Source organism: Bos indicus x Bos taurus, unplaced genomic scaffold, assembly GCF_003369695.1.
Source record: "Bos indicus x Bos taurus breed Angus x Brahman F1 hybrid unplaced genomic scaffold, Bos_hybrid_MaternalHap_v2.0 tig00011894_arrow_arrow_obj, whole genome shotgun sequence".
Lineage (NCBI taxonomy): Eukaryota > Metazoa > Chordata > Mammalia > Artiodactyla > Bovidae > Bos > Bos indicus x Bos taurus.
This window is the reverse complement of record NW_020867986.1, coordinates 7,083-79,171: the sequence shown is the minus strand read 5'-3', so window position 1 is coordinate 79,171 and position 72,089 is coordinate 7,083. Positions and strand designations below refer to the sequence as shown.

General features: G+C 43.4%; 1 protein-coding gene across 7 annotated transcripts; it reads right to left on the bottom strand.

Moving 5' to 3' along the window:
- Window positions 1-28,735: 28,735 nt before the first annotated feature.
- LOC113889384 (X antigen family member 5-like) lies at window positions 28,736-45,386 on the bottom strand. 7 transcript variants are annotated; one of them, XM_027536059.1, is made up of 5 exons: window positions 45,303-45,386; window positions 34,703-34,782; window positions 34,094-34,259; window positions 33,565-33,690; window positions 28,736-28,848 (listed from the first exon to the last, which is right to left on the bottom strand). In XM_027536059.1, the coding sequence occupies exons 1-5, from the start codon at window positions 45,310-45,312 to the stop codon at window positions 28,826-28,828; spliced, it is 405 nt and encodes a 134-aa protein (XP_027391860.1). In that variant the 5' UTR covers window positions 45,313-45,386; the 3' UTR covers window positions 28,736-28,825. The 7 variants fall into 7 exon arrangements, with proteins under 7 accessions (XP_027391860.1, XP_027391863.1, XP_027391864.1 ...); XM_027536062.1 differs by having other exon boundaries at window positions 34,094-34,232; window positions 45,303-45,385; XM_027536063.1 differs by having other exon boundaries at window positions 34,094-34,226; window positions 45,303-45,382.
- Between the last annotated feature and the right edge of the window lie 26,703 nt (window positions 45,387-72,089).

Here is a 72,089-nt window from a genome sequence, read left to right as displayed (position 1 = left end):
ATCATAAGGGATTTGATTTAGGTCATACCTGAACCGTCTAGTGGTTTTCCCTACTTTCTTCAATTTCAGTCTGAATTTGGCAATTAGAAGTTCATGATCTGAGCCACAGTCAGCTCCTGGTCTGTTCTGTTGACTGTATAGAGCTTCTCCATCTTTGGCTGCAAAGAATATAATCACTATGTCAGCTTATTTTATTGTAATTTTAAGTGTCAATGGGTCCGGTGAAAGTTCTCACAACGGGCTCTCTGAAGGGCTCAGATGTAGATTGAATCAGCCAACTGACACAAGCGGAGAAAAAAACAAAACAAAACAAAAAACCAGCCACTGCTTGTGGAAAAGACTTCTTGTCATTTTATTAAAGCGCGAGAGCCAGGAAAAACCGGCCCGGCGACACTGTGGAGCAGCACTGCCACCTGCTGGCCAAAGAAACTAAAACGCCGCAAGCCCGGAAGAAAAGTCATCGTTTCTGCTGGGTTTTCGCGCAGAGGACTGGACAGCGTGGATGCCAAAGTTAAGGGGGAATGCCCGTAAGGACCAGAGAAAGGAAGGGAATCTCTCGACCGGGTCCGGCCAAACCACTCCTGGACAGCGAGCCGTCCGCGGAACCATAGCAACAAGGGCTGGAAGTCAGGGTATCCGGGGAGATCCTGAGCTTGGTGGGCGGGCTGAACTCCGATTGGCTGGCTCTGGGCCTGCGCGCAGCCACCCAGTGAGGCCCGTGCCAGTCTCCTGGACCTGGTAGGCTGGGAGTTTTCTCTGGGACCGCGTTTCAAACTCTCCACTGAAGAACCTGACCGGTGACGTCCGGGTCCTGTCGCCCACTACCGAAGCCCCCCACGTGCGGGGACGTTACAAGTCCCCTATCCATTCTCCTCCCTCCCACCCCCGGCCTGTGAACGCGTTCCTCCCGTGGTACACTCACTGTTCTCTCAGGCCTCACTCTTCTGATCTGTCCTCAGTGCCCACGAGGCTCACCCGGTCACCCCGGGAGACTCTCCGTCCTTAGCGATGCTCCCTTCCTCCCCACCCGAGCATCCGTCTGCCCACGGTCCCCCCGGGCCTCAGGAAAGACCGCGCCCCTCATGCTGTCCTGTTTCCAGCCTTCCTCCCTGGCATCACCCTCAACATGACGTCCTGTCCTCCAGCTCCTTCGCACTAGTGCCAGTGCACTGATACCACAACTTCTCGGAGACCTCCAGCTCACCGACCACGCGTCCTTTCCCAGCATGCACCAGGCCCTCCTGGATAGGCTGAGCCAGGGCTGGAAGCTGTCCCTGGCAAACACACCTCTCCAGGACAAACACCTCTTGGGCTCCTTGCACCCTCCTGCCTGCCCACTCCCTGCCTGTGTCTGTGCACCTGAGCATCGAGGAGAAAACTTTACAAATTTACAGAAGTATTTTCTCTTGAATCCATGGCGGGAGTAGACCGCTGTTCAGTTTCATGTCACCTAGCTACACTCCTACACTACACACTAGTAACCTTCCTCCATGCTAATGACCACCAGCTCCACCCACTAATAATTCGTGGAGAATACCGCAGCAACCCCGTGGGATTTCTCAAGTTTCCCAGTCCCGATCTGCATGTTTCTGCTCTGGCACTCCGCTGCCTCTCTCCACGCCTGCTCCTGACTGCACCCAGCCCCTCACCTCTGCCAGGGATCCCATGCCTTGCACCTTCTCAGGGACTTTGCACCTGCAGTTATCACTCCTCTGTCCTGAACCAGCACCTGCTCCCTCTACATCGGAGCATTCCACAGCACAGGGGGAAACCCACCGTCTTCCACCACCCTGTTCTGCAGCTCCTGGCACATTACCGGTTGCCCTTCAAAGCAAAACTGCTTCAAATTCTGCTGAGATATTGTCTCCTCAGCCCCCTTCCGTGGAGCTTTTGTCCCAGTCACTCCGCTGTAACTGGTCTCGTCATGGCCATCATTAATATCCATACTTCCTGATCCCACAGACACTCTTCCATGCTCACCTAAGACAACATCTCAGGCATCTTTGGCATATTTGGACTCTTGGTTCTTTATCCCTCTTGTTTTTATATTTCAGGGGGCGTGGGGCTGATGTGACACCAAAGTATCCTAACTGAACTCCACAAGGTACACATTCTACACTGTGCCCCCTGGTGACCTGGGGGTATTGTTTGGGGAAAGTCTTGGGTCAAATGAAAGACAAGCCAAAGGAAAGAGCGTCCCAGTCACAATGGGGAATGGCCCACAGAGGCAGGTGGCAGGCAGAGGTGAGAGAGCTCAGACAAGGGAGGTGTGACAAGAAATGAACACCAGGGACAGGAGGGTTCCATACCATTCACACTTGGGACTCCAGGAGCACACTGTACAATGACCAAACGGAGTCTGGGCAGAAGGGTGGCTGCAGTTTAGGAATTTCTTTTTCTGGAGCTGATCTTGGTTCCTGCTGTGGTGCAGGTGAGATCCAAGGGAGGGATCTTTATCACTTTAGGGAGAAATGTGGAAAGGGACTGGAATCCAGTTGAAGCCTAAGCAGGCAATGGGCTAGGGGACCTGGTGGCCGAGGAGTGGACATCCCTGCCTGTTGATGGGCTGGACGATGATACCCAGATTCAGAGGAGTCTGCTGATGCCAGCAGGGGGGCTGAGGCTCAGCCAGGGAGCACTGGGTCCACAGCAAGAGGAGGGAGACAAAAATGCAAGTTTCACCACCCCCACCCATGGGCGGTACAGGTCAGCATCAACAGCTGGAGCCAGGAGAGGACAGTCATTTTTCCCTCAGGGAGCACTGAGGCCTCTGTGAGGAACAAACCTATGCCGTGTTATAGACTCCCTCTCCCACATGACTGCGAGCCTTGTAAGTGACATATATCCTTGGTCCATCGCTGAAAGAAGTAGAGAGCATTTTCACCAGAATAGACTGTGTATTTGTATCTGTGGATATTCAGTTGGTTGCATGCAACCACACTTTCAAGTCAGAAGCAACTTCAGTGGGGGTTTTCCCAGTTACTAACCATTATGAAGGGTGAACACTCATGAGGAAGATCAGATCATCCAGGGAGAAAAAATACATTAAAGTGTCTGTGGAGTCTAAGGAGCATACATTGAGACTGTGATCTCAGCAACCCATGTCCCCCACCACCACCCTGGCTCTTCCTGTGACCATGGGTTGCAGAGGCAGAGTGGGGTCCAGAGGGAGAGGAAGGAGGTCTTCCTGGAACTCCACTGCTGCTTTGAAAATACCACACTCCCCTCTCAACATGAATACTCACCTGTGAAGGTCATTCCAATTCCCCACTCTGTCTTCTAGTCAAGAGTCCTGATGAGCTTTTGGAACTGGCATCCTGGTCTCTTTGGTTGGGGAATAGAAAATAGCATACCCTGCAAGCACACAGGCCTCTACTTCCAATACCCTGAGTCTGTGATTCCCTTCAAGCCATGCTTCTTGAAAGTATAGACTCCAGGAGCATCCTTATCTGGTTACCTCTTGATTCCTCCACTGAGTGCCCATCCACAGAACATCCCCTTGCTAATGTATCCCAAGAGCTCCATGGGCCAAACCGTAGTACGCAGTGCTGTATTGTCCACAGGCACATTCTGTCTTCAAAAACACTTTCTTTGGTCAGAGTCTGTGACAGCAACCATCCTGGTTTTCCTCCTCCCTCTCAGTTCATTACTTTGAAGTCTCCTTATTGTCCATTTTACTTTGCTGCTGCTACTGCTGCTAAGTCGCTTCAGTTGTGTCCGACTCTGTGCGACCCTGTAGACGTCAGCCCACCAGGCTCCCCTGTCCCTGGGATTCTCCAGGCAAGAACGAACATTGGAGTGGGTTGCCATTTCCTTCTCCAATGCATGAAAGTAAAAAGTGAAAGTGAAGTCGCTCAGTCGTGTCCGACTCCTAGCGACCCCATTGACCTCAGTGCACCAGGCTCCTCCATCCATGGGATTTTCCAGGCAAGAGTACTGGAGTGGGGTGCCATTGCCTTCTCCCCCATTTACTTTGATCCCCTCCTAAATCTTGATTTTGCTTTCCTCTGGTTTTCAACCTGTGCCCTGTGCTCTTCCATTCTATACATGATCCTTGGGTGACCACGTCACCCCCCAGAGCTTTTACCCATCTGACTTGTTTTCATCTGTATCCCTCTGTATGCTGATGGCTTTCCAAATCACCAAATCTACCTAAGATGTCTCAACTGGGCCCCACTTCCCCCACAGGCTGAGACGTATGGGCTATCTGCACTCAGATGTCCCATAAGCCCTGCAGACCTGCTAGTAGCCCCAGGCCAATGTTCCCTGGGGTGTCTCATGGATGGGCACCGCCATCCACCCAGTTCCTTAAACCACAATCCAGGACATGCTGCTGGGTGTGATCTTCACTGTGCCATAACTCCCTTGGAGCAGCTCTGGAAAAGGCTGACCTGAGATCTTCCTGTTGCCACAGGTGGGGATCCGTTCCTCTCAGAGGCCCTGTTCCTACAGACACACTGTGAAGGTGTCTTGAGCACAGGTCATCACCCTCTTTTGGATCTTCGAGAGAACCTGGCCACTGTAATGCACCTGAGAGGTTGAAAGCCCTGTCTTTAACAGGACGATGAGTCAGGGCACAGCAGTGTAAGCCCGTCATTGGGGAACATGCCAAAGAATATCCAGAAGAGATCCCTAAAGCAGAACATTTCAAGAGGTGAGTTTTCATGGGTGTGCTTCAAACAAGGGATTCCTTAACTGTATTTTTCCAGTAAACATCCTGTTCTTATTTGGTCTTCATCTGAGCGCGGGAGTTAATTTGATATCACAGGAAACAGTTTAAAACTGCAGCTGAGCACAGGCAGCAGATACACTGACAGCCGATTCTTCTACATCAACATCAACAGCTACAATTCTCAGCCATCTTTGATCTCTGAAGCACTATTCTGATCTGTCGAATGAAGTTATCTCCACAGTGTTTTAGAAATATATTCAACTAGGCACAAGGGGTCCTGACAAGAACTAAAACGTACTGAGTTTCACTGACAACAGCAGGGTTTTAACTGTAAAATTTGGATTCAGGAACACACAGCAGGGCAAGCACAAGGTGAGTATTCAAACTAGTATTAATTTGGGCAAGTCGACCCTTTCCTCAGCCTAAGATAGCTGTAAAGTAAGTATGGCGAGTCATGATGAAAACCTGCTTTGCTTGTAGTGAGGAGTCGCAAGTTTTCGATGTTGAATTTCTTCCTGTAAGAATGGGTTTTGTTTCCACAGCTACAGTCTTGGCTTTCATAAGAGAACTTTTTCAGATAATGCTCAGGCCAGGGCCGCATTCAAGAGCTACTACTTCAGATTCTCTGGGGCTGTCCTGCCAGCATCAGCTCTTCTAAAGCCTCTCCAGGGGAGAATTGATGCACAGTTAAGATTGAGAAGCACAATCGCATGATGCTTCACCTTTCATGGTTTTAAACAGATTCCTGAAATGAAGAGCCATGTTTGCTACTAATGAAATTTCAAAAAATTTGTAATTACATGTCTTCCGTTCTGAGACGGATTTGACATATTTATTCACAGCCATATTTAGAATACTTTCAATAACTCAGTGGTGTATTATGCTGCCAAGTCCCCTTCCTTACCGGATACTCAGGCAGACGGAGGGGAGGGAATGCACCTCAGCCCTGGCGGCAGAAGGAGGATGGATGGAGTTCCGTTGTCCTGGTTACTGCTCTGCTGAGCATGCCTCCCGGGTTGCTGAGCTCAGGCAGGGGGCCTCACACCAGGATAACAGGTACTCCTGTGACCAGAGGTTGGAGCTAAGGGCTGAAATCCGTTACTGAATCTGGGAAACAGAAGCTGGGTCCACGTGATTTGAGAAGAATGGGAAAACAACTAAGTAGAATTTCAGTTGCAGGGTGGGTTCTGGGAGCCTGTCCAGAGCCACTGACTTGTGGTCACCCAATGGGCGCCTGTGCGTAAACACAGAGACACACTAGACGTGTGCTCACTGGGGATTCTGTCCTGACATGCACAGCGACTGTCTCTGGAGGGAGCATCTAGCACATGTGGAGGAGGCCGGACCCAGAACGTGGAAGGAGCAGGGGCACTCCTCGCTGTTACAAAAGCAATGGCATATCTTTCCCCCCATGTCTCACTTGGACATCTGCATTACCTTCCTAAACTGCTTCACTGAGGTATAGTTACACACCACAAATCACAGCCATTCAATGCATCCAGTGCACTGTCTTTTAGTAACTTCACAAAGTGGTTCAACCACCACCACAGTGCACTTGTGGAACACTGCCAGCACCACAAGAAGCGTCCATGTACCCATCAGCTGTCAGCCCCCAATAGGACCTGCAGGCCCAAGCATCCTGTCATCTAATTTCTGTCTCTGTAGATTTGCCCTTTGTGGGCATTTCATATCAACGGACTCCTGCAGGAAGTGGCCTTTTGTGTCTGGGTTCTTTCACTGAGCATAATGCTTTGGAGGCTCACCCATGTAGCAGCAGAAAGCAGAAGTTCATCACTTTTCATCCATCTGTGCTGTTCCACTGAATGGCTACAGAATACTCTGTTTACCACTCTCCAGCTGACAGACTTTTAGGCTGCTCCACTATTTGGAGAATACAGACAGTGCTGCTGTGAAAGACATGTAAGGACGAGTATTTGTGTGGACATAGGTTTCATTTCTTTCTTTCTTATTATTCCACAATTTCATTTCTTGTTTTGCCCCTTGCACAGGCTAGACCCTTCAGCCCAAAGACATCGACTGAGTCACAGTATTATCCCACACCAGATGCTGTGCATTACAGGAGCTGATAGAGGACACAGCCGTTTATTTAGTGCCTTCCACCTGCCAGGTCATGGGCGCTAGGTGTTTTACATCTGTTATCCCCAGCAGGTCTCCCAATAAACCTGACCAACAGGTAGAGTTATTGCCACTTTACAGATAAGGAATTTGAGGCTGAAGCAGAGTGCCTGGGCTGGTAGGGCCTGCACTGGAACCCAGCTTGAGTGTAAACTGTGAACTGTGGGATGGAGGGAGATGACATGGGGAGAAGAGGAGTTTGGGCACAGGTCCAAGAGACTTTCCATACCATGGGGGAGCAGGGAAACATCACACCCTTGGTATCAGTCCTAGGTATCCACTTGCAATAGGAGGAGCCTCAATCCATCTGAGGACAACATTACCAGGAAGAGAATGATGCACACAACAGAGATGAAGTCTGTGAGTGGTTTCCAGGTGGGAGAGGTGTAACAGAAAAGCCAGCCTCCTGGTCAGGGTTCGTCTAGCTCTGAGGAAAAAGCTCGAGGACTGTGGCTGAGAAGGAAGGAGCCTCTAGGGCTGGACACAGATGTCTAATGTGAGCTTGAAGTGCTTCGTGAAGCTTGAGGGTAAGGCCTGACCTGCAACCTGCCCCGCTGCAGCTCAGTATTTGTTACAACAGGGAACATGCCAACACATTCCTATGAACCTCATTCAATACAAAACCCACCTGCTCAGTTCATGTCGTTATTAAGAATATTTCACCCATTTTCAGGCGACTCTGGTGTGGCCCAGTGGGCCAATTTAATTTCTCAAGATTATGTGTTAATAAGTGGCAGAACTAGGTGGAAAGGAAGGTTATCTGAATCAGAGCTAGTGTCCTTACAATACCATATTGATTCCTCAAAAAAGGAAAAAAAAAAAAAAAAAGGTTGGGGGAAGGGTAAAACAAAGGAAAAAGAATAAAAGGAGACCCATGATGCTTACTGTATTGGGGTGTCCACCATGGACTGTGAGCAAACAGAAAACTCCTCAAAGTGGTCTAATTAGAAAGGGAACTGACAATCACACAACATGAAGCTGGGAGACAGGGTGGTCTCTGGCACGGTGTACATGTACACGGAGAGCAGAGGGAGCACAAAGGAGGGCACGGGGAAGGTACTGAGTAGAAGAAGCTATGGAAGCAAGAGGAAGAGGGGAGAGCAGGGTGACAGGGCTCCGGTGGACTTGCCCAAGGACACTGATCAGCAGGCTCAAACCGTCCATCCTGCTGATGGCAGCCTGTGTGGAAGTTACACTTCTCACCCGTGAAATAAAGTAGCCTGGCTCTCTGAGCTCTATTCAACCAACAAGTATCTCCCCAGGGCCTACCTCAGCACAGTGCCTTCAGCACAGTGCTGAAAGCAGCCATAGCCTAGGACAGACCTCAGTCTCAGGAGGTAAAGGAGTGTCCAAGATGCAGAATAAACGGGAAGCCAAGTGGGAAGAGACGGACATTAGACACTCCTGTCAGAGTGGGGAGAGACGACAGGATTCCCCTCACCCGCTCAAAGGAACCAAAATTTGAGCTCAGGACTTTCAGGGTTCACTCACTGACAATTCAGTTGAGAAACGGCTGTTATAATTACTATGCACTAGGAAGGGGAAAGGAGGGCGTTTCCCTCATACAATAAGCTTCTGGACGATGTGGGGATAAAAAAACACAAACGGCCCTGGAGCAACAGAAACCTGAGTGGAGAGGTTTACTCCAGCCACTCGTTTCCTATGGGATGTTTGCAACGAATTGACAGCATAACAGCAGCTGCACTGCTCTGTGTACCTGACTTTATCATCACTCATAAGATGGTAAACGTGTTCTGAGCCCCTGTGGTTAAAAGGTCCTCAAGGAGCTCATGGTGGGGTGGGCAGGAAGCCAGTCTGAAGACCATGGTGAAACAAGTGTGATGAGAGCCTTGGCCACAGGAGCCAGTGGAGGCTGGGATCAGGCCGTGAGGAATGGCTTTGCCTGGGGGTGGGGTAATATATAATATTATTGTCCCCGTTTGCAGGCAAGGGAACTGAGGATCAGAGATGGTGACCATCTTACTCAAGGTCACACTGCTTGGTAGTGGTCCTAACCATCTTTCATGTACATCTGTTAAAATGTGAAGGTCTCTGCACCATTCATTACACCACTCTCTGTCTCTCTCAATGTTGTCACCTATTTTCACTCACAATCACCACCTTATACATTCCCTTGGCTCTAAGTCCTTGTTTACTAGATAAATAATCTGCTGAGCAAAGTATAGATTTCCCGTTAGCACATCCAGTGTGTCTACTTTATAAAAAATATTTCCTTGCAGGGCACATCGTACTCATCCAATCTGATGGTTTTCATTGAGCTTGTGCTGCACCCATATGCAGGGTAAAGCCAATGAATCACTGGGATCTGTAGTTTTACTTATCTATTTCACACAATCTCAAGCATAATTTTAAATGTAGCCAATATTCAAGTAAAAACAGTAGAGCAATTGCTTTCCTAAAATGAGCAGTCAAGAAAGTTTTCATTGAATATTAATAGGTTCTAGTCAGGAGACTAAACCCCTTTCATGGGGAGTTGTGGAAATTCTTTTCCTTAAGTTAAGGAAACCCTTTCTCTTTATACATTTTGTCTATTGCTGGTACCCTGAAAGACTTAAGCAAAGCAAAGCCACTTCACTTTACTGTTTCTGACAAAACAAACAAGCAAAGCAACCCTAACACACAGGCGCATAGACGTATGTAATACACCCAATAGAGGTAGGTCAAATATAAGGCAATGGTATCGGAAATACAAGGGCTTCCATGGTGGCTCAGTGATAAAGAATTCACCTGCTAATGCAGGAGACTGGGGTTTGATCCCTGGGTCATGAAGACCCCCTGAAAAAGGAAATGGCAACCCACTCCAGTATTCTGGCCTGGGAAATCCCATGGACAGAGAAGCCTGGTGGGTACAGTCCATGGGGTCCCAAAAGAATGGGACACAACTTAAGGACTAATGAACAATTGAAATATAAATGGAAACCCGTAACTAATCATATATCCAAATTTCTGACCACAGCACAGGTCTACTATCCAGGATCAGCTGTACTCCAGGAATCCAGACAACGAAAGATACCTTCCTTTTAGAATTACTAAGCACCGCTACTGCGCGATTCAGGAGATAAAAGTTTTCAAAAGCATTGCAAACCAAGGCAGGACTCAAGGAGCCTTTTAAAAGTATGTTCTTATTTCTATGTCACATCAGGGCCTAACTCACACACTCTTGAGAAAGAACACCTGCTGAGATGATTTCAATACGGGAAATGCATCTCCCCTGAAAATACTTCATTATATTGTCTCATTTTGTGAAGTGGGGCATGAGGTGGGGAGGGAGGTGATGCCAAGGAAAGAGCCTACTTCTGAACCTGGTGAACACCGATTTGAGCCCAATTATTCCGGATCGACCAATATCCATAGGAAGATTCAGTATCGGCTTAAGAGTGTCAATCCCCATCGAGAGAAAGAGAAATAAGTCATATAGACTGTCCAACTGCCTTCTGATCCTGAAGAGGTGGGGGTGTTTGTGGAAAACAACAGTTCTGAGAGAGCTGGGATCCCACTTGACGGAAGAGAATTGTGGTCCTGTGGAAATAACGCACACCTGGTCGGTCCTAGAGCGATAGATGTCTCCCTCTGTCTGCGTGTCTGTGCCTCTCTCTCTCTCTCGCTCTCACGCGTTCTTTCTCAGGATCAGGTTCTCACTAGCGGAATGCCAATGCAGTGCTTCCTATCCTCAGGCCAGTCGAGAAGCCTGGAGTGGTGGGTCAGCCTCCCATCCTGTGTGTGTGGAAGAGAAGGGTAAAGACCACCGAGAGGAGGAGTTGTCCAGGGTCCTGTAGCGGCTACCTGCCCTTCACAGGGGAGGAGTCTGTGGGCCTGGCTTTGACAGCACAAAGATGGGACATTTACCCCTCCCCTCCTTATAGAAGGACCTTCCTGAGTATTCCCTTGGTTGTGGTGGATTGAGAGGGAGCCCGGAGTAGCCTGAAGAAAAGTAGGTTGTCCCCTGGGATGGTGGCACTAGGGCGGGGGTGATTCGGAGGTGAGAAGGTAGTGCCGGGCCCTCTGGACGGTGTGCCCCGAGGGCCTCTCACAGCAGCTTGGAGGCTAGGAGGGAATGATAACATCCGGGGTCACAAGAAGAGTTTTCGGGTACTGGAGTTGCCCTCACAGATGACACCTTGTGATGGTCAGCTCTTGGGGTTGGAGGTCCGGGGCGTCTCCCTGATTGCCTGGTAATTTGTGTTGTCATCTGTCTACGTTAGGAGCAGGTGGTGTTACTTAACATTTTTTTTTAATTAATTGATTTTAATTAGAGGCTAACTGGAGAAGGCAATGGCAACCCACTCCAGTACTCTTGCCTGGAAAATCCCATGGATGGAGGAGCCTTGTAGGCTGCAGTCCATGGGGTCGCTAAGAGTCGGACATGACTGAATGACTTCACTTTCACTTTTCATTTTCATGCATTGCAGAAGGAAATGGCAACCCACTCCAGTGTTCTTGCCTGCAGAATCCCAGGGACGGGGAAGCCTGGTGGGCTGCCATCTATGAGGTTGCACAGAGTCGGACATGACTAAAGTGACTTAGTAAGCAGCAGCAACAGCAGCAGCAGCAGAGGCTAATTACTTTACAGTATTCTGGTGGTTTTTGCCATATATTCACATGAATCAGCCACGGGTGTACATGTGTCCCCCATTCCGAACTCTCTCCTACCTCCCTCCCATCCCATCCCATCCCTCTGGGTTGTCCCAGTTCACCAGCTTTGAGTGCCTTGTTTCATGCATGGAACTTGGACTGGTCATCTATTGCACATATGGTAAAATACATGTTTCAATGCTGTTCTCTCATATCATCCCACCCTCGCCTTCTCCCACAGAGTCCAAAAGCCTGTTCTTTATATCTGTGTCTCTTTTGCTGTCTCGCATATACGGTCATCATTACCATCTTTCTAAATTCCATGTATGTAGGTTAGGATACTGTATTGGTGTTTTTCTGTCTGACTTCACTCGTATAAAAGGCTCCAGTTCCATCCACCTAGTTAGAACTGATTCAAATGCATTTTTAATAGCTGAGTAATATTCCATGGTGTATATGTAACACAGCTCTCTTATCCATTTGTCTGCCAATGAACATCTAGGTTGCTTCCATGTCCTGGCTATTGTAAACAGTGCTGCGATGAACATTGGGGTGCAGGTGTCTCTTTCAATTCTGGTTTCCTCAGTGTTTGTCCAGCAGTGGGATTGCTGGGTCATACTGGAGCTTTATTTCCAGTTTTTTAAGGAATCTCCAAACTGGTCTCCATAGTGGCTGTATTAGTTTGCATTCCCACCAACAGTGTAAGAGAGTTCCCTTTACTCCACACTCTCTCCAGCATTTATTGTTAGTAGACTTTCTGAGAGCAGCCATTCTGACCAGCATGAGATGATAGCTCATTGTGGTTTTCATTTGCATTTCTCTGATAATGAGTGACGTTGAGCATCTTTTCATGTGTTTGTTAGGCATCTGTATGTATTTTTTGGAGAAATATCCATTAATTTCTTTGGCCAATTTTTAATTGGGTCATTTATTGTTTTGTTATTGAGCTGCATGAGCTGTTTATATATTTTTGAGATTAAATCTTTGTGATTTTTTTTCTACCAATGATTACCAGTAAGACAAAGGGAAATAGTAAAAGCAAACGAATAAAGACACTGACTGTATTTCTACCAATTGCAGTTGGAACAGCACCACAGACCTGATGATCAGACTGTCAGCAAGGTGGTTTTGCACTGTACTTTATTCCACAGAGAGTAGTAGAGAAGTGACAGTGGGGACCTTTGCAGGGGGGAAAACATTTAAGGGGCAAATCCCGTCGACAGAAGAGGAAATGATTATCTTTGTGACTAGCTAGTTTCAGGAGAACGGACTTTTAATCACCGTTCCTAATCATGAGACAGAAAACAAGGAGTTGGATGGTCTGTGTCTGCCCTTTAATGACAAGGAGGAAGGTCTATACTTGACCTTGTGGTAGGTAAACCCAGGAGTCACTGGAAACTTTGGATGAGTCTACCGAATTCAGACGGGCAAGGGTGGTGCTTTACATTAAGTCATTTTGGGGACATGAAAGTCTGCAGAGATTTCTTTACTGTGGCTTTTCTTAACAGCTCAGGTGAAGTTGAACTTTGTCAGCGTGGTAAATATGAGCATCTTTCATGCCGGTCGCAGTAGATAAGTATAAAGGCAGAGAGGTTCGAACACCCCTCACCTTTTAAAATTGGATTATGATTGCTTTAAATGTTGTGCTAATTTTTGCTGTAGGACAAGGGTGAATCAGCTATAAGTGTATACATATATCCCCTCCCTCTTGAACTTCTCTTCCACCCCCGAACCCCACCCCTCTAGGTCATTACAGAACACCAAACTAAGCTTCCTGTGCTATACAGAAGCTTGCCACTACCTATCTATTTTACACATGGTAATCTGTATATTTCAGTGCTACTCTCTCAATTCAATCCATCTTCTCCTTGCCTGCTGTGTCCATAATTCTCTTGTCCATGTCTGAGACTCTAATCTTGCCCTGCAAATAGGTTCATCAGTACAGTTTTTCTAAGTTTCACATATATGTATTGATGTAGGATATTTGTTTTTCTCTTTCTGATTTCACTCTGTATAAAAGGTTCTAGCTTCATCCAATTCAGTAGAAATGACTCAAATTCGTTCCCTTTTATAACTGATGAATATTCCATTGTATACATGTACCACAACATCTTTATCCATTCATTGACAGACATCTACGTTTCTTCGATGTCATGGATATTGTAGATATTGGTGCAAGGAACACTTGGGTACATGTGTCTTTCTGAATTATAGTTTTCTCAGGGCGTATACCCAAGAGTGTGATTTCTGGGTCATGTGGTAGTTTTATGGACTTCCGTGGTAGCTCAGCTGGTAGAGAATCCATGTACAGTGTGGGAGAACCCAGTCCAAATCCTGGGTCGGGAAGACCCCCTGGAGAAGGGATAGGCTAGCCACTCCAGTATTTATGGGCTTCCCTGGTGGCTCAGACAGTAATGGATCTGCTGGCACTGCGGGAGACTGGCTTTGGTCCCTGGGTTGGGAAGATCCCCTGGAGGAGGGCATGACATCCCACCTCGGTATTCTTGCCTGGGGAATCCCCATGGGCAGAGTAGCCTGGTGGGCTACTCTGGGGTTGCAAAGAGTCAGACACAGCTGAGAAACTAAGCACAGCACAGCACGTGGTAGTTTTATTCCCAGTTTTTAAAGAAATCGCCATACTGTTCTCCATACTGGCTGTATTATTTTCATTCTCACAAAGAGTATAAGACGATGCCCTTTTCTCCATGTCCACTCCAATATTTATTTTGTGTAGACTTCTGATGATGGCCGTTCTGACTGCTGTGACAAGATAGCTAATTGTGGTTCTGATTTTCATTTCTCATGATGAGCGAGGCTGAGCATCTTTTCATGTCTTTGTTGACAGGTTCCGTTTTCACTCTGGATGCAATCGACACTAAAACATCACTGTATAGTTCTCAAAAGGTTTTTTTTTTTTTTTTTTTTGGTAATCTAAATGAAGGCAACAAAAAGGAGTCATTATCCCAGAGTAGGATCATCACCCTCTTCAATTCAGGAAACTAACTCACGGAGAGTGTAAGTAACTTGTCCACGGTCACAGAAGGAATAAGTGGTGGGACCTTGATTCAGATCTAGGTATCTATGGCTTCATCACCTCCCAGCTCGGCACCACAGGGTGATGGTTTCCAGATCCACACTTCAGGCTCAGCACTCTCTTCCTGACTACAGACTCCCCTAGTCAACTGACAGGGCTGCAGGGACACTGCACTCAACAAGTGCTGGGCAAATTCTGGGACACCGGAGATGCCTTCACAGGGAAGAGAAGTGAAAGACACACTGGGTCCCACAGGTCTCTACCCACCCCCTGGAGGGAGTGAGGAGCTACAGGAGGTTGTAAAGCGGGCTGTTTCTCTGAGAGACAGGCTGATGGACTGCCGTTCTGCATGCATGTGACAAGAAACACTTGTTCCTTTGAGTTTATTTCTCTTTATGGTTGACAATACATACCACATGGTGAAAATACACAAAGCAGATATGTAAAACCAAGCGGATATATGGATAAGCAGATACATTCCCATTTTACTGACGGAATACCTGACAGTAAGACAGCACTTCTCTGTAAAAGGAGAACATTCTCCTAGACTAAAGCAATGAAACAGGAAATTAGTCTTTTTCTTAATTCTTAGCCTCATTCCCCCATCACAGATGAGGCATCATGGGCACAGAGAAGTTAGGTCAGCTCCCCCAAGCCGTTTTGATAGTACGTGTTTGAGTCCCCCAGGCAAGGAATATTCAACATGTCCAAACTGCACCCATCCCCCCAACCCCCACGCCCCACACAGCTGCACCTCCTTTACTGTCCCCTGACTCAGTGCAAGGCAGCCTTCTCCCCAGCTGCTTAGGCCAGAGATGCTTAAAGCCATCCTTGCCTGCTTCCACTCTTTCACCACACTTTCAATCATCAACCCTCACCTCTCGACCTCCTAAGTCTAAGTAAGATCCTGTTCCTTCTCTCCATCAGCACAGTGAGTTCTCTAGGCCAGTTCACACTCGTCTCTCTCCTTGACAAGCACTAGCAATCCTGATGCTTTCCAACACATGGTCTGTCCTGCTGCCTGAGGAACGGAAGCTTTCTTCAGTGCAATGTGGGCATGACACCCCTGCTCAAAACTCTGCACAGGCTGCCTGCTGCTCTTAGGATACTGTCCAGCCTCCTGGACTAGGCACAGCAGGTCTTGTCTGCCCTCAAATGCCCGATCTTCACCAGACACCCTCCATCTGCTCCATGCCCCACTTGATATTCCAACCACCCAGACCTCTCTCTGTTCATCAGATGGCGGTGTGCTCACACTCCTACTCCCTAGCCACCCCCCGCCCCCTCTCTCCCCCTCCCCACCCACCAATTTCACAATCTCACTCCTGCCTTTGCCTCCATCTTAACATGCCCTTCCTCCCTCCTCATCTGCCTGATTCCTTCTTAGGTTCAGCTGTCAGGCTCAGTAGAGCAATTTCCATTTTTCCTGGGGAGAACCTGGGAGAAAAGTCACAGTTAACAGATTTGATATTTTTACCAAATGGAAGGTGGTGGAGATTTCACTATGAATCCCTGCTGCACGATGAGCTGATGCGAAATGCAATCTAATGGCAGAGTTTGTCTTTGAAAGGCTTCCGTGCTAAGCAAAGGATACAGACAGAAAAGCTCTCCTCTTGCTTTATATGGCCCGTTGTTGTCTTTGAATATGGCCTTTTGAACTTGGTCACAGAGTTGGAAGCATAAAGGGATCCAGGGTGACCACCTGCTTCAGAGTGAGCAGGGATAAACCAGAGCATGGAAATTTCAAAATGTCACTTTACACGTGTCTATGACCCAGTACACGGAACAGGACTTGAGCTGCCCTACCCATGCACTGTGCGTTGATGAGATTTTCACTCTTTTTCACTTTATAGTGTTGAGTTCCTGTTAGGACAAGATGAAGTATATTGACACGTCCTCCCTGTGCAGGGTGTGATTTACTAGTATGTGTGGTCATCAGGGAGGCAAGGATGAGCTGCCAGCTCAGTATGGGGACCCTCCTAGGGAATGTCACAGCACCTTCTTGCAACTCCTCAGGTGTCTCCACCTGGTGCCATCAACCCATGGAGGGAACTGCCAGTTCCTGTGATGGCCAGTGGAGGGAGCGACCCCACTGCTGCTTCTACTTGCTACAGATTCAACTGTGACGACTGACTTCCTTCACTACAACTCCTCTGAGCAGAACACACCTAAATATGAAAAGAAGTGTGTGCCTGTGGTATGTAAAGCCAATTAAATAGTTGGACACGGCACCAGTTCCACCACCCCACCCCAACCCCCACCCCAACCAGAGGATGGAGTAGACTCTCAGGGGCTCTGAATGCCTCCCTCACCACTGATGTGTCCGTACCAGGGGGGTCAGTGTAAATGACGAACCTGGAGCCTACTTATGGAGTTTGTGGGAGCCAGGTATATGGGGTTTTATTCCCCACAGTCCCAGAAGGGTAAGGATGAACCCCAGCCTTCTCAGAGACAAGGAAGCAAGCTGAAAGAGCTTAGGTGGCTGATGCAGTAAAAGCTGGATCTGGGAGTCACGCCCTAGTTTCTCTTGAGTGCAAAGCCAGTCTTCTCTGCAGTCACAGCAACACGGGTGGCTTGTGTGTCAGTTACCGAGATGCAGATGTTGTTCCATGAGAGGAGAGCCATCAGTGTCCCAATCTCCTGTCCGCGTGTGAAACACGGGTACCCAGTAGGGCAAAGCCACCCTGAAAGGTTCTAACCCCCTTTGTGTATGCGCCTTAGGAGGATCAGCTTTGCAGCCAAGAAACTGGAGTCCGCTGGTAGGAAAGGGTTGCTCCAGAGGCAACACCAAGCAGGACTTTAACTTCCCTGGTGGGAAGGCACTCTGCCATATCAGAGAGGCTTTGCAACCAGCCCCCACCCCAGTTATGTCTCCACCAGTCTCACTCTATTTATCAGATATAAGGAATCAGGAGGCACGCCAAAGCACAGGAAGTGATTTTAGTGGCTATAAGACGGCACTGGAGACGACCTAGCTGCCATGGTGGTCTGGAGACAACTGGGAATGAAAGTCTGTCTGGCTCCACCTGTGTCCAGGTCTGTGCTCTTCTGCTCGTGTGTGTGTGTAAACTGTGGAAGGTCAAAGTGCCACCTCAAGAAATCTCCCCGTCCCCCCGAGAATGTGTCCTGACTAGGGACCCAAACTGCATCCCACCCCCAGACATATGGCAGGGGTCAGATGCTCTCTTCTGTGTTCCCAGAGTTCTATAATTGAAATCCTGCCATCGCTTTTCTCACACAGCACGTGGCAGTCATCTGCTTGCAGGGGACAGTCCCCATCATCCCTAACCAATCCAGCCGCAGTAGGAGGAGACATAGCATCTGGTCCCTGCTTAGAACTAATTCCTCAATGAATGAAGGACAGGGACTCAAGGTAAATTCTCAGTCAATAAAGCGTAGCTCTTCATGGACCAGTTACTTTTGTGTTAATAATGACACAGGAGAATGGAGTAAGCAGGACATCTGTAAAATCAGATTCTCTTCCCTTTGGGGACGGGGATAGGAGTGCATGTTTCATATGACCCTTAATTCTGGCAACTCCTGATCAAAGAGGCTGCAAGGTTCATTACACACGTGTTGGTCACTCTGTTGCCCCATCAGCCACAGTTGTAGCCTCACAGTGGAACTGGGGTCAAGATCCTGAGAGCACCAGTCAGGTCACTGAACGTTTCCCAAGGACCAAGTGGCAATGTAGGCCCCGCAACTATGTGTCCAGATGATGGACAGTTGAATGACATCAGGCTGCTAGTGGAGTCTCTGACACTGTGCCCGGAGCCCAGGTGTCTATGGAGTCGGGGACACCAGTACAGGTAGGAAAGGCGTGTCGAGTCCAGGGGAGGCCGTCAGCCTCACTCGGAGCTGCCCCTCGTGCATCCTCCTCACTCCTTGCTTGCCCCACCTCAGCTGTCTCTGCTCTTTCCCCCTGTCCTGCCTCTGCCTCCCTCACAGGCCTGGCACAGGCATGTCCATCAGCACCTATGACCGCTGCTTGTCCCTGTTCGTTCACCGACAGAGCAGACACTTACCCAGTGCCGTGGTATTTAGTCCCCGCTTTTTGTTCAACTCTCACTCCCTGCTCCCAGCTGCCCTGGCCTCCTGGCAGTGTCTGCCCCCCGCATTTATCCCCACTGTTCCCTCTTCTGCAATATCCTGACCCCAGATGTCTGCTGTGCTGAGTCCTTTCCCCCTTCAAGTCTTTGTTAAAATATCAGCTCCTCAATGAAGCCCGCCCTGGTTGCTCTGTTCAATACTGAGACTTGCAGCTTTCCCCCTTGCTGCCCACAGTACCAGTCCCTTACAGGACTTACATGTATCTGATCACAGCACCACCCCCTTCTAACACACTCTAGAATGTCCTGGGTTGTTATGAGGTAGGGTGCCTCCTACCCCTACCCCTTCCCCTTTGGGGACAGTAAGTCCAGCACAGGGATTTCTGTGGGCTGGCCACTTGTATCCACCACAGAGAGCCAGGAAAAGCCTCAATGCATATGTGCTGCCTGAAGCAATGTGCCTGCCTCCCTGATAGACTGTGAGACCCCTGAGGGTCCTGTTCTTCTTGTCCTTGGGGCAGGCCCTCCCTCCACGCAGGGAGAAGGCCTCAAGGTGTGGCTGCCTCAGTTTCAGCCACACCTCCAGCCCAGCAGCTCCGTGACCTGGGACTCAGGAGTCACCTGGCTTCACTTCAAAATGTAAACGCCTGTCTTTAAAGGAATGTAGGTATTTTCAATGTTTAGACTTTACTTTCGGCCTCAAGTTTTTTGGTACCCACATTGAGTACGAATTGTTGTAGCCTCTGAAATATGAGTTCACAATTTTTGATGAATTTGGTTGTGCCAATGTGAAACAACGTGAAACATACTGGAGTGTGACATCAAGTGGGCCTTAGGAAGCATTACTAGGAACAAAGCTGGTGGAGTTGACGGAATCCTGGCTATTTCAAATGCTAATGGGTGATGCTGTTAAAGTGCTGCACTCAATATGCAAGCAAATTTGGAAAACTCCACAGTGGCCACAGGACTGGAAAGGTCAGTTTTTATTCCAATCCCAAAGAAGGGTGATGCACTGGACACCCAACACCAAACAATCCACCAAACTGAAACACTAGAGACTCAATAAATGAGGCAAGACACAAGAAATCAGCTGAGATGAAATTCGAATACAGGCCGACATGCATTTAGCAACTTCATAAGCTGCCATGGAGAAACCCAACTGCACAGAGCACTGGTATGGTGAACGCATACAGCTCTTTCACAATGTTCCATGCAGCCACCACAAAGAGAACTCAGACCATGGTACCCCGCATCCTACAACCCCCAAAATTCACAGCCCAAGACATATAAACCCCTCAAGGTTTAAGCACCCTCAATCCCTGGTTCACAGACTTATCTCCAGGTCAGAGATGGCACACTCAGGGTGCAGAGCCACCGATGGGTCAGATCCCTCCCATGCTTTGTCAAACACACTTTGTGATGTCACAACCAAGGGTATGGACACCTAGGGTATTCACGTCCCCTGAAATCCCTACGTGGATCAATCCTAGTTGTGGACTTGAAGCTCTTCTAAGGAACTGGACACAAGCAGTCCAGCCTCCTGCCAAGACCTCCCACCCTACAAATGGTACCCAGATGCCAGTAAAGGCACATTCACTCCCCTGCCCCACTGAGGCCAGTGTGAACTGGTGAAACACCTTTGCAGGGGTCTGTGGCAGCACCCATCAGAATTTACATTCCATCCTGCCCTCACCCTCGGCACCATTTGCCTTCATGAAAGAGGGACAAGTGTCAGTCCTATTCTGTGATGCCTCCTTGGCGTTTAGAACAGCGTCAGGCACATGCACATAGTAGGTACTTCACAGATGTGTGTTTAGCCAAGGAAGTCTTTGATCCAGCGGTCTCCCTGCTGTGAATGTGCCTTAAGGAAATATTCCCACATGCTCAGAGATGTGTGTACAATGACAGCAAATTTCTAAGGGAAACTCTAGTGCCCATTGATAGTCAGTTACCATTTACTTATATTTTCATTAATTTCTTTCAATTGGTTTTGTGATTTTCAATGTACAAATCTTACACCTCCTTGTTTAAACTAATTCCTAAGTCCTTTTTATATTGTAACTGGAATTTTCTTACTTATTAGGAGTATTCACCACTAGTATGGAAATACAGTTGAGTTTTGTATATTGAAGTTGGTGATGATTTCACGGGTGCGTACACAGCTTTTTACATGTCACACATACCACAATAAAGTGGTTTAAGAAAATAAAAATGAAAGCAAAGTAAAGGTATGTCCAAATTATAAAAAAAAAAAAAAAAAAAAACTCAGGGAATGTGTTGGTAGAACTGGCTTACAAGAAAAACTAAAGGAAGTTCTTCATGCTATAATAAGTGAATTCAGAGTTAATCTGAATCCATGTGAAAAAGCAAAGAGCACAGGTAAAGGTAATTATATGAAGAAAAATTCTTTATGGATACATATTTCCCTCCTTTCTTCCTGTATTTAAAAAGCAACTGTCTAAATCAATATCACATAATTTATTGTTGTGAAAGCAGTAGTTGCTCAGTCACATCTGACTCTTGGCAACCCCATGACTGTAGCCTGCTAGGCTCCTCTTTCCATGGGAATCTCCAAGCAAGAATACTGGAGTGGTTAGCCATTCCCTTCTCCAGGGGATCTTCCTGACTAAGGGATTGAACCCGGGTCTCCTGCATTGCAGGCAGATTCTTTACTGTCTGAGCCACCAGAGAAGCCCAATTATTGTTGGGCCAACAATATATGGAATGTAATGTATTTGCAGTAGCAGCACAAAGGAAGTGGTTGGGAGCAAAGCTGTATTAGGGAAGGAAACAACTCTGATGGTGTCAAATCCATACAAACATATGCAAAGTATCAGAAATCATGACAAAGAGGGTGAATATAACAGAAGCTATAAATAGATACCTGATATCCTGTTGTATGGGAGAAGGCAATGGCACCCCACTCCAGTACTCTTGCCTGGAAAATCCCATGGATGGAGCAGCCTGGTAGGCTGCATTCCATGGGGTCTCGAAGAGTCAGACACGACTGAGCGACTTCACTTTCACTTTTCACTTTTATGCGTTGGAGAAGGAAATGGCAACCCACTCCAGTGTTCTTGCTTGGAGAATCCCAGGGATGGGGGAGCCTAGTGGGCTGCCGTCTATGGGGTCACACAGAGTCAGACACGACTGAAGTGACTTAGCAGCAGCAGCAGCATCCTGTCGTATATCAGCTTTTCAACATATAACGTTATATATAATACAATAATGATAAGAGTATATTAATGAGCTTACCCTTTATAGATTTATTATATATGTGACAATATGAGGAAAAGAGGGAAACCCGAATAGAGTGATATAGGAATAATGTTTCTGTATCTCATTAGAATTTGTGTAAATTTCAAGCTAATTGTGATAAAGCAAGATGTTTACAGTGGCATACAGCTAAGGAAACAACTTAAAGTAGTGGAAAATCAGTAAAGAGTTTAAAATGCTACATTAGAAAATATCCATTGAATGGAAAAGAAAGCAGTAAAATGAGGACCATAGAACAAAATGACATGAGACAGAAATATACATTGGCAGATGTAAGTCTGTATCAACATTAAATGTAAATAGATAAAACAATCCAACCAGAAGGCAGACACTGAGAGAACAGTTAAAAAAAAAAAATCCATGTGTATGTTGTCTACAGAGGACACAGTTTAGATTCTAAGATACATAAATTACCATGTATGTGTGTGTGTGTTGTGTCACTCAGTCGTGTTTAACTCTCTGGGGCCCCATGGACTGTAACCTGCCAGGACCCCTCTTCATGGAATTTTCCAGGCAAGAATACTGGAGTGGGTTGCTATTTCCTACCCCAGGGGATCTTCCAGAGCAAGGGATTGAACCTGAGTCTCCGCATTGGCAGATGGGTTCTTTACCACTAGCGCCCCCTGGGAAGCTTTATATGACCCAGCATTTCTACTCCTAGACAGTTTTCCCAAGAGAAATGAAAATATGCTCACACAGTGGGCTGCACTCAAATATTCCACACATGTATTCCTAATAGCCAAATGTAGAAACAACCCAGTTATTCAACAACTGGTATACAGATGAAAGAAAAACAAAAGAGTATACCTGTACAAAGGAATACTACACGATAGTAAAAAAAAAAAAAAGTAACTAGTGCATGTAAGAGCAAGGATGCATCTCAACTGTGCAAATGAGAGAAACCAGACACAGAAGGCTACATATTATATGATTTCATGTCAATGGATTTCTGGAAATGGCACAACTATTGGCATAGAAATGTATCTGTGGTTGCCAGGGTACAGGAGTGGAGGAAGGAGTCTGATAGCAGATACCCCAAGGGAGCATTTTTGAACATTGAGACGTTTTATACCTTTTTATTGTGGTAGCATTTACACCACAGTATACATTTGTAAAAAATCTACAAACAGTAATATGTTAAAGTGTTGGCTTTTATTGTATATAAATTATACCACAACACTTTATTAAAGGAAAAGGAAATTTTAAGTATTTAAATACTGGTTATTGTATCCATGTAGACCATGAGCTCAAAAACATAAAAATCTAATTTGGAATTCTTCCCAGACCTGGACAACTTCCAGAATTCACCATGACAGTTTTGTACTTTATGACAAGAAACTTAGTCTTAACTATGTTTATGATTCCCTTTCCCTCACCTCAAGTCCAAATTCTTGCTGAGTTCTGTCCGTTTTACTTCGTAAACGTCTAATGCATCTACTTTTTCTAAAACATCTATTTCTGTGTCATTGACTACGCTAAGACCTCTGACTGCGTGGATCACAACAAATAGAGAAAATGCTTAAACAGAGGGCAGTGCCAGACTACTCGACCTGTCTCCTCAGAAACCTGTATGGGGGCCAAGAAGCACCCGTTAGAACCAGAGTAGGAACAAATGACTGCTTCATAATTGGGGAAGGAGAACGGCAAGGCTGTACATTCTCATGCTGCTTATTTAACTTATACACAGAGTACATCATGCAAAACGCTGGACTGGTTGATTCAAAAGCTGGAATGAAGATTGCTGGGAGAAATCTCGACAAGCTCAGATACACAGATGATACCACTCTAATGGCAGAAAGTGAAGAGCGACTAAAGAACCTTTGGATACAGGTGAAAGAGGAGAGGGAAAAACCTGGCTTAAAACTCAATTAAAACACTAAGATCATGGACATCTGGTCCTATCACTTCATTGCAAATAGAAGGGGGATAAGTGGAGGCAGTCCATCCTAAAGGAGATCAGTCCTGGGTGTTCATTGGAAGGGCTGATGTTGAAGCTGAAACTCCAATACTTTGGGCACCTGATGCAAAGAACTGACTCATTTGAAAAGACCCTAATGCTGGCAAAGATTGAGGGCAGGAGGAGAAGGGGACAACAGAGGATGAGATGGTTGGATGGCATCACCGACTCAAGGGACATGAGTTTGGGTGAACTCCGGGAGTTGGTGATGGACAGGGAGGCCTGGCGTGCTGTGGTTCGAGGGGTCACAAAGAGTCGGACATGGGTGAGCGACTGAAGTGAAATGAAGTGGAAGCAGTGACACATTTCATTTTCTTGGGCTCGAAAATGACTGCAAATGGTGATTGCAGCCATGAAATTAAAAGACGCTTGGTCCTTGGAAGGAAAGCTATAACAAACCTAGCTTGCATGAATTCTCAGGCACTTCAGTAGCGTCTGGCTCTTTATGACCCCATGGACAGAGGCCCACCAGACTCCTCTGTCCAGGGGATTCTCCAGATGAGAATACTGCAGTGGGTTGCCATGCCCTCTTCCAGGGGATCTTCCTGACACAGGGATTGAACCCATATCTGCTAAGTGTGCTGCATAACAGACAGATTCCCCACTGAGCCCCCGGGGAAGCCCATGACAAACCTAGACAACATTAAAAAGCAGAGACATCACTTTGCTGACAAAGGTTTGTAGAGTGAAAACTATGGTTTTTCCAGTAGTGATGTACAGATGTGTGAGTTGGATCATTAAGAAGGCTGAGTGCCAAAGAACTGATGCTTTCTAATTGTGGTGCTAGTGATGAGCCTTGAGAATCCCTTGGACAGCAAGGAGAACAAACCCGCCAATCCTAAAGGAAATGAACTCTGAATATTCACTGGAAGGACTGATGCTGAAGCTGCAATACTTTGGCCACCTGAAGCGAATAGCTGACTCTTGGAAAGGACCCTGATGCAAAAAGATTGAAGGCAGGAGGAGAAGGGGGCGACAGAGGGTGAGATGATTAGATAGCATCACCAACCCAATGGACATTAATTTGATCAAACTCAGGGAGATAGTGGAGAACAGAGGAGCCTGGCATGGTGCAGGCCATGGGTAGTAAATAGTTGGACACGACTGAGCAACTGAACAACCACCACCACCTCCACCTTACCTTTGAGCTTCCCTAAGCTTCCAGAGCCCCACTCTCAGCAGAACGAAGAAGCTTTCTGTGTCTGTCAGTGGTAAAGGCTGAGACTTAAGTCTTCACACACTCAGTGCCCCCTGCTTAGGTGATGATGGGTCCTTAGAATGCTCATCACTGCCTCCCAGAGCTCAGACCAGGGAGCCTTCTCACAACAGTAATGGAGCACCTACCCAGGTACAGAAATGGGAGTTGGAGCTGTTTACCCACTCTCCAAGTGCTTTCTCCCTTTACATTCATTTGCACATTTCTTCTTGAGTCACCAAATCCAACTCAACTCATCCCCACCTGATAACTGTAACAAGCTGCACCTGCATCTCTATCAGGGTGGGTGCACGTGCCCCCTGCACTATGAATTTTCTTTCTCTCTCTTCAGAATCTCTAGACTCCCAGACACCACCCTCAAAAGGGGCAGTGATGCAGGGGAGGTTGTGACTCTCATCCACAGCCTGGGTCAATGCACGGCTGTGTTATATATAACCTCTTTCCCTCTTAGAATGAACCTTATCTTCTAGCTTTCCTCCTGCTTCTTGGCCACCCTGCTCACCGTTTGCTTTGCTTTTCCCTTAGGTCCATTCCCTGTGTTTCTCCTTTGCACTTCTTTTCTGTTTATGTGTCTGTCTGGTCCACCAGTGTGATATTCCCATCATCCACCACACATCACTGGTCTTGTTATTTCAAGCACTGCAGACACGTCCTGAAACATGCTAGTAATCAATGTGTGTGTACTCAATGAAGGAATATTTTTAATGACTGACAGGAAAAGCATCTCCTCCATGTAGGAGTCAGTATATATGTGTCATATTTATAGCACCATACATAAAGCCTTGTCTTTTTTCCAGACACTGTAGGAGTGTGGCTCTGTCTTCATGCCCTGGTGCCCTTGCATGGCCCCACTTAGGCTACGTAGACAAGGCTAAACTGTAGGCTGACTTGAATCTTGGCAGAGAATCCCCTGATTGCTCTTGCAGCAGGGGAGATAAGCAGCCTGATGAAGAGCTGCTATGAGGCCATTTCTCACCTGCCTCCTCATCCAGCTGGAGGTGACACAAAGTTGGTACTCATCCACCTCTGGTTTCAGTTGAACATAGGATGGTCTCCCTAGCCCCAGCTTGAGATACAGCTGTGGACTACAGAGCTGCTCAGTGCCATAGGGCACAACTGCGGGCTCCTTCCTGGCAGAGACCCACCACCTGTAGTGCCTTTACTGAGGCCTTCCAATTCAGTGGCAAACCGCGGGACTAGGGACAAGGCAACTGACACCAGGGTCATATTGCTTCTGCACTGTCTGTAAGGTAGAATCTGAATCCATTCGGGTTCATTGTCTCCTTACTGGCCAAGCCCGTAGAAGGTGACAAGCCAAACTAACAACTGCAGTGGTGCCCGAGGCCATGTAGCTCCTGCGCTGTGACTTAGGGACTGGCTGCCTCACTACGTGACAGAGTCTGGTGTGTGTGTGTGACCAGAATATTGGCTTATTTTCTTTGTCATCACACAAAGCAAGGAGCACAGTTTTCACTACATACTATGACTTAGGGTAGCTTTGTCAGTCCTCATTAACAAACCCACCTTAGAATGGATGCCATATCTGATACCAGCTATTTAATCTGCTAATATAAATAAACGTATTGTCTAAATCAATATTTATTTAGACAAAATATGTTTCTGAAGTCCAATTCATTTTAAAAGTTAACCTTATAGTCTACTTGAAATTCAAAATCTGTATCACTTGTGAGAGAACTGTTAATTGTAAAGGTCAATGTTTAAATGAAAAAATGGAGTAGAATAAGCCAAATCCATTTGCAGTGTAATGCCTACTTCACGTTATCTTGTTTATTCTTCATAACAAGTATTTAGTGTAAAATTGTAATTTCCATTTTAGAAATGGGGAAACAGATCCAAAGGATGTAAATACCTTTCTCACCTTCACACAGTTATGTGTCAGAACCAGTACTGATACTCTTAGTTATGTCAAGTGCTGTGCTTAGTCGCTCAGCCTTGTCCAACTCTTTGCGACCCCATGGACTGTAGTCCGTCAGGCACCTCTATCCATGGGGATTCTTCAGACAAGAATACTGGAGTGGGTTGCCGTGGCCTCCTCCAGGAGATCTTCCCAACACAGGGATCAAACCCAGGTCTCCAGCACTGCAGGCAGATTCTTTACCGTCTGAGCCACTGGGGAAGCCCAGTTATGTCATGTCATAGCCAATAAGGAGACAGAGAAGATAAAACTCAAGTTATTTTGTCTCAGGAAGTTCCCCTCATTCCTTTCCCTTTTCTTCTAGCTAGGATCTAATCTTGTCAGGGAGCTCCATGACCTAGGGGCTTTTTCACATCTTTTTGGTAAGATAGGATACTCTAATTTAAGTCTCAATTTGTCTTAAATTTGAGGTAGGTTTGAACCTCCCATTTTCAGTCCTTTTGGACCTGGATTTTCATACCTCTGTAAGGGCACAACAGCTGCTATTTATAATCCCCTGTTATTCGCTAAGCAGAGTGAAGTCTGAATAGGTCCTTTGTTGCAGAAATATATTTTTTTGGTGCGTGAGGATGCAGATAGGGGCTCAGAGATGTAAGCGTTTTGTTATTATGTTAATAATAAGGATATAAGGGAGGAATCAGACAGCTGGAGGTCTTCCCTGTAGCTCAAACGGTAACGAATCTGCAGGAGACCAGAGTTCGATCCCTGGGCTGGGAAGATCCTCTGGAGAAGGGAATGGCAATCCACTCCAGTATTCTTGCCTGGAGAATTCCATGGACAGAGAAGCCTGGTGGCCTACAGTTCGTGGGGTCGCAAAGAGTCAGACATGACTGAGTGATTCACACACACACACACACACACAGAGACAACTGGAGGGCTTCTGAGATCTGCTATCAAGCCAGTGGAGGACATCATGGAGAAGAAAAGATGTTTGTGGCTGCTCTCTCCCTGCACCCAAAAAAACTTGGAAGGCAAGTCAGAAATGTGTGAAAGATATGCTGTGCTATTTGCCATGGAATTTGAAAGCAGTTTTTTTTCCTGTCTCCCTACAACCTTTAACAATGGCTTTGGCATTCCATTTCTCTATAGGGCAGTACAAACATATTACATTTTAAAAAATGTTTCTCTGTCAATGCTTTCATCAGGGACACCATATAAGATATGGGTGGCATATTTTGTAAACCCATTTATTCAAGAGAAGACCAAAGGCTTTTATGAATTTTTTATGTGTGGGTATATATATGTATGTATATGCATTAACATGTAGATTACACCTAAAGAATATGTTATGACCCAATTTTTTTAACCCTAGAAGTGCAAGGGTGGTTTAAATGTATAAGGTTACAAGTGCAATTCACCACATTAATAGAAAAATGGAGGGAAAACAATTCTATGATCATCATAATTGATGCAGTATAAGTGTTTGATGAAAATTAATCTATATTCAAGACAGCAAACTAGGAATAGAATGGAACTTACTGTGATAAAGTATATCTACAAAAAAGCAATGTAAACAGGTTGAAATGGAGAAGATTTTTCATTTCCTATTTGGATAGATGCCGATTATCATCTACTTTAGTCAAGAATATTCTGGCCAGGTTTGTTCAAAGCTGCAAAATGAGGATGGGTTTAAGATTTAAGCCAGTAGAAACTGTTGATATTCAAATATAATTGTATCTTTTGAAAAGCAAAAATAATCTACATCTAAATTTGTGGAATTAATATGCATATTTAGAGTTACTGTTGGACAGAAAATCTATATGCAGACATTCTCTCTCTACATACATCCTCAACTAGACAATAAAAATCACAAACCATGAATTTTCAATAACATTAAATACCCAGGGATAAATTTAACAAAAAATGTGCAATTAGAAAAGGAAACTTTATTGACAGAACTTTAACAGTCAAATACACAACATAAGAACAGCATAGATGGTTTCAGTTTATCTTCTTTCAAGCAAATGGCTGCCCTTCACCTATAATAAACATTTAAAAAGTCACTTAGCAGAAGTTTAGTTCGATGATGGGAGACATATACAAAGTTCACTGCAGTTGTAGTTTTATAAAATGGACTAAAACAGAAACACTAAGGGTGACCTTTGGCTTACCTTCAGTTAATCCTCTCTAGAGATTTTATAGACTTTTCAAGCATATTACCAGTATTTTTAGGGCAATTTATAGATTCAACGCAATCCCTATCAAGCTACCAACAGTATTCTTCACAGAGCTAGAACAAATAATTTCACAATTTGTATGGAAATACAAAAAACCTCGAATAGCCAAAGCGATCTTGAGAAAGAAGAATGGAACTGGAGGAATCAACCTACCTGACTTCAGGCTCTACTACAAAGCCACAGTTATCAAGACAGTATGGTACTGGCACAAAGACAGAAATATTGATCAATGGAATAAAATAGAAAGCCCAGAGATAAATCCACGCACATATGGACACCTTATCTTCGACAAAGGAGGCAAGAATATACAATGGATTAAAGACAATCTCTTTAACAAGTGGTGCTGGGAAATCTGGTCAACCACTTGTAAAAGAATGAAACTGGACCACTTTCTAACACCATACACAAAAATAAACTCAAAATGGATTAAAGATCTAAACGTAAGACCAGAAACTACAAAACTCCTGGAGGAGAACATAGGCAAAACACTCTCCGACATACATCACAGCAGGATCCTCTATGACCCACCTCCCAGAATATTGGAAATAAAAGCAAAAATAAACAAATGGGACCTAATTAACCTTAAAAGCTTCTGCACATCAAAGGAAACTATTAGCAAGGTGAAAAGACAGCCTTCAGAATGGGAGAAAATAATAGCAAATGAAGCAACCGACAAACAACTAATCTCAAAAATATACAAGCAACTCCTACAGCTCAACTCCAGAAAAATAAACGACCCAATCAAAAAATGGGCCAAAGAACTAAATAGACATTTCTCCAAAAAAGACATACAGATGGCTAACAAACACATGAAAAGATGCTCAACATCACTCATTATCAGAGAAATGCAAATCAAAACCACTATGAGGTACCATTTCACACCAGTCAGAATGGCTGCGATCCAAAAGTCTACAAATAATAAATGCTGGAGAGGGTGTGGAGGAAAGGGAACCCTCTTCCACTGTTGGTGGGAATGCAAACTAGTACAGCCACTATGGAGAACAGTGTGGAGATTCCTTAAAAAACTGGAAATAGAACTGCCTTATGATCCAGCAACCCCACTGCTGGGCATACACAGTGAGGAAACCAGAAGGGAAAGAGACACGTGTACCCCAATGTTCATCGCAGCACTGTTTATAATAGCCAAGACATGGAAGCAACCTAGATGTCCATCAGCAGATGAATGGATAAGAAAGCTGTGGTACATATACACAATGGAGTATTACTCAGCCATTAAAAAGAATACATTTGAATCAGTTCTAATGAGGTGGATGAAACTGGAGCCTATTATACAGAGTGAAGTAAGCCAGAAGGAAAAACATAAATACAGTATACTAAGGCATATATATGGAATTTAGAAAGATGGTAACAATAACCCGGTGTACGAGACAGCAAAAGAGACACTGATGTATAGAACAGTCTTATGGACTCTGTGGGAGAGGGAGAGGGTGGGAAGATTTGGGAGAATGGCAATGAAACATGTAAAATATCATGTAGGAAACGAGTTGCCAGTCCAGGTTCGATGCATGATGCTGGATGCTTGGAGCTGGTGCACTGGGACGGCCCAGAGGGATGGTATGGTGAGGGAGGAGGGAGGAGGGTTCGGGATGGGGAACACATGTATACCTGTGGCGGATTCATTTTGATATTTGGCAAAACTAATACAATTATGTAAAGTTTAAAAATAAAATAAAATTGGAAGAATAAAAAAAAATAAAAAAATAAAAAATAAAAATAAAAACACACTACTCTTCCTAGTCATACAAGAAAATAAGGACACTGAGTTCAGAACAAATGAAATCAATGGAACCTATCAGAAGGTAGTTTTCAGTAGAAGACAAAAGTGTGTACACATTCAGTAAAATATCTAACAACAAAAAACACCCTAAGAAAAACAAAATACACAAAAACTGAAACAAAATATCCCAAAAAAGTATCATTTAAATGCACTGGTTTGAAATAATATTCCGAATATAGGATAGCTAAACAGTTGTTCTCTCTGTTACTCCTTATGTGAAGTAAATAAAATGGCCAGTATTACATTTGTTTCTTCTCTACTGTGGAAAAGTGTAGACATTTTCATTTGTTCTAAATGGTTGATATGGTGGTTTTAAGTCGGTTAAACATTTGTCCCCCTTTTTACTTGTGGCCCTCATGTAATTCTAAATGTTTCTTTTCACCCTGGAAAGCATTCCAGTTGGTATAATACATTATATGGTGACACTAATTTTAAGTCATTACTATCACTGGTGACATGGTGACATCAAAATGTGAAGCAGAAATAGGACTGTTTCTCACAGCCACACCAAAAAAAAAGAAAGAAAGAAAGAAAGGAGAGAAGAAAGGGGAGAGCAAGAGGGAGTATGAGTGAGAGAGAAAAGCAAGTAGGAAGAGAGAAAGAAAATCTGGAAAAGCAGATTTTTTGGTTTCTAAATGATAATGGCTTTTGAGAGAAAATTCTGACCAATTTCAAAAGTTCATCCACGGTATTTGTGATGTTTAGTTATTTAGTTACTGTGGGGTATGTTAAATATTTGTTTTTCTACCCTACTATTTCATCAATATTCTGAAAATATTTGAGTGCCAGATTATACCCTGTTTTAATTCTGTAATATACTAACTGTTAGTGTCTTGTTCATATTTCTAATTATGTGTACTTGGGCTTTGTCCATTTTCTTCACAATTATGTAAACTGAGAGGAATCGACTGGCAGTCTGGGGTTGGCAGATACAAACTATTACATTCAGAATGGATAAACAACAAGGTCCTACTATACAGCAGAGGGTACTAATGTCCAATCTCCTGTGATAAATCACAATGGAAAAGAATATTAAAAAATATGTGTGTGTATATATATATTAAAAAATTACGTAAACTAACACATTGTCTTTATTTATTAGTTGAGTTTATTTTCCTCTTCCTAACAATTCATACCTGTCTTTTACTGAGTATCTTTTTCTTTTTCCCTTAGGTTTATTCTGTTGCTCTTTTTCTTACCTTTTATGTTGGATGTAGGATTTTATATTTATGTACCTTGTAATTTATGTATTTTCTTTTTAAATACACACATATTTAGACTAAGATTTTTCTATGAGAACATTTTAATCATGTTCTGTAGTTACTTGAAAGTAGTCTAAAAGTTGTATTTTCATCTAATTTTTCTAATGGATTGGGAAAAAAATGTAAAGTTAAAATATTTAGAAGGCTAATACACAGTAAATTCTTCCCTAACTATGAAGTTCTTCCTTTAAAATCAGAACCATGCAATTCATTGTCAGCAATTTGGAAAACACATATGTGAAAGATACTAAGTTGATTATGCGGGAAGAACTAGAGTTATAATCTTTGGCCTTCAAAACTTTTTAAACTTATGTATCAAAGAAGAAAAATAACATACTTGATATGGTTAGAGACGATTATATCATGAGGCTCAGATTTTTATTAGTTCTTTAAGAGCGAGAGAGGTGTGTATGGCAAAACCATCATAGTATTATAAAGTAATGATCCTCCAATTGAAATAAGCAACCTCCTTCCCCAAGAAAAGACCAAACCTGGGGGCAGGTAGTGTGCTTAGCATACGTATCTTACTCACACCTGCCTTGAATATCACTGACTAAATGCACTCTCAACTTGATCAGCCACAGAAATAGGAAACTGGACGGTCTTTGGCCATTTTATTATTCAGTCATTTCATGATTCCCTGGGGAAAGGATTTAAAATGCAACTGTTTTTTTAAAAGCTAGAGAATTCAGAATTTGAGAGAATTTAACTAACATCAAGCAGAATGTTGGCTCATTTTCTTTTTTAAAAAATTAATTAATTGATTTTAATTGGAGACTAATTACAATATTCTGGTGGGTTTTGCCATACATTGACATGAATCAGCCACAGGTGTACATGTGTCCCCCGTCAGAAAATGAAATCTCAATCCCCCTGTTATAATTTGACTCAAGATGATATTTTATGATAAATACATCATACAAAACAGAGTATTCTTGTATGCATTCCATCAAAGAGAATCAGAGAATGCAAAAATTAGCATTGAAAAATCAGCACCTGCGTGTATCTGTTCTGAATTCACAACTTACATGAGTAAAGTTGAGTTTAGAAGTTAAGGATTTCATAGAATCACACACATTATGCTAAAGCTGGTACTAGAACCTACTTGGATGCCTAAGCATATTTCAAATAAACTGATATTTATTACAAATGCATTCCATATTTGCTACAAGCAGAAATTATAAAAGAACCTGAAAATTATTAGCTGTTGCTTAAAGTACTTATACTCAAGAGAAGAAAATGGTTTCCTTGTTTCATTTTGATATGGCTTTGATCCTGTCCGTTTCTTTATTTGAAGTCTATAAGTCAGGCACTCAGGCATCTGGGGTCTGAACTATCTTTCAAAGAATATGTGAACTCTATTATTAAAATAATAGTAATGTTCCCTCTATATTAGTAAAGATATAATATTCTGAAAAACAGAAACCACATAAATTACTTTCTGAATGGATGACATACCTGCTTCTGGCATTTCACCAGGCTCTGTATTTGATGCAAACTCCTCCCTGACATCAGGACCATCTCCACCTTCACCCCCAGTCTTTGCCAGAGCCAATTGCTGGAGATCAGCTTCCAGGCCAGAATCTTTAAAAAAATGCATCAATTCAGCTGTAAAGCATACAATATAGACAAGGGAATGATGATCTTCATTCCCTCGGTGTTATGAATTAAAAGCCTTAGGTTAGTATGCTAAAAATGTGATGAATAAGAACCTCAGGAGCATTCTTCTGGGAATGTTTTGCTGGAGAAAAAGGAAAGCAGAATTTTCCGAATGTTATTACCATTTTCCTTTTCCAGGGTTGTCCTCAGACACCTTAGTTGCCCCCTTCTCTTTGTCTTGAAAATAAGGGAAAATTTGAGCGACCACACTGACCTGCAAACTATACTCTCCTCAGTTTTTTAGGAACTGTCTGAAGTCCTTTTCTACTGTTTCCTTTCCTCTTCTTACTGATTATGTCTAAAGGCATGACTCATAGATACACTTTACCTTCAAAGGGATCCTTCTCCTCTTCTTCATCACGATTCACTGGATCCTCTCCATGTACTTCCTCCTTTCTAGGTGTGATATCCTGAATCTCAGCTGGCGGTTCCTCTTGTTGAGGTTGCTCAACACTGGGCTGCTGGTCCAAGTAGAGTGTGCATGCAAATAAAACCTTTTTGTTGTTAATACATCTAATAGCATAAATATACATAATACATAGATATATCTGAGCATAAGTAAACCTAACAACATTTTCCCAACACAATTCTATGTACTTACTTTTAATAATGTTACTCTTCACACAGAGATGAATTAGCTCCCATAAGAGTTACCCAGAAAGACTTTGGAAGTTATTTAAATCTATGTTGGGATGGAAGCATGCAGTCTGTTGTTAATAAGCAGGAGGAGGGAGTCACTGGGCACATTTCCAGGGAATTTAACAGTATACTCATCCAGGCAATGCCAGACTATATCTGGATCAATGTTCCTTCCTAAGACAAATTCTCACCCTTTATCAGCATGGAAGACCTTTATCACTGCATCTGTACTACTTAACATCATTTTCTCAAAAATAAACTTGTGCTAGTAGAAAACATCAAATGGCAAGGTACTCACAACCACAGGTTCATCCACCTGGGCGCAATCTTGATTTGTAGGTCCCAATTTTGATGCCACTTGCCCACTCATATTTCTCCCTGAAAGCAGAATATGGTGATTTAGAAAATGTATTTAAGAGTACAGCTATATTTGATCACTTTATGACCATATGTTGACTTATTTTTTTTAATGTGAGAATACTTTCAAAAGAAAACTCTGGTTAAGTATGAGTGTACATGCATTTCAATTACACCAAATACAGTCGCTTGCAAAGCCATTTGTGTCTTTGCAAAGCCAGCAGAGAAATCACCTTAAGGTACAGAAGAAGGCTGAATTTTCGGTAGGACATTTGATTTCACAACAGAATTCTCCATCATGAAGATCTTTAGTGAAATACTGCTAGGAATTTAAAAGCTCAGGACTACTGCTCATGTCACACTCCTATTCACCAGACCTATTTTCCCCAACTCCCTTGGAATTCAGTTGGAACACGAAGAAAGGCTCAGTCTTTACAGCCTGACTATGGCGATTTTCTCAGTGTCTGGGGCTGAGATGAGGCTGCATACAGAGCAACCGGTCCACTTCTCTCTTGGCACCTTACCACAAAACCCGCAATACAGTCACAACCCCACTGCGGTCCGGTTTCTAGGCCTTTCCTTAATCACCCACCCTGCCCCCTGCCCAGGTCCCACTGCCGGCCCCAGATTCTGTGCTCTGTCGTCAGTTCCAGGGCCCCATTGAACCAAATATCTCAAATAGCACCCCCAAGTCTCCCCCCACCATCATCCTACCGCCTGCCCTCCTCTGCCCACTGCCCTTCCTCTCCGCCCACCAAGGCAAGAAGTATGGCGTCGCAACACTTGTGAGGAGAAAGATGACTACCTTGAGGGCCTTCCTCCTCAAAGGCCCTAGATGGCACTGCCCGACCAGCGCGAAACTCACTGGCTACCCTCGCACGCACACACACTTAAATTCCAGACAGGACAGACCTGTGAACCTACCTGGTGAGTCTCAAGTAGTGAGAAAGAACCGGGACTGAATAAACAGACCCGTCTCACGCCCAACGCTCCTCACAGATCGCTCAGGAAGGCGTATGCGCACCAAGGCGCATGCGCAGCAACGGATGCGCCCGCACACACTGCGCATGCTCACTGAGTTGGGCGTGTGCAGTGCAGGTTGCCGGAGAAGGCAATGGCACCCCACTCTAGTACTCTTGCCTGGAAAATCCCATGGATGGAGGAGCCTGGTGGGCTACACAGTCCATGGGGTCGCTAAGAGTCGGACACGACTGAGCAACTTCACTTTCATTTTTCACTCTCATGCATTGGAGAAGGAAATGGCAACCCACTCCAGTGTTCTTGCCTGGAGAATCCCAGGGACAGGGGAGCCTGGTGGGCTGCCGTCTATGGGGTCGCACAGAGTCGGGCACGACTGAAGTGACTTAGCAGCAGCAGTGCAGGTTGCGGTTTTCCCGCCATTGAGGTGGAGTCCTGGAACCGCAGCGTCTCTGGTGGATGAGAAAGGGGCTTGAAGACTATATTTTTTTCCTTCCAGTGCAGTCTTTCTTATGCATCCACAACCTGTGGTGATAGGTAGTCCTAGGTTACCCTTAGTGGAGAATGTGTCTCAGAAAGACAGTCATGACAGAAATACATATTACGTTTTTTAATACCTATTTTTATACATGCTCTGATGAAGCATTTCCTTCGTTGCTTCTGGGTTTTCCGTCATACTCCCAATGGCTTTACTCACTTCCATGGAATAAGTACATAAATAGATGCCTCTGTTTCCACTTTTTGCTTGGTGCACTGCACATTTAAATCTCTGAACTGGTAACTAGTTTCTCTGAGTATACCTCTGGTTCCTATACAGTATTGTTCCTTTAGCATCGGACTTCACTTTCACCACCAGACACATCCACAGCTCGGTGTTGTTTCCACTTTGGCTTAGCCGTTTCATTCCTTCTGTAGCTATTTCTGCATTCTTCTCCAGTACCACATTCTTCTTTTTCTATTATCGCAGGAATTTTCGTACTTACTAGGAGTTTTAATTTTACCCAATTTTACCCAAGAGAAAGGAAAACATGTACACACAAGGACCTTTACTCAAATATTCTACTCATGTACTCCTAATAGCCAAAACTAGAAACAGCCCAAGTATTCAACAACTGGTATAAACATGAAAGAAAAACAAAAGAGAATACTCGTACAAAAGAACACTACATGGTATTTAAAAAGGAACTACTAATGCGTGTAACAGCAAGGATGCATCTCAGCTGTGCCAATGACAGATGTCAGACACAGAAAGCTATGTATTATATGATTTCATGTCAATGGATTTCTGGAAAAGCACAACTATAGGCAGAGAAAGATATCTGTGGTTGCCAGGGTATAGGAGTGGAGGAAGGAGTCTGAATGCAAATAACCCAAGGGAGCATTTTCAAACCAATGGGACGTTTTCTACATTTTTTGTGGTAGCATTTACACAATGGTATGCATATGTCAAAACTTGACAAACGGTAATGCTTTAAAGCACTGACTTTTATTGTATATAAATTATATCTCAATACTTCTCACTTTTTAAAAAAAGGATCTTTTAAGTATGTAAATACTGGTTATTGTATCGATCTAGACCTTGAGCTCATAAATATAAAAATCTTATTTGAAATTCTTCCCAGACCTGGCCAACTTCCAGGATTCCCCATGACACCTTTGTACCCTTATGATAGGACAAAGAAACCTGGTCTTAACCAGGTTAACAATTCCATCTCCTTCACCTCAAGTCAACGTTCTTGCTGAGTTCTGTCCATTTTACTTTGAAAATGTCTAATGCATCTTCTTTTTCCCATGTCCAACACATCTGCTCTAGTCCAAAGCTCCCCTCCATTTAATTGTCAACCCCCTTCTAAGGGGTCTCTCACATCCACTCAGGGTGACTGTCTCCCACTCACCACCCTCTCCCTCCCTCTCTTACAGTTCCAGAACTGTTTATGACTTTCTAGATAAAGGCTACTGTCCTACACAGGAACTGGAAAGTATGGTCTAGCCCTTGCCCATCTTGCTAACATCATGGAAAGTAGAGAATCCTCTTCTTGTCTCTCTTATTGGGCTTCATTCATGCCCTCCACTTTCTCAAGCTTAGATTGTCCCATATTTCTGAAGCCTCCAGTTAGTAGACTCCTTCAAGCTAGGCTTCAACAGTATATGGAACGAGAACTTCCAGATATACAAGCTGGTTTTGAAGAGGCAGAGAAACAAGAGATTAAATTGCAACCTTCATTAGATCATGGGGAAAGCAAGGGAATTCCAGAAACACATCTACTTCTCCTTCATTGACTAGACTACCTCAAGGCCTCTGACTGTGTGGATCACAACAAACTGTGGAAAATTCTTAGAGATGGGACTACCAGACAAGCTGACCTGTCTCCTGAGAAACCTGTATGAGGGTTAAGAAGTAACAGTTAGAATAAAACATGGAACAACGGACTGGTTCAAAATTGCGAAAGGAGTAAGACAAGGTTGTATAGAGTCACCCTGCTTATTCAACTTACATGCAGAGCACATCATGGGAAATGATGGGCTGGATGACTCACAAGCTGGAATCAAGGTTGCTGGCAGAAATATCAAGAAGCTCAGACATGCAGATCATAGCAGTTTAATGGCAGGAACTGAAGAGGATCTAAAGAACCGCTTGATGAGGGTGAAAGAGGAGAGTGAAAAGGCTGGCTTAAAAGTCAACATTCAAAAATATAAGATTATGGCATCCAGTCCTATCATTTCACGGAAAACAGAAGGGACGCAGTGGATACACGGACAAATTTAATTTTGGAGGCTCTAAAATCACCGTGCATGGTGATTGCTGCCATGAAATTAAGACACTTGATCCTTGGAAGAACAACCATGACAAAGCTAGTATGCATGCATGCTCATTGCTTCATTGTGTCTGACTCTTTATGACCCCATGGACCGTAGCCTGCCAGGTGCCACTGTCCATGGGATTCTCCAGGCAAGAATACTTTAGTGGATTGCCATGCCCTCCTCCCATAGGGCATGGCAGGGCATCTTCCCAACCCAGGGGTGAAACCCTTGACTCCTGCATCCCATGCATTGCAGGGAGATTCTTTTTTTTTTTTCTTGTCACTTTATTTTTTAATTAAAGGATAATTGCTCTACAGAATTTTGTTGTTGTCTGTCAAACATCAACAAGAATCAGCCATAGGTACACCCATGAGGCGAATTCCTTACCACTGAGCCACCAAGGAAGCCCATGTCAAAGCTAGACAGCATAGTATAAAGCAGAGACATCACTTTACAGACAAAGGTCCGTATAGTCAAAACTATGGCTTTTTCAGTAGTCATGTACAGATGTGTGAGTTCGATCATTAAGAAGGCTGAGTGACAAAGAATTGATGCTTTTGGTTTGTGGTGCTGGAGAAGACACTTGAGAATCCGTCGGACATGAATTTGAACAAACTATGGCAGATAGTGGAGGACAGAGGAGCCTGGGGTGCTACAGTCCATGGGGTCTCGTGCAAAGAGTGGTACACGACCAAGCGACTGAAAACGAACAACCACCACCACCTTACCTTTGCGTTTCCCTGTGCCAAAGAATTGATGCTTTTGAACTGTGGTGTTGGAGAAGACTCTTGAGAGTCCCTTGGACTGCAAGGAGATGCAACCAGTCCATTCTGAAGGAGATCAGTCCCTGGGATTTCTTTGGAAGGAATGATGCTAAAGCTGAAACTCCAGTACTTTGGCCACCTCATGAGAAGAGTTGACACATTGAAAAAGACTCTGATGCTGGGAGGGATTGGGGGCAGGAGGAGAAGGGGAAGGCAGAGGATGAGATGGCTGAATGGCATCACTGATTCGATGGACGTGAGTCTGGGTGAACTCCGGGAGTTGGTGATGGACAGGGAGGCCTGGCGTGCTGCGATTCATGGGGTCGCAAAGAGTCGGACATGACTGAGGGACTGAACTGAACTCAACTGAACTGAACGTGCCACAGCCCCACTTTCAACAGGGCTAAGAAGTTTCTGTGTCTATCAGTGCTGAAGGCTGAGACTTATGTCTTTACAGACTCAGCGCCCCCTGCTTAGGGTTGATGGCGGGTCCTTAGAACACTCATCACTCCCTCCCAGAGCTCAGAGCACGGAGCCTTCTCACAACAGTAATGGAGCACCCTGCCTGCTACAGAAATGGGAATCGTAGCTGTTTAGCCTCTCTTAATATGTTTTCTCCCTTTGCGTTGAGTTCACTTCCACATTTCTTCTTTGAGTCACCAAATCAAACTCTTCTCATCCCCAACTGGTTACTGTAACAAGCTGCAGCTGCATCTTTATCAAGGACGGTGCATGTACCCCCTGCACTATGTATTTTCTTCCTCATTTCCCATCAGAATCTGTCGACTCCCAGACATCACAAAAAGGACTCCAGATCACCCACAAAAGGGGCGGTGCTGCAGGGGAGGCTGTGACTCTCGTCCACAGCCTGAGTCAAAGCAGGACTGTGTTATAAGTGTCACAAGCTGCCCCAATGCATCATGGGAGCCAAAAGAGCAATGGTCTGAAAGTCCTAACACAGACACTTATGTGGAAGGAACACCAGTGTCTTCCTAGGGACCTGTGAGTTGTTGTTTGGTTTGGGCCTTTAGAGTCAGTGACCGTTTTCACATCACTTGCAGGCTTAGCTAACCTTCCATCAGGACCTCTCTCCTCCCCTACAGCCCCCTACCTACTGTACCAAAAATCATACTTCTGACTTCAGTGTGCTGATTGGGTTTTCACCTGGCACAGATACCAATACAATTTTTTATGCTGAAACCTCAAGATACCTGAAGAAAACGAGTTTTCAGAAAGTCCATCTTTCAATTATAATAGGAAAACTGCCTATGTAACAATGAAGATACAACAAATTAAAATATTAATAAAATGTTATTTGGAAATTATCTAGAATGCCACACTTAAGAGAAAAAAAATTTAATACATGGTCTATTGCCTTTCAGGTCGAATCTGCATTTAAGAAAATTAGGAGATGGGCGAGGTAATGTCTTCATGATATTGTATTTGTTGTTCTGTTTATCATTACATTATTTCTATGGTTATGCTACTTTCCAGAATGATGAGGGTGCTCCACTAATGTCTGTCTCGGCAAATACATGTTTAGAGCTTGATATGGACTAGGAACTGTTCTCTGTGATCTTTACATGTTGACATGACACCCCATGGACTTTCGTGCACTTAGGAGGAACTGTGTTCAATCCATATGCAGATCCATCGTAGTGTTTCATGTGGATGGACATGTTGATCTGCCTTCTGACCCACAGTAGACTAGACACTGCACTGTATTCCAGACTGGGAGTCAGATACCACGCCTGTCTGTTTCTTTCTGGCCTGGGCACCAATCTGACTCAGCTCTTGCCAGCTAGGTGACTTTTTGCAAATTCATTCACCCATTAACGTCTGTGTGTCTCCACTCCTCAACTGCAGAAAGGGATGATAGCATTACAAATGCTCACCTTACAGTGTTGTTATGAGTACTCAAAGACTTTTGAGTACATATGGAGTACATATGCACATTCTGTACATATGGAGAGCTAAGCACGATCCAGAAGGGTGAGCTTTTCTTCAGGTCTCTCTTCACTTCCGTTTCTGCTTCTACTCATATGCCCCTGTCCCTGCCCCCATGCTTTTACCTCCCCAATCCCAACTGATCTGTGTCGTCTCTGATCTGTTCCCCTGTCTTCAGACTCTGCATCCCAAAACACAGCTGAATATCTCCTCATGATTTACCTTGGAAAATATCCATATCATCACCCTTGGATTAAACAATCATGAGTATTAGTGGAAGAAATAAGAAACACAACAAAACTGGAAATGTGAAAACTACACAAGAAATAAAGCATTACTGATGATCATTTGACTACTAACATTTTCATATCTTCATCAGATTCAGATCTTCAGATTTGATTGAGAATTAGACTTGATAAAAGGCCTTTTAATTTCCCTGGGCAATGTTTTTAAAAATTTATATACTAATGTTCTATAACTGTCCAGTGACCACTTGCTTTCCCGTCATGATGCAAATCCTATGAAGAGGTCATTAGACATCTAACTTCACATAGAATATTCACTAAACTTTTTCATACGAGCACATGATGAAACCCAAATATTTCCTCTAAGCTTCACAATATCCCCATAAGAAGAGGGGGATACTCATTGTGCTAAAAAAAACAAAACAAAACCAAAACCCCCCCCCTCATACCTCATACACTCCATTCTTGAGGCCCTGAAAGGCCTGAAATGATAGTCCAAGGTCCGTGCAGTGTGTCAAAGGTGGTCTTGACATTGTGTCTCTGGGACGATTTCCAGGGAAATGTGGAACAGCAATAATATTAACAACAGTGATAACAACAGTTAGAATTGACTTGGAACGTGCCATATGGCACGTACTGTCCTGACAATTTCTCATGTCTTAACACGGTCAGTGGTCTACACTGCCCCATGAAGTAGTTAAATTTACTCGAAGCTAGTGTTTCCATGTGGTTAAAAGAGGAATGAGGCACAGAGGCACTACGTAACTTGTTCAGTGTCGCCCAGCAGTAAGGGAGCCACAGGTCTGGACGCACCGTGGAAAACTCTGGGTGTATTTATTTATTCAGTCAAGGGTAAGATCCAACAGCTACAGCAAAATATGTACAATAACAGCTACCACATAAAAAATTTGATCTTACATCATAGAAATGCACACTAAATGGAAATCTGATTTCTTCAGAAATCTTTCAAATGGAGTCTTGACAAGACTGGCATCAGGATGTTTTGTAGAAATGGTGGTCTACAAACAAGAGCCTCCTCAGAACAGCAGACAGCATGTCAGTGAGTCTCCTAGACTGGAGGTCTTGGGTTTGTGCATCAGAGAAGGCAGGAAACCCCTGTCACATGCTCTCAATAGAAACAGAGCCTGGCCGCAGGCAAAATAAGACCATGCCTCTGCTCCGGTAGTGCCTAGACAAGTTGTCCATGTCAATCAGAATTGAGGAATTCTTTTAAAAAGTGCAGATTCCATGATCTACACTCAGTGACTCTCACTCAGTGCATCTACAACAGTGCCCTAGAATCTGTGAGATTTCACTACACTTGGGAAACTCAGGGACTTTATTAAACCCCTTTGGTAGTGAGACTGTCAGCAAAATAAGGAAAATAGAGATCGGAACAGATATTAGAAAAAACATATAGATAATCAACAAAACCCAAAGCTGGCTCTTTCAAAAGGTCAATATGAATTCATAAGTTTCCACCCATAAGAATTAAAAAAAAAGATAACTAAAGACAAAATTTACCAATATCAGGAAAGAAATAGGTTACAGATTCCACATTTCCTAATCCAATCATTTCATCAAGGTGAATTGGGCCAAATCCAAGCAATGTGATGAAACCACTCGTTTTCTTTCTCATTGTCCTCCAGCTTCCCCTTCCTGCCTCTCTCCTTTGCCCCATTTCCTTTCTCCTTCTTAAGTCCTGCCCTCCATCAAGAGGAGCAATATTATGAGGCGTGATTCCCATGCCTCATAATCCCATGATTATAACTGATGTCCGCTGCTTGGCTGACATTCAGCGTGGATGCTATCATCCCGGTAGCTGGTACACTGAAGCTCTCTGTCTCTCATGATGGACCAGAAGGTTTCACTCTAATTTCAAGTATAGGTAGGAGAGAAGGTGCAGGGCACATGTTGGAGCCTTGAGTCCTTCATCTAAGAAATGCAGAAGACCACAAACTGTGGGGGAAACAGAAATAGCAGCACCAGGCCCCTTTCAAGGAGAGCTATGTGCCAAACACAGCACATCACAGGATTCCTTGACATTCAGGAGCATGCCAAGTAGATTTCCATGCCAGGACTGTTGCATTTATTGTTCCTTCTGCGTGGAATGCTCTTCTCTTAGGTAACCCCACAGCCTGCTCCCTTACTTCCTCCAGATCTCTACTTACTTGTAATCTTTCAGGGAGTCTTTCCCTCATTATCTCAAATAAAATAATAACATCATACCTACATACACCCTTTCCCCTGATCTAGAAATATCTTTCTTCATAGTGCCTGCCACCCTTGATTATTTACTGACCGCCAAGTCTATGAAATGAGAGACTTGGTTGGTTTTGTCCTGTCACAAACTCCTCCAATAGTGTGCAGGTCTATGGCAGGTGCTCAGAAAACATTTGCTGAAGGACAGTCTGGAGCCAGGCCCTTACACACATTGCTAACATGCACAGGTACCCTCCAAGATGGGCACTGGCCTCATTGTATTAATTATGATACAAACTGAGATTTCAGGAGACAAGTGATACACTCAACAACACACAGTCAGCATGTCAGGTTCCAGGCTTCAGAATCATATCTGCCAGCTTCCAAATCCTCAGTTCCCGGACAGAGACCTCACAGCCAAGAATATAAGAGGTTTTATATCTAACACAAAGACTCCAAACAGCTCAGATAGATACCCAGAGACACCAAAAAGAGCTCACTGAATCTCTGCACAGAGAGTGCACAACTCATCTCAGACCTTCAAACACAACAGAGACCATAACCATACACACTGTGACAAAGACCCTCCAAACAGACCAAAGTCTTCCAGACAGAAACAAACGAGAACTGCACAGATACTTCACATCATGGAGACTGACTCCCAAACCACTGAGACACTTACCGACGTAACACAAAACCCCCTAAACAGAAAGACAGAAGTTTTAATAACTCAAGAACATCATATAACCTTAAGATAAAGTTCCCAGGCAAATGAAAAACTTGCCACCTGTGCATAGATCCCCAAGCAGCTGATAGTTTACACCTTTACACTGACCCATCCTTAAAGCAGCACAGAGGCATCACAACTTCGGACCCAGAATCAAAAGCTCAGTGATCTCACATTCTGGGGTGCAGATGCCTACACAGAGATCTCACACCCAGGGACTGAAAGGCCAGCAAGCTCCAAAGATGCACATCCTGGTATACAGGCACACATCCTAGAGGCTTTGTATTATGGCTCGAAAAATCCACTCAGATCAAATATCCCATCACTCACAACCCCGCCCAAAGGCTCAAGGGGATCAAATGTACCCAAGCAGCACCTGTGTTGTCACACGTAGCAAAACACAATCCCAAGCTGCCAGATCCAGGTTATTCTCCAGGGAGAGACACCAAAATCAGGGACCTCCCCCTGGACATGAGTTGCATGCATTTGTGTGAATGACCGTGCACTGTCACAGACTGAGCGAGAGCTGAACAAGACTGAAACGCCATCACCATGCACAGCCAGCCAGTGCGCCAAACCTCGCCACTAACCAGGGCACCTATTAGACCCCTTCTGGAAAAGCACTAAAACGCGGAGGAAAATTGCATGCTCTGAAAAGTCGCGCACGCCAACGCAGGCACACGCGTACACAGGCGCCTCTCGCCCTCAGTGCCTGTTCTGTGACCACACTGCCTGGAATCACGCGGTGGCCAATCACTGCCCAGAACGCTTCCCTGACTCCACACCCAAACCGACAGCCAGTCTCTTGCTCCGTAGTGGTCCCACCAACCAAGGGGTGGAGTTGAAAAAGAGACGAAGAAAATTTCCGCTTAATACCTGTGTCCATTCGGATTCAAAAGCAGTGGGAAGACGAAGAGGAGCGAATGGGGATGGACCCAGTGGCGCCGTGAGTGCCACCGCAGGGAACTGTGGTCCATGCCTGACCCGGTGTAAGGGGACCCTCTCTCTGTTGTCACACGCCCTCTCCCAATGGTACCTTTCAGAGTGGGTGATCTTACTGCTACTCCTCAGTGGTACATCCCAGGACAGAACTGTTTCATCTCGCGTGCCCTTTGCTGGTGGGATTGGGGAACAGCAGATGTAGATGCCTGTGGGCCATTCCAGGAGGATCCGTAAAGGGCAGAAGGGCAAGGTTAGGGGGAAAACCCCACAGATTCCTGCAATTTTGGACTCAGAAAAAAGTCTTCATAAACTGAAGATTACATCTCTATGGGGATCATTGTCTAACAGAGAACACTGAAAGCATTTTATCTATGCTGGGCATTGTGCTTGTTTGTGCTTTCCTGTTCAATACAGAATAGGTCTCATGCGGGAAAGCCAGCCGCTGTCCCCCAAGGGGCAGGATAGATAAAGCTTCCCACTGGGATCTGCAGGCCTGGCGTGGGAAAGCCCTCTGTCGCTGACTGCGAGTAATATGTGGAAGAGACAACAGGACCTTCCATTGTGTCAGGAAAGGGGTCAACTCCGAGGGGACCCAAGGACACCACTACGTAGGTGAGATAAAGACAATGGCTTTGTCACCATCTTGTCATCCCTGAATATGTTCCCTAGCAGGATCCTCAGCCTGTCTAGCTATGCCTCTCTCAGCAAGTTTAAATTTGTGTATTCATTCCATCATTCATTCATTCTCTCCAAAGCATGTGTCAAGCACAACTCTGTGTGTTAGGAAAGAGAAAATCAACCTTTTCCTCATGGAGCTTACATTCTGTTGGGATCATGTGGTCCCCAAATACAAGTAATGTATCAGGTGTTTGTAACTGCCATGATTAACATTAAATCGGGATAGTGAAATAGAGAGAGGGGATGATATCTAGAAAGAGTGGTCAGGGAAGTTCTAAGATTGTGACATTTGAGCAACAGCCTAGAGGAGATATGCGTATCTGGGAGAAAAGTATCCTAGACAGAGGTAAGGCCAGTGGAAAAGCTGGGGAGTAGAACCCTGTGTAGTGTGTATGAAAACAGTGAGGAGGGCAATGTGACAGGCACAGCATGATGGAGGGAGAATGAGGAGATTGGGTGACAGAAGTGATGAAGGCCAGGTCCCTTGGGCCTTCTGGCCATTGGGAGGATTTTGACTTGAACCACAGGAGGGTTCTTGTCAGAGAAGTCCCCAGGCTTCTTTCCAAGGCCCAGAGCACCACATGATTTTTGAGGAGCTCTTGGTTGATTTGAAGAAAAACCCTTCCCCACCCCTTCTGCAGCTGAGCATGCCTTTCCTGGAATCCCCTACACTCAAGAGAAATGCCTCCTCCTGCTCCGAGTGAACATTCTTGTCAACTGATGATACCCTCAGGAGAGACAGGGCAAAGACCCTCTTGGTGTGAGTGATGTCACATTGAGTCTTGCAAAGGCAAAGAGAGATGATATAAGAGGCACAGAGATGGCAGGGAGAAAGACAAAGATAGAGCATTAGACAGGGACGGAGAGACTACTTCTGGCACTAAACTGTCCTCACTTAGTTAGCCCAAGCCCTGCTACTGGATGATGTACAGTACATTTTCTCTATAGGAGAAAAGAAGCTCCTCCCCTGGGACTCTCTCTAGGGAATGACTCAGTTGCCCATGGCCTGGGCTGCCGGGGTCCAGCCCCAGTGGTCCAGGGAATTCGAAGCGGGGACGGCGTCAGGGTCAGGAAACAATTGCTTAATTAAACGTTAATTAAGGATATAAAGAGTGGTTAAATAAGGATAGCTCAGTGAGGAAATTCAGTGGAGAAAAGAGGCTGAATAATTAAGCCAGAAGGTGAGAGAAAGAACGACGTGGGGAGACCAAGTTTCGGTGAACAAGGCCCGCACTTTATTTTCCAAAGTAGTTTTTATAACTTAAGTTATGCACAGAGGATAATGGGGGAAGGGGTAGAGTCATGCAGTAAGCCAGGCTTTCTTCCTACAAACTTATCATATGCAAAAGTTTAGATGATTTGCATCATCTTCTGGCCCGGAGGCCTGTTAACATTTTAAGACCCTTTGTTCAGAAAACTTATTTTTCTCTAAAAGTGATTAGTCAGGCACCACCCTCGAAAAGCATTAGATAAAGTTGCATTCCTATTGGGCAAAGGTGTGGTGGGCTATAACAAGAAAAAGAATTAACTCAAGGGTCCAAGGTTACAAACATTAAAGCTACTACTTACACCAATGATATTAATCAATACACTGCCAGGGACACAGCAGGTAAGGGATATGGGGACTTAGCAACAAACATTGGCCCAACAAGTGAAAAACCCTTCACCAATACAATTTCTAATCAATCTTTTAACTGCTCAAAGGAATCTGTATTTAGACAGTTTAGAACATCTCATGCCTCTCACAGTTGTGAGGCTTTGAACAATCATATGTGTCCGTAAGAACCTATTCAGGAGAGAGATGGTGGTGGGGGATAGCCCCCCGTAAAGTCAGAGGTGTAGGTGAGAGCACAAAGCAGTAAAGTAGGCAGACTCTGGTTTTGGGGGTAGATGCTCGAGAATTTCCAGGGGGACTCCTGAGGCTCGATCCCGCCTTTGTGTATGCCGAGCCTGCTTCCTCATGACCTTTACCACGGGCAGAGTTCCTTACACTGGCTCCCGGCACTGGGCCTTAATCATGCTCCCTTCATCCACATCAGGGGCCTCTGCCCATCAAGACAAGGACATGCTCCATTCCTGGGGAGGCACATGCTGTACACAGGGTCCCTCAAAACCTATCCTGCCCAGACTGCCCTCCTGCTGATCTCACTGCCAATGACTCCATTAATGGGGGAAAGAGAGGTACGGATCTCTGCATTTGTGGTAGAACCTCATGCAAATTGGTGAATGTGAGATTTCTCCCCAGCTGCTTGGAGGCTCACCTCTGTACCTTCCCATACCATGTCCCCAGGGAATGTGAAGATTACATGCCACACATCAGGTAAGAAGCTAGGTGTGTCATGGGGAGACATAGAGACGTATCCTGACAGTGAGTCAGTCATAGGGTCCTTCCAGCCCTGTGAAAATGCCCCCCTCCTCCACTACCTGGCCAGGGTTGTGCTAATTCTTCTCTGCCTCCTCCAAGGAGCCCAAGCTTACATCCAATTCCTCCCCTCCTCATGACCTGAGACCTTCCATCTGCACAGGGCCTTGGGCTCCCATCTGCTAACGGTGCCCTCCTTGTTGTGGGTTGGGCAGATGGACCGAGGGAGTGTGTGTACACAGTTTCTGTCACAAGGCCCCTATCAAGGGTGGTAGTCATATCAGCAAGTATTGCTCTTAATAGGATTATTACCTGGGCTTCTGTGACCTGTGCATTAGTACCCTCTCTGAGGATGGGGCCCCAAGCTTTTATCTCTGTAGAGAGGCATGGTAGAAATCTTAGCAAATGTGACATCACAGGCCTACTTCTAAGACCCATGATAGTGGGGACCCTACAGTCTTCCTCTTAAAACTATTCTCATATGCAGATACATGAACAGCTGCATGGCCCAATCCTCTGGACAAAGGACCCCGAAATAGTTTTGAGATTTCATGCCCTGGGACAGAGATCTGCAAACAGTTCAGACTGCTCATCCTGGACACCAACCCCAAAAGCTCTAATAGGTCACACCTGAGGACACAGACGCACTCCAGCTCAGAAATGCCAACTGTGGCCTCGGATGAATTAGGATCCCTAAGAGAAACAGCATTGCTCACAGCCAGTTCTACAAGGCTAACTTGTAACCTCTGTGGTTCCTGAATGACACTGCAATCTGAAGGAATTCTGGGTGACAAACAGGAAGAGGCACACTGTGCTTTGGACAAACTGGCCCTTATTTAGTCACACAGCTTCCTCAGGAAAAGGTTCAGTGACCCCCAGATTCTTGCCCCCCCACACAAAAGCATGAAAATGATTAACTTGCAATGTCTGATCTCTGTGTTTCACAGTAATCTTTTGCCAGTATTCATGCTAGACTTCATGTATTTCCTAGGCAAAACTCATATGTCTTCACTGTTAAATCCTCAGAGCAGTGTTCTCAGAGCTAACGGAGGAGCTGTGTCCCGGGATATAGTCCCCAGGAGACCAGCAATCCAACCTAAACTCACAACTCTTCTGTTGTATGTGTTTCTTTAAGTGGACACTACTCTAGCTAATAGCTCCCATTTACCTCAGTGGCTGCACACCCCTCCCCCAGAGACTACAGTCTGCACCCTGGGACACAGAGCCCCACATCTTTGCCTCTGGGCGACTGCGTGGGCATTTGCACTGAGTCTCTGTTCAGTCAACCTTAAGGGAGACAGGCCTCCAGTCTTGCAATTCCTGCAGCCCGCAGTCACCAGCATGTCATCCTGAGGAAGGCAGGTTCATTCCAGAGGCATGGTGTACCTTAGAGCTGAGGGGTTCAGAAATTGATTTCCCATGTCTGGGTCCTGAGAATGGCCCTAACCCCACCCTGGTCAACTCTGGTCATGGTAACTCTGTATCCTGCCCCATTGGAGGTTCAAAGTGAATTTCAGATCCACAGCAGAAGCTCCAGGGACTGGTCCTCTCTATCGCAGCACCCACTCTGAACTACTGAATTCTGGATAGAGGAGATGGTTTCCCAACACTGTGCCTATGACAATTCCCTTACATCCCTCTAATCACCTCAGTCATTTTCCAGAGTCCATCTCCTGAGGACAGCTGCCACAATTCCTCTCTCTCCCCAAATTCCCACCCCTCCCCTCCCTTTCCACCAGGACTCCCCTCCCTGCTCAGGGGCCTCTTAAGCCACTCCCCCAGCTCAACTCACAGGGCCTCACCCCTTTTGTGTCCTCTCACCAAGCACCCACGCTACCTCAGAAGATCCCCTCAAGACTCTGCCTGCTCCCTGCATTCTGCAGGACACCTATCTCCTGCCCACACGCAGGGTCTGTCATAAAGTCCCTGTGAGGACCGAACTGAAAAATCTGTTCAGGATCCAGATAAAATTCAGACCCTGACCAGGAGCCCGGGGCAATTCCTGTGGAGCTGGAAGGAAAAGGAGAGGGTCTCTGAGAGGAGCATCTGGTCCTGCAGGGGTGAAAGGGTTTTCTTCAAGGGTCCTAGTGAAGATGAAGTGAAATGGCACCTTATAAGTGCTTATGCATACATGCCAAGTGTGTGCCAATTCTCCTGAGTCATGACTACCAGGCTCCTCTGTCCATGGCATTCTCCAGGCAAGAATACTGGAATGGGTTGCCATTTCCTCCTCCAGCAGATTTTGCTGATCCAGGGATCAAACACCCATTTCCTGCATCTCCTGCATTGGCAGGTGAATACTTTAACACTAAGCCACCTGGGTAGCCCCAAAATTTGCTGAGAGGTAATCGAATATTGTGTTCTCACTACACACACACACAGTCTAACATAAAACAAAGCTAAAGGGACAAAAGGAAAGTTTAGGAGGTGTTGGGTATGTCTATTACTTTGATTTTGGTGATAATAGTATCATTGTTTGCATATGTCCAACTCATCAAATTGTACACATTAAATATATACAATTTGCTGTATATCAATTCTATTTCAATAAAGATGTTTATAAAAGGACAGCAGAAAAATGTTCTCCCCAAAATTGATGCTTACATAAAATAAGACCATTTCTTGAAAAATACCCATGAGCAAAGTTCACTCAAAAAGTAATGATGATGAATACCTTTATGTCTACTAAGTAAGTTCATGCATGTGCATGCTAAGTCACTTCCATCATGTCTGACTCTTTAGGATCCTATGCACCATAGTCGGCAAGGCTCTTCTGTCTCTGGGATTCTCCAGGTAAGAATACTGGAGTGGGTGGCCAGGGCCTCCTCCAGGGGATCTTTCTGACCTAGGGATTGAACCTGAGTCTCTCATGCATTGGCAGGCAGCTCCTTCACCTCTAGCACGAGCTGGGATGTCCCAAGGAAGTTAATTCCTTTGTCTCATATTATGAGGCCATTGTTACCTGATAACACACAGCCATGTTATACTCCTTTTCCAGTTTTGAAGCAGTCACCTCTTCCATCTTTGATTCTAACTTGCTTCTTGACCTGCATACAGGTTTGTCAGGAAACAGGTCGAGTAGTCTGGTACTCCTCTCTGTTTCAGAATTTTCTACAGTTTGTTGTGATCCATGCACTCAGAGGTCTTAGTGTAGTCAATGACGCAGAAGCCGATATTTTTCTCCAATTCCCCTTGCTTTCTCCGTGATCTAACGAATGTTGGCAATTTGACCTTTGGTTCCTCTGCCTCCTTGAAACCTAAGCTCTATATCTGGAAGTTCTTGGCTCAAGTACTATTGAAGCATAGCTTGAAGGAGTTTTCTAAGCAGGAGGTTTCAGAAATTGGGGACAATCTAAGTGGAGAAGCTTAGGAAATTGGATGGTGTGAAGGAAGCCTGATAAGAGAGACAAGAAAAGGAAGCTCTACTTTCGTTGTTGCTAGCAAGGTGGACAGGGGATAGATCATGCCTTCAAGTCCTTGTGTAGGAGGGTAGCACTATCTAGAAAGACACAGAAAGTTCTGCAACTGTAAGAGAAGGAGGGAGAGGGTGGGAAGAGGGAGACAGACACCCTGAGTGGATGTAAGAGACCAGTTAGAAGGGGCGTTGAGAATTAAATGGAGCGAGGCTTTGGACCAGAGCAGATGTGGTAGACGTGGGTAAAAGTAGACACATTAGATGTTTATGAAGATGGACAGAACTCAGCAAGAATTTGGACTTGAGGTGAGGGAGAGAGAATCATAAACATGGTTAAGACCAAGTTTGTGTGTTCTGTCATAAGAGTATGAAACTGTCATGGGAAATCCTAGAAGTTGTCCCCGTCTGGGAAGAATTCCAAAATATGATTTTTATGTTCTTGAGCTCATGGTCTAGATGGATACAATAACCATCCATCTGAAATGTTCCTCTTCCTTTCAAAAAAAGTGTTGAGGTATAATTTGTGTACAATAAAAGCCAACACTTTAAAGCATTACAGTTTGTAGAGTTTTGACAAATGTATACAGTGCTGTAAAAGCTACTACAATAAAAATGTAGAAAATGGCCCATTGTTCAAAAATGCTCCCTTGGGGTATTTGCCAACAGACTCCTTCTTCCACTCCTATACCCTGGCAACCACAGATACATTTCTGTGTGAATAGTTGTGCCTTTTCCAGAAATCCATTGACATGAAACCATATAATATGTAGCCTTCTGTGTCTGGTTTCTCACAGTTTTTGCACAGTTGTGACACATCCTTGCTGTTGCATGCATTAGTAGTTCTTTATTATTATTACCATCTAGTATTCCTTTGTACAGGTATACTCTTTTGCTTTTCTTTCATCTGTATACCAGTTTTTGAATAGTTGGGCTGTTTCTACGTGTGGCTACTAGGAATACATGTGTGGAATATTTGAGTACAGGCCACTGTGTGAGCACGTTTTCATTTCTCTTGGGTAAAATTGTCTAGGGGTAGAATTGCTGGGTCATATAAGGCTTCCCAGGTGGCGCCAGTGGTAAAGAACCCACCTGCCAATGCAGGAGACTCAGGTAGGATCCCTGGGTCTGAAAGATCCCCTGGAGTAGGAAATGGCAACCCGCTCCAGTATTCTGATCTGGAAAATTCCATGGACAGGGATCCTGGCAGATACAGTCCATGGGGCCCCAAAGAGTTGGATACAACTGAGCGACTGAACACACACACACACACACACACACACACACACGTACATGGTAATTTACATACCTTAGACTCTAAACTGTGTCCTCTGTAGACAACTTACAGTTGGATCTTGTTTTTATTTTTATTGTTTTTGAATGTTGAATTTTATTTTTTTAATATATATTTTTATTTTACTGATCTTGTTTTTATTTTTAAACTGGTCTCTCAATGTCTGCTTGTGGTCATATTGTTTTATCTATTCACATTTAATGTTGATATAGACTTACATCTGCCAGTATATTTTTCTGTCTCATGTCATTTTGTTCTGTGCTCCTCATGTTACTGCTTTCTTTTGCATTAAATGGGTATTTTCTACCGTAGCATTTTAAAGTCTTTACTGATTTTTCCACTATTTTTAAGTTATTTTCTTAGCTATAGGCTACCATAAACAACTTCAGTTCAGTTCAGTCGCTAAGTCGTGACTGACTCTCTGTGACCCCGTGGCATGCAGCACGGCAGGGCTCCCTGTCCATCACCAACTCCCGGAAGTTGCTCAAACTCATGTCCATCAAGTCAGTGAAAAAGCTACCCCACTAGCTTTGTTTGTAGTGATGCTTCCTAAGGCCCACTGGACTTCACCCTCTAGGATGTCTGACTCCAGGTGAGTGATCACACATTCCTGGTTATCTGGGTCATTAAGATTTTTTTTTTGTATAGTTCTTCTGTATATTCTAGCTCCCTCTTCTTAATATCTTCTGCTTCTGTTAAGTCCATACCGTTTCTGTCCTTTATTGTGCCCATATATGTATGAAATGTTCCCTTGGTATCTCTAGTTTTCTTGAAGATCTCTCTAGTCTTTCCCAGTCTATTGTTTTCCTCTATTTGCAGTGATCACTGAGGAAGACTTTCTTATCTCTCCTTGCTGTTCCTTCAAACTCTGCATTCAGATGGGTATATCTCTCCTTTTCTAAAGTAAGGTGTTTATTACTAATGCCACTAATAAACATCTTACTGTATCACAATCAGCTTAAAATTTATACTAATCCTAATGAGATATAGAAACCTTATTCTTATATTGCTCTATTCCAATTTCCATCTTTTCCTCATGTTGTCACCAATAGTAGATCTATAAAGAGTACATCCCATTAATACACTCATTATTATTATATTGCTATAATTTTATGTCTATGAAAACCTGATATAAGGCAGAATATCAGGTATATGGTTACAACTTCTGTTCTATTAACCTTCTTTGTCATGGTTTCTGATACTTCGTATATGTTCGTGTGGATCTGACACCATCCTGGCTTGTTTCCTTACCTAATACAGCTTTGCTCACAACCACCTCCTTTGTGCTGTTACTGCAAATATATTACATACCATATGTTATTGGCCCAACAATAATTGGGCTTCCCTGGTGGCTCAAACAGTAAAGAATCTGCCTGTAATGCAGGAGACTCAGGTTCAGTCCCTCCGTCAGGAATATTCCGTGGAGAAGGGAATGGCTAACCACTGCAGTATTCTTGCCTGGAGAATCCCATGGACAGAGGAGCCTACAGAGGCGGGCTACAGTAATGTGGTTGCCAAGAGTGAGACACGACTGAGCAACTACCACATTCACAACAATAATTTATGTGATATTATTTTAGACAGTTGCTTTTTAAATACAGGAAGAAAGGCGTGAAATGTGAACTCATAAAGTACTTTTGTTTACATAATTACCTTTACCTGTGCTCTTTGTTTTTTCACATGGATTCTAATTAACATCTGAATTCACTTATTGCAGCATGAACAACATCCTTTAGTTTTTTTCTAGTAAGCCAGTTCTACGAACAAATTCACTGAGGTTTGTTTTTTTTGTTTTGTAATTTGGGAATGCGTTTATTTTACTTTCATTCCTATTTTTTAAACCACTTTATTGTGGTATGTTTGACATGTAAACAGCTGTGTACACACCTGTGAATTCATCACCAGCTTCAATATACAAAATTCAACTGTATTTCTATACTAGTGGTGAATACTCCTAATAAGTAAGAAAATTCCAGTTAGAATAGAATAAAAAGAACAATATACTTAGGAGTTAATTTAACCAAGGAGGTGTAAGATTTCTACACTGAAAATGCCAAAACACAGTTGAAAGAAATGAATGAAAATAGAAACAAATGGTCACTGACTATCAGTGGGCACTAGAATTTCCCCTAGAAATTTGCTGTCATTGTACACACATCTCTGAGCATGTGGGAATATTTTCCTAAGGCACTTTCACAGCAGGGAGACTGCTGGATCAAAGACTTCCTTGCCTAAACAGACATCTCTATAGAGTGCCTACTATGTGCATGTGCCTGACGCTGTTCTAAACGCCAAGGAGACATCACAGAATAGGACTGACATTTGTCCCTCTTTCATGAAGGCAAATATTGCTGAGGGTGAGGGCAGGACGGAATGTAAATTCTGATGGGTGCTGCCACAGACCCCTGAAAAGGTGTTTTACCAGTTCACACTGGCCTCAGTGGGGCAGGGGAATGAATGTGCCTTTACTGGCATCTTGGCACCATTTGTAGGGTGGGAAGTCTAGGCAAGAGGCTGGACTCCTTATGTCCAGTTCCCTAGAAGAGCATCAAGTCCACAACTAGGAACGATCCATGTAGGAATTTCAGGGGACGTGAACACCCTAGGTGTCTATACCCTAGCTTGTGACATCACAAAGTGTATTTGACAAAGCATGGGAGGTATCTGCCACATCGGTGGCTCTGCACCCTGAGTGTGCCATCTCTGACCTGGAGATAAGTCTGTGAGCCAGGGATTGAGGGAGCTGAAACCTTGAGGGGTTTAGTATGTCTTGGGCTGTGAACTTTGGGGTTTGTAGGATGCGGGGTACCATGGTCTGAGGTCTCTTTGTGGTGGCTGCATGGAACATTGTGAAAGAGCTGTATGCCTTCACCATACCAGTGCTCTGGGCAGTTGGTGTGGTTGTGTCCTATGGTGTGAGCTGTGTGATTGCAACTTCTGTGTCCAGGGTGTGAGGTCTCTGAACTCTCAGGTTTCTCCCTGGCAGCTTATGAAGTTGCTAAAATGCATGTCGGCCTGTATTCAACTTTCATCTCAGCTGATTTCGTGTGTCTTACCTCACGTATCGAGTCTCCAGGAGTTTCAGTTTGGTGGATTGTTTGGTGTTGGGTGTTCAGTACAGTGAGGTCTGCTAGCTGCTGTTTCCTTGGTCCGTATCTGGCCGAGTGTATCATTGAAATTTGGGTTTTGTGACCCATAATGTGAGGTCCCTGGGGTATTTGTGAGTCTGGATCCAGGCTCTGATGCTGCACAGCTGGCGGGAGACCAGGGTCCCAGAGGGAGGTTGGTCTGTCTTTGGTCCTGTGCTGCAGGGATTGAAACCCTGAGCCACTTGGGCATTTATGTCTCGACTGAGATACTTTGTCACTTGCCAGGCTTCCGACATGAGGTGTTTGTGACCTCCTGATGTCTCCATCTGACAGCTGTCTAGAAAGAAAGTGAGAGGTTGATCGATCTGAATTGACTGTGAAGTCGTCCACTGCTGCTTCCATTAACCAGGCTTCCTTGTCCAGACCATTGAGGTATGGGGTTGCCTTCCTTGAGGCCCTCCGTGGGGGCCAGTTTCTTGCTACTGTTTTCAAGGTCTCGCTCAGGCACAGTGGTGGAAATGCCATTGTGGAGGATGAGTTTTTTTCTGTGACTCTGACAAAATGCAGCAGGGACACCCTGCTGTTTCCTAATATATCCTTTGTGTGACATAAAGCTTCACGTGTAATTTCTATCATACCTTTAATAAGAGTTAACATCTATCCTTCTGTAACTGTTCCCAAAAATTGCAGAGGAAGGAACACTCCCAAATACATTCCATGAGACCATCATAACCCTGATATCAAAACCAGACAAAGATACCCCTGAGAAGAACAAACATAGACACAAAAATCCTCAACAAAACACCAGCAAGCAAAATCCAATAATACATTAAATGGATCATGCACCATGAATAAGTGGGATTTACCCCAGTGATGCAAGAATTTTTCAGTATCCACAAATCAATCCTGGGCTTCCCTTGTTGTGCCAGTGGTAAAGAGCCCACGTGCCAATGCAGTAGACTCAAGAGATGAGGGTTCGATCCCTGGGTTGGGAAGATTCCCTGGAGAAGGGAATGGCTACCCACTCCAGTATCCTTGCCTGGAGAACCCCATGGACAGAGGAGCCTGGCAAGCTACAGTCCATAGGGTTGCAAAGTGTCAGACATAACTGAAGCGACTTAATACAAATCAATCAGTGTAATACACCACATTAATAAATTGAAGAATAAAGACTATATGGCCATCTCAATAGATGGAGAAAAAAAATTTCGATAAAATTCAGCACCGATTCATGATTAAAAAAAAAAAAAAAACCTCCAGAAAGCAGGCATAGAGGAAACATACCTCAAAATAATAAAGGCCATATACAACAAAGCTACAGCTAGCATCATACTCAATAGTGAAAAGATGAAGGCATTTTTTCTAAGATCAGAAACAAGACAAAGATGTCCACTCTCACCACTTTTATTCAACATAGCTTTGGAAGTCTTAGCCATGGCAATCAGAGAAGAAAAAGAAATAAAGGGAATCCAAATTGGAAAAGAATAAGTAACATTATCACTCTTTGCAGATGGCATGATACTATACATAGAAAATTCTAAAGATGTTACTGGAAAACTACTAGAGCTCATCAATGAATCTAGTAAAGTTACAGGATACAAAATTAATTCACAGAAATCTTTTGCATTTCTATATACTAACAACAAAAGATCAGAAAGAGAAATTAAGGAAACAATCTCATTTACCATCACATCAAAAAGAATAAAATACCTAGGAATAAACCTACCTCAGGAGGGAAGAGACCTGTATTTCAAAACTATAAGATACTGATGAAAGATATCAAAGGTGGCACAAAAAGATGGAGAGATATTCCATGTTCTTGGGTTGAAAGAATCAATATTGGTAAAATGACTATACCATAAAAGGCCATCTGCAGATGTAATGCAATCTCCATTAAATTATCAATGGCATTTTTCACAGAACTAAAAAAATTTAATTTACATGTAAACACAAAAGACCCTGAAAATCCAAAGAAAATCTGAGCTGGAGCAATTAGACTCCCTGATTTCAGGCTATAGTACAAAGTGACAATCTTCAAAATAGTCTGGTACTGACATAAAAACAAAAATACAGATCAGCAAAACGTGATAGAAAGCCCTCACATTTATCAATCAATCTATGACAAAGGAGGCAAAAATATACAACGGAGAAAAGACAGTCTCTTCAATGAATTGTGCTAAAGAAACTGGACAGCAGCATATACAAGAATGAAATTAGAACATTCTATAACACCATACACAAAAATTAACTCAAAATGGGTTAAAGACCTAAATGTGAGACCAGCTACCATAAAACTCTTAGAAGAAAACATAGGCAGAACACTTTTTGACATAAATCACAGCAGTATCTTTTTGGATCCGCATCCTAGAGTAATAAAAATAAAAACAAAAGTAAACAAATGGGACCCAATTAAACTTAAAAGTTTTGGCACAGCAAAGGCAACCATAAACAAAGACAAAAGTCAACCCAGAGAATGGGAGAAAATATTTGCAAGTGAAGGGAGAGACAAGGGATTAATCTCCAAAATATAAAAACAGCTCATGTGGCTCAATATCAAAAAACAAACAATTCAATCAAGAAATGGGCAGAAGATGTAAACAGACATATTTCCAAAGAAGACATACAGAATATACTGTGGGGGAGTGGGAAGTAAAAATTAATGAGTATAAGATAGGTTACAAGGGTGTACTGTACAATATAGGAAATACAGCCAATATAGTACGATAACTAAATGGAGTGTAATCTTTAAACATTGTACAAAAATTTTAAAAATAAATTTTAAGTTATTGTTCAACATTCTTAGCATTACAATGTAATGTCAGATTTTATATTTATTTAAATAAAATAAATGAGATATATCTAAAAATATTCCAAAAAGACATACAGGTTGTCAAAAAGCACATAAATAGATGTTCAACCTTTCTAATTATTATAGAAATGCAAATCAAAACTACAATGAGTCAGAATAGCCATCATCAAACAGTCTACTGCTTAAGCTGGTTTCAAACTCAACATTCAAAAAACGAAGATCATGGCATCGGGTCCCATCACTCCATGGCAAATAGATGAGGAAATAATGGAAACAGTGACAGACTTTATTTTCTTGGGCTCCAAAGTCACTGCAGATGGTGACTGCAGCCATGAAATTAAAAGATGCTTGCGCCTTGGAAGAAAAGTTATGACCAACCTAGGCAGCATATTAAAAAGGAGAGATGTTACTTTGCTGACAAAGGCCCATCTAGTAAAAGCTATGGTTTTTCCAATAGTCATGTATGGATGTGAGAATTGGACTATAAAGAAAGCTGAGCACCAAAGAATTGAAGCTTTTGAACTGTGGTATTGGAGAAGACTCTTGAGAGTCCCTTGGACTGCAGGGAGATCCAACCAGTCTATCCTAAAGGAAATTAGTCCTGAATACTCATTCGAAGGACTGATGCTGAAGCTGAAGCTAAAATACTTCGGTTATGTTTCAATGCCATTCTCCCAAATCATCCCACCCTCTCCCTCTCCCACAGAGTCCTGTGGTGGATTCATGTTGATATATGGCAAAACCAATACAATATTGTAAAGTTAAAAAATTAAATTAAATTAAAATAGCTGAGTAATACTCCATTGTGTATATGCACCACAGCTTTCTTATCCATTCATCTGCTAATGGGCATCTAGGTTGCTTCCATGTCCTGGCTATTATAAACAGTGCTGCAATGAACATTGGGGCACACGTGTCTCTTTCCCTTCTGGTTTCCTCAGTGTGTATGCCCAGCAGTGGGATTGCTGGATCATAAAGCAGTTCTATTTCCAGTTGTTTAAGGAATCTCCACACTTTTCTCCATAGTGGCTGTACTAGTTTGCATCCCCACCAACAGTGTAAGAGAGTTCCCTTTTCTCCACACCCTCTCCAGCATTTATTGCTTGTAGACTTTTGGATCACAGCCATTCTGACTGGCGTGAAATGGTACCTCATAGTGGTTTTGATTTGCATTTCTCTGATAATGAGTGATGTTGAGCATTTGAATCAGTTCTAATGAGATGGATGAAACTGGAACCTATTATACAGAGTGAAGTAAGCCAGAAAGAAAAACACCAATACAGTATACTAACACATATATATGGAATTTAGAAAGATGGTAACAATAACCCTGTGTACAAGACAGCAAAAGAGACACCGATGTATAGATCAGTCTTATGGACTCTGTGGGAGAGGGAGAGGGTGGGGAGATTTGGAAGAATAGCATTGAAACATGTATAATATCATGAATGAAACGAGTCGCCAGTCCAGGTTCGATGCATGGTACTGGATGCTTGGGGCTGGTGCACTGGGACGACCCAGAGGGAGGGTAGGGGAGGGGGGAGGGAGGAGGGAGGAGGGAGGAGGGTTCAGGATGGGGAACGCGGGTATACCTGTGGTGGATTCATTTCGATATTTGGCAAAACTAATACAATATTGTAAAGTTTAAAAATAAAATAAAATTTAAAAAAAAAGAAAAATAAATTAAATTAAAATAAAATAAATTAAAAAAAGAAAAAAATAATAAAATAAAATACTTCGGCCACCTGGTGCAAAGAACTGACTCATTGGAAAAGACCCTGATCCTGGGAATACCTGAAGGCAGGAGGAGAAGGGGGAAAAAGGATGAGATGGTTGGATGGCATCACCAACTCAATGGACATGAGTTTGAGCAAGCTGCATGAATTGGTGACGGACAGGGAAGCCTGGCATGCTGCAGTCCATGGGATCACAAAGAGTCAGACACGACTGAGTGACTGAACTGAACTGAAACAGTCTACAAACAATAAATGCTGGAGAGGATGTGGAGAAAAGGGAACCCTCCTACATTGTTGACAGGAATGTAAATTGGTGCAGCCATTGTGGAGAACAGTATGGAAGTTCCTTTAAAACTGAAAATAGAACTATCATATGATCCAGCAATTTTATTCCTGGGCAGATATCCAGAGAAATCCATACTTCAAAAAGATACATGCACCCCAATGCCCACTGCAGCATTATTTACAATTGCCAAGACATTGGAAGCAATCTAAATGTCCATCAACAGAAGAATGGATAAATATGATACAGTTCATATAAACAGTGGAATATTACTCAGCCATAAAAACAAATGAAATAAATGCTATTTGCAGCAGCATGGATGGACCTGAGAGAAATAAGTCAGAGGAAGACAAATATCATATGATATCACTTACATGTGGAATCTTCAAAAATTATATAAATGAACTCATTTATATACTCATTTACAAAATAGAAACAGACCCACAGACTTAGAAAACAAACTTATAGTTACCAAAGGGAAAAGTGAGTGGGAAGAGTAAATTAAGAGTTTGGATTTAACATTATACACTACTGTATATAAAATAGATAATCAACTAAGGATCTACTGTATAGTGTAGGGAATTCTACTCAAAATTCTATAATAATCTATATGGGAAAAGAATTTCTAAGAGAATGGATATATGCATACATATAAGTGAATCACTTTACTGCACACCTGAACCAAACACAACATTGTAAAACAACTATACTCCAATATAAAATAAAAACTAAATTAAAAAAAAAGAAAACCACAACACTCTAAACAAAATGAAATAAAAATTGGATGCTTAAAATTTGTGTTTGGTGTGGCGGGCTTTTGAGCTTATGGTCCAAGACTGCTGTGAAGAAGTAAACATAGGGGCCATCTTTAGTTTATTTATGTAACAGTTGTGACAATCCTGTTTCTGTTATAAACTTTATTTCCTGGTTGATATCAATGGCACACCTCTTCAGGAGGATTCTTCCAGCATTCGGTCACATGCACTAGTGTAATGATTCCAGAGAAACAGCAAACCTTTTAAGCTTTGGATTTGATCATTAGTTTTTTTTTCCATTATATCAGATAAGGAACTCTAAGTTTATAAATCTTCCCCAAAAAATAAGTCAAAGGAAGAAAGAAATACCATACCTGCCAGAGGAAGTTGACCTTATTTTTAATAAAACCCAAGGAGAAGATCTGGGCCATTGTAAACTGACTTCTTGAAATTATTTAGTCAAAGAATTCTTTAGAGTGTAGTTCATTTGTTCCTCTTGTCCAGAAGACTGAGTATGATAAAGGGAAAGTGAAAGTCACTCAGTCGTGTCTGACTCTTTGCAATCCCATGGACTATACAGTCCACAGAATTCTCCAGGCCAGAATACTGTAGTGGGTAGCCTTTCCCTTCTCCAAGGGATCTTCCCAACCCAGGGATCGAACCTAGGTCTCTTGCATTGCAGGCAGATTCTTTACCAGCTGAGCCACTAAGGAGTATAGTAAATTACTGGCTAAGATTTTACAGAGCTCCTAAATTATTATAGAAATGAAATGACTTTCTCTTTCAGATTCCAGATATTCAGGAATTCCAATGGTTCAGTTCAGTTCAGTCACTCAGTCGTGTCTGACTCTTTGTGACCCCATGAATCACAGCACACCAGGTCTCCCTGTCCATCACCAACTCCCAGAGTTCACTCAGACTCACATCCATTAAGTCAGTGATGCCATCCAGCCATCTCATCCTCCGTTGTCCCCTTCTCCTCCTGCCCCCAATCCCTCTCAGCATCAGAGTCTTTTCCAATGAGTCAACTTTCGCATGAGGTGGCCAAAGTACTGGAATTTCAGCTTTAGCATCATTCCTTCCAAAGATATCCCAGGGCTGATCTCCTTCAGAATGGACTGCTTGGATCTCCTTGCAGTCCAAGGGACTCTCAAGAGTCTTCTCCAACACCACAGTTCAAAAGCATCAATTCTTCGGCACTCAGCTTTCTTCGCAGTCCAACTCTCACATCCATACATGACCACAGGAAAAACCATAGCCTTGACTAGACAGACCTTTGTTGGCAAAGTAATGTCTCTGCTTTTCAATATGCTGTCTAGGTTGGTCATAACTTTTCTTCCTTTTAATTTCATGGCTGCAGTCACCATCTGCAGTGATTTTGGAGCCCAGAAAAATAAAGTCTGACACTGTTTCCACTGTTTCCCCATCTATTTCCCATGAAGTGATGGGACCAGATGCCATGATCTTTGTTTTCTGAATGTTGAGCTTTAAGCCAAGTTTTTCACTCTCCACTTTCACTTTCATCAAGAGGCTTTGAGTTCCTCTTCACTTTCTGCCATAAGGGTGGTGTCATCTGCATATCTGAGGTTATTGCTATTTCTCCCAGCAATCTTGATTCCAGCTTGTGCTTCTTCCACTCCAGCGTTTCTCATGATGTACTCTGCATGTAAGTTAAATAAGCAGGGTGACAATATACAGCCTTGACGTACTCCTTTTCCTATTTGGAACCAGTCTGTTGTTCCATGTCCAGTTCTAACTGTTGCTTCCTGACTTGCATATAGTTTTCTCAAGAGGCAGGTCAGGTGGTCTGGTATTCTCATCTCTTTCAGAATTATCCACAGTTTATTGTGTTCCACATAGTCCAATGGTTAGAATGATATAATTCAATAAGTTCTTGAAACACTAAACATCTGCTTTAGCTGCTAGGAACACTTCTGGCAATACAGGCATCATACCAAACATTACTGATAAATCTCTCTTATGCTATTGACTGAATGTTTTCTCACAAAATTTCTATGTTGAAACTTAATTACCAATGTGATTGTATTTGGAAGTAGGGTCTTTGGGAGGTAGTTATGTCATGAAGGTGAAAACAACATGAATGAAATTAGTGCCCTTATTAAAGAGACTCCATAGAGCTCTCTCACCTCATGCCAGATGAGGACTCAGTAAGAAGAAAGCTGTTTATGAAGCAAGAAGTGGACCATCACCTGACATAGAATCTCCCAGCACCTTGATCTTGGAGTTCCTAGCCTTCTGACCGATGAGAAATAAGTTTCTGTTGTTCATAAGCCACCCAGTCTGCAGAGTATTCTGTTATAGCAGCGCAAATGGATTAGGACATTCTATATAAAGTCCATTTGCCACCAGATCCCAGGTAACTATGTATTCAGTAGATTTCTTTGCCTTACCTTAGGTGTTTTCTGTAAATAATTTTCCTGACAAGTGGCACACCTTTGTATTATTTCTTGAATTATATGATCCTTCTTCCAAATGTGGTAGGATTCCAAGGTTTTCAGTATATTCCTTTTGTTCATGGCATGGAAAATCCATCCAAGCATATAACAAATGAGATACAAAAACACTGCTATAACATGAGTCCCATATTCATATGATATTCTTCATAGCTCCCCTTGGTTTCCAATGTTCTAAATCTTACAGAGTTGTGTATTTCTGAAATTGTGAATAAGAGTTCCTGGATAGAAGTAATGAGGCTTCAATCTGCCCAGTTAAAACCTAAGTAACACTTTCTGAGTCTTGGTGTGTAAATTAATTTCCTTTAGATATGTCATCTTGTTGTCCAACATGAGTTCTACAATAAATTTCAGAAATCTGTTGGAGAAGCTGGGGTGACCCTAATAAATCAGCAACTATGTTTCTAGTGTGATACTTCAGTCACCACAGCTGTGAGAAAGTTCCCTCTATTCCTCCACATTTGTTCCATAGCATGACAGACACCAAATGCATATTTACTTTCAGTATAGATATTCACTTTAAGATTGATGGCTGCTTTACAAGTTTGTATAACAGCTAAGAGTTCTACTTCTTGTGCTGACTTTAGAGGATAAGCCTCTAAAACCTCTTCAGGATTGATTACTGTATATGATGCTTTTCTATTTCTCTGTGAGTCTCTCACTCAAACTTCATCAGTGAACAATAATCAATAAAGATTAGGAAAAGGAATATTAGCTAAATCAAGTAGTTTGAGTATCTTTTCTAACTGTGAGGGAATCATGTTCATCTATTTGGTCAGGATTGTCAACAGAGTAGCTAGTTTCAAAAGGTTACACCTTCCTAGAATAACATTAGGATTAGACAGTAAGACTTGCTCATACCTAGTCCAGTGGCACAGTAACAATGTTGTATCTCTTTTTTAGTTTTTTTTTTAAATTATTTAATTTATTTTAATTGGAAGCCATCCATCAACATAAATTAGCCACTGGTATACATGTGCCCCGCCCCGTCCTGAACCCCCCTCCCAGATCCCTCCTGACCGTGTTATATCTTATGAATTTATAAAATGGCAGTAACAGCATGAGGTGCATATAAGTAAATTAAATATTCCAGAGTCAAAGCCTGAGCCTTTTCAATTAGAATACCAATGGCTGCTAAGGTTTACAAACACGCTGGCATTTCCAGAACAAAAGAATCCAACAACATATAAAAGTAAGCAATTAGCCTATGATCGGAGCTTAACTTTTAAGAAAGTGCAACACTAGTAGCTCCCTTGTTTTCATTACAAAAAAGGAGGAATATTTTGTCAGTTAGAAACTCTAAATACCACTGGGTTACTCTAAGGGTTTAAAAGCCTTCTCTAGCTTGTTTGGACTACAGTAAAGATTCTGGTGATGCATCATGTGATATCTCAATATCTGGTTAATATTTTCAGAAAAGGTAGAGATACATTGTAATACCCAACCAACACCCAACATTGGTGGGTTTTTTTTTCGTGGTAGGTTATTTCACTTATAAATAGGCTGACTTTGGGCTGGAACTACCTTTTGTCTGTTGACTAATATCAAATGTCCCAAATATCTGACTTCAGTTGGACGGTACTGAAAGGTTGTTGCTGAACCACAAAAAGACGCCAGGATTCTTGGCCTCTGGAGGAGAAGAATTCAATCTGGGGCCAGAGACGAGGCTTGATCGCTCAGAGCTTTGTGTAACAAAGTTTTATTAAAGTTTAAAGAAGATAGACAAAGCTTCTGACATAGGCATCAGAAGGGGGCAGAAAGAGTACCCCCTTGCTAGTGTTAGCCATGCAGTTATATACTCTCTAATTATTTATTCAGTTCAGTCACTCAGTCGTATCCGACTCTTTGCGACCCCATGAATCGCAGCACTCCAGGTCTCCCTGTCCATCACCAACTCCTGGAGTTCACCCAAACTCATTTGCATCCAGTCAGTGATGCCATCCAGCCATCTAATCCTCTGTCTTCCCCTTCTCCTCCTGCCCCCAATCCCTCCCAGCATCAGAGTCTTTTCCAATGAGTCAACTCCGCATGAGGTGGCCAAAGAACGGGAGTTTCAGCTTTAGCATCAGTCCTTCCAAAGAAATCCCAGGGCTGATCTCCTTCAGAATGGACTGCTTGGATCTCCTTGCAGTTCAGGGGACTCTCAAGAGTCTTCTCCAACACCACAGTTCAAAAGCATCAATTCTTTGGTGCTCAGCTTTCTTCACAGTCCAATTCTCACATCCATACATGACCACTGGAAAAACCATAACCTTGACTAGATGGACCTTTGTTGGCAAAGTAATGTCTCTGCTTTTGAATATGCTATCTAGGTTGGTCATAACTCTTCCATGGAGTAAGCGTCTTTTAATTTCATGGCTGCAATCACCATCTGCAGTGATTTTGGAGCCCCCAAAAATAAAGTCTGATACTGTTTCTACTGTTTCCCCATCTATTTCCCATGAAGTGGGGGGCCAGATGCTATGATCTCAGTATTCTGAATGTTGAGCTTTAAGCCAACTTTTTCACTCTCCTCTTTCACTTTCATCAAGAGGCTTTATAGTTCCTCTTCATTTTCTGCCATAAGGGTGGTGTTATCTGCATATCTGAGGTTACTGATATTTCTCCCGGCAATCTTGATTCCAGCTTGTGCTTCTTCCAGCCCAGCCTTTCTCATGATGTATTCTGCATATAAATTAAATAAGCAGGGTGATAGTGAATCAAAAGAATGTCTGGAGGTTGTAAAGACCTCACTAGACCTACTCCCATTATTTATACCTTAAGATAACAGGATTAGCCAGAAGGCTTTTTCCAGAGACTGTCCTCAAGCAGGATACATTATTGTTATATAATCCTAAGGAATGTAGAGAGACAAAAAAGTTTGTCCTTTCTTCCTCCTTGAGAATTCCAGATCCCTGTCTCCTTGGGGACCCCTGGACTTCTTATCAATCTGCCTAGGAATTGACTCTCTCAGTACTACAATTTATCTAGGAAGGTTTTATGTTCTTCAGCAGCTAAAAATATTAAGAAAGCCAATCTATATTCTTTATATGTATGTGAAGTCTTGTGTGTGTGTGTGTTAGTCTCTCAGTCATGTCCATATTTTTCCTATCCCATGGACTAGGGCCCACTAGTCTCCTCTGTCCATGGAATTCTTCAGACAAGAATACTGGAATGGGTTGCCATCTCCTTCTCCAGAAAGTCTTAACAATTATCAATAAATCATTCTCATATTAAACTAGCATGGGCCACCGTGGTGAATATTCAAGTTCATTTATAAATGTCTAGAGAATATAATAAGCAAATCTGAGACATTCGTTGCCACAAATATTAAAAGCTTCAATAGGTAAACACAAAGAACCATGATTCTTCAACTAAAGATGAGAAGAGAAAGCTGAATATAAGTCTATTACAGAAAAATGTTTAGCTGATGCAGTACGAATGTTAAGATAGTAGCATGGATGTATATAAGAGATAACAAAGAAATGACTAACTTCTTGTACAAATTTATAAATTGAAATTTTCATGTCAAATTTTTCTTTTTCTTTATAGGTACATGGCAAATGTCCCCATTTTTTAATTATGTCCTATCTTTCTAGTTATCTAATTGCAGTTTCTATTTCTTCTATTTGAGCTAGAGAGAAAGGCTATTGTAACCATGGCCATGGTTTTCATTTGTTGTAAGCTTTAACATTAATATTAATCCCTTTTATTATTATTGTATCATTTGTTCCTAGGATTTTTAAATCCTAATTCCTAAAGATGAATCTATTTCCTATAATTCTGAGTGCTTTTCCAGCATTAGGCGAAACTGTCTCTCTCTCTCCTATCCTTTGTTTCAGAAGGACATATTTACCAAACTCTCCATCCAGAGTAAAGAATATGGTAGCCCTTAGTTTACAGACCATGTTCCCTCCCATCTGATTAACAGGCACAACAGGAAACAAGAGAAAGGCCTGTTCCTCTAACAGATGACTTATTTGCACAGGAAACAGAGGAGAAAAAGAGGCAAAATTTGTGTGGAGACACTCACAACTTGCATATTTGTATGGGTATTAGAAAATACAGAATATGTGCCTCCAGTATCCATAAGAACAGTTAGGGAAAGATTAAGGTAGGGAAAAGAAACAGACATAAGTTTTTCCCATTCTCAGCTCCAAAGTCTCCCCCAGTATGGCAATCTTGCTCATTAGTTTGCACTACTTGCCAGTTATTTCCTGTGTGATTTCCTGGGGTTAATATCTTTGAGGCAATTGTAAAGCTTCAGAGCTGGTTTCTACTCCTTACATATTCTTCAGTCTCTTCAGGCATTCATTTTTCTGATGCCTTGTCTTCTTATAACCTTACTGACCTTACATTAGGGGACTCCCTCTCATGAATGAATGACTTGAGATAAGAGTCTCTTCCCTTTATGAATAATTAAAACTGAAAAGCTAACACTGAGGTCTTAATTTTTTTTCGTCTTCATCTTTCTCTATATTTTCCCAAAACTGAATGCTGCCAATATCTTAGAAACTGTTCTTGCCATCCATCTACTTTTTCTCTGACTTGTGCTTGATTGCTAGGCAAAAAGCCTGCCACAAAAGTAGAGAGGACCAAGGGCTTTTTCTAACCTTCCCCTGAATCCATCCTTGTAAATTTAGATAATGCCTAATAAATTACTCCTTGGAAGGAAAGTTATGACCAACTTAGATAGCATATTCAAAAGCAGAGACATTACTTTGCCAACAAAGTTCTGTCTAGTCAAGGCTATCATTTTTCCTATGGTCATGTATGGATGTGAGAGTTGGACTGTGAAGAAGGCTGAGCACCAAAGAATTGATGCTTTTGAACTGTGGTGTTGGAGAAGACTCTTGAGAGTCCCTTGGACTGCAAGGAGATCCAAGCAGTCCATTCTGAAGATCAGCCCTGGGATTTCTTTGGAAGGAATGATGCTAAAGCTGAAACTCCAGTACTTTGGCCACCTCATGCGAAGAGTTGACTCATTGGAAAAGACTCTGATGCTGGGAGGGATTGGGGGCAGGAGAAGGGGATGACTGAGGATGAGATGGTTGGATGGCATCACTGACTCGATGGACGTGAGTCTCAGTGAACTCCGGGAGTTGGTGATGGACAGAGAGGCCTGGAGTGCTGCGATTCATGGGGTCGCAAAGAGTCGGACACGACGGAGCAACTGAACTGAACTGAATAAATTACTGGTGAAAATCAGTGAAGATTTACCCAGTTTATTGAGTGCAGCACTATAGTTCCTTCCAGTTCACCCTCTGCAGAAAAGCTTCAAGGATTGCCAACATTAATCCCTTATACTAAGTTTTGAAGGCATGAAGATTAAGTAGCCCAAGTTGTTCAAGGACGCAAACAACATTTCCTGAAGCATGGTAGTCCTTGATAACAGGAGTTATTATTTGGTCCTTGTTATGAGTTATATTATGCCCTCCAAAAAGATATGTTGAAATCCTAACCCCAAGTAACCTGTGAATGTAACCTTATTTGGAACTGGGGTCTTTGCAAATGTCAACAAGCAAAAGGCAAGATCTAATTCAATGTAACTGGTGTCCTTTTAAGAAGATGAAAACAGTGTGTGATGACAGAGACACACAGGGAGAACGCCATTTGAGGACAGGAGCAGAAATTAAAATGATGCAGCTGCAATCCATGAGTACCAAGGATTGACAGTCACCAGCAGAAGCTAGGAAGAGACAAAGAAGGATTCTCTTTAGTCTCAGAGAAAGTATGACCCTGCCAACACCTTTATTCCAGATTTCTAGCCTCCAGAACTGTGAAAGAATAAATTTCTATTGCTTTAGGCCACCCAATTTGTGGTACTTTGTTATGGTATTCCTAGGAAACTTAACAGAAGCCCATTATGCTGATTACTTTAGTTGAGCAAGTCAGCCAATATCAATAGTTTATGCAGCAGCCTGTGTACATCCCATGCATAGGGCTGTGGATTGAAAACACTCCATGGAGCACCTCAGAAAAAAATTACAGATCTTCTGGACCACTGGAAAAGAGCTCTTAAGATAGTAATATCATCTGGTAAAAGGACATATGGGCTCATCATTTCTAGTCTTCCTAGTAGTCCTGGATAACTTATAAGAAGCATTTGAGTCTTTGGAGCTCCAAAAGAGTAGGATTTATTTTCTTCATGTTGAGGTTAGAAAATTGAGAGTAATTAGCATTCAATTAAAATTAATTAATTTTTAAAATTTATTTTAAAAAATAGAGAGGTTTGGAAGGCATTCTAGAGTCCATTCTCATTTTGTCATTTTAGTAGCCTTGAGGCAGGAGGTAGATGGGCCCCAAGCTGAACCATTAAAATTTGTCCCTGTGGACAGATACTCCAAGATGAAGAGGAAGAGAAGCTAAGCCCTGCCCAGATAAAAGACCACATATTTCTCATTGTCCAGGTCAAGGAGACCTCCCTGACTACACATTTGCAGAATGGCTCCTTGAAGGTCATAAAGGGAATGATGTCAATCTACATATAGGCCTCTTTACTAGAATCCTTCTTGGCTAAGAGATGTACATGCACATGTGGGAGGACCCTGAGATAAACCAAATATTGACTCAGAACCAGGCAAAGCAAGATGATTGACCAAAGGAAACCTGGAGGAAATGCCCCATATAAGTTATTCAAACTACTATGGGGGCATGACTGTCCCTCTGAACCCACCTGTGTGTCTATCCACACATATCCTTTCCCTCCTAACAAACACTGCTTATTTTACTACTTTTCATCTCCATATGGAAATTCATTTCTATACAGCTGATAGGCCAGGGCCTTGTCACTGGCTACTGGTCCATGGTGGTCTAATGGTTAGTTCAGCATTCTTACTGCTGGGACCTAACTTCAGTCTCTGGCCAGGAACCAAAATCTTGCTCCAAGCAACTTAAGGCCAAGGCCACCTGAGTCAACCTAACTGCTTTTTAAAATTTTTTATTGCAAGTTACTAGGGCAACCATTTACCAATCCAACATCTTCATTCTAAAGCACAGTCTCTTATTCAAATTCTTAATGACTCCTTGTTTTTTTCTTTAATCATTTTTGCTTCCCTAACTATGTTTATATGTTTGGTTTTCTGAGAATCTCAGAGGTGAAATTGATACTTAGGCAGCCTATATCAGGATATTGAATAGGGCTGGCAATTCTTCCCCTTCCAAAAAGGAGTCATCTCAGGGTCTCAGAGCCACTAGAAACCACCCATCCAAGAGGCCATTACCTACCTTCTCTCAAGTCTTGGACTGAAGTAACGAAAGGTAAAAGGAGAGGGCACCAGTAGGGAAGAACTGTGAACTAGGAGAAAGAATTTTCCATTTATTAATCTCTTCCTCCACTATATTAATTGTTTATGGCTACCCAACTCATTCTTGTCTTTACTTCTTGAGAAATATTCATCTCAGAGATATCAATAATCCATTTGGTTGGGTCGGATTTTTCTAAAAATTCCTATGAAAGTGAAAGCATTAGTCGCACAGACATGTCCGACTCTTTGTGACCCCATGGATTGTAATCCACTAGGCTTCACTTTCCACAGGATTCTCCAGGTAAGAATACTGGGGTGGGTTGCCATTCCCTTCTTCAGGGGATCTTCCCAATCCAGGGATCAAACCCAGGTCTCCTGCATTGCAGGATAATTCTTTATCATCTGAGCCACCAGGGAAGCCCCAAAATCCCTTTAAGTACACTAATTTGTCTACATCAAAAGAGTCTTCCTCAGACCATTGAAATATAGAGTTTCAATAAGTATCCCCATCCCAGACATTACAGAGTGAAATCAATCCTTTAAGAGAAAGACTTGCCAGCAACATTTTGAGCTTCCCATATTTTTCTACCTTTGAAGCAAATA

Bases quoted from the DNA above. Each gene is read 5' to 3' on its own strand.
- LOC113889384 (XM_027536059.1), bottom strand. The intron at 34,260-34,702 runs GTGAGTACCTTG...AACAACAAAAAG, and splicing joins AGGTGGATGAACCTGTGGTT to GTTTTATTTGCATGCACACT. The intron at 33,691-34,093 runs GTAAAGTGTATC...ATTTTTTTAAAG, and splicing joins GGAGAAGGATCCCTTTGAAG to ATTCTGGCCTGGAAGCTGAT.